This window comes from Trachurus trachurus (assembly GCF_905171665.1).
Source record: "Trachurus trachurus genome assembly, chromosome: 14".
Classification (NCBI taxonomy): domain Eukaryota; kingdom Metazoa; phylum Chordata; class Actinopteri; order Carangiformes; family Carangidae; genus Trachurus; species Trachurus trachurus.
The window spans coordinates 33,107,698-33,168,645 of record NC_139903.1 but is presented as its reverse complement, the minus strand read 5'-3'; the positions used below and the strand labels follow the sequence as shown (position 1 = coordinate 33,168,645).

Sequence of the window (60,948 nt, the reverse complement as noted above, 5' to 3'; positions counted from 1 at the left end):
AGGGATATTTCAACATTTTGGCAGATTCGCCCACGGCTGCTGGGCGGAGTGATTTCAAAAGTGCAAGCAGTTCCGGGTATTTGCTTCATGTGTAGTAATGTTACATAATTATACATTATTTCATAGTGTGGTGAATGTCACAACTGTCCACCAGAGTGTTTTGGAGTTGTTTTATTGTGTATTTAGTGTGATGAGGAAAATGTGGAAATACCGTGCAGCTTGCGTACTAAAACCAGTTTGCACCAATAATTAAAGGTTATGAACCTACTGCTAAGACTATAGGAATTATGGCAATAGGCGAATTTGCCAAAATGTTGAAATATCCCTTTAACCATAGTGTTTGTTTCCACCTCTGGAGACAGATGTTGGTGAATAAAGGCACAGACTTTGATGAACTCAGTGATTCTTCTAGACTGCTAAGCAAACAGCTGCTGATGCTAGCTGGTCAGTAGTAGTAAACCTTAAAGGGATAGTAGCATTTTTTTAAGCTCCAAATAAAAACTGCGTTTTTCCTGAACTTTGAGGGGCTGGAAAAAATTATATTATAGCGAACAATGGAACTGTGTATTTTTTTCCAGGTAAAACCTCTAGGCCGTGAAAATAGGCCGTTTCTTTGGGTCTGTTCACAACACTGTATGTTGTAAATCTCTGGGCAGGGCTATTATGGGCTGGCGTTGCTAACGGGAGGAGTGCAAAGAGTCTTTTACTGCAATTAAAGTACTTAGGGGCTATTTGTAGATCATACAACCCCACTTTAAAAAAAATGCTACTATCCCTTTAAGCACCTGCAGCTCAGCAGCTGCTTCACACAGATGTTCATTCAAACTGCACAGATGTTCAGAGAAGAAGAATCCGTTTCCATCAGTGGTTTGTTTATTGCTGGTTTTACATTTATAAATAAAAACAGATGTTGAATAAAAGTGGCAGACAAGAGACTGTGTGTAGTTTACTGGGATTTCTGGGTAATGAAGTCCTCTCTTTATAAAACACACTGTGTTTATATTGACAGCTTTGTTTGTTCAGAGCAAATAAAGTTGACTTTTATGCTTAGTTTTCTACTCTAAACACAACACACACACCACACACATACACACACCAGCTGAGTTATTACTGTGTGTGTCTCCTACAGGTGAACACCAGAACAACCTCACGCTCTGAAACCGACTCTGAGACTATCTTGGTACCGGATGCTGCTCTGACTGTTGCTGTTGAGGGAACACATCACCATCAGAGCTGTAACTAACAGTTGTTGTCATTATTAAAAATCTTCTGATCTATTTCTTGTTGTACTTTTTTGTTGTTGACAAAACTCCTTGAGCTCCGTCATCTACAGACACAGATCATAAAATCCACTCTGGAGAACGACGTCATCCTCAGACAGACCAACGTTTAAAGGCTCCAGAACAATAGCTGCTGTGTGACTTGGTCCTCCGTATCCCATAATCCACTGCGTTCAGTCCTTTAACTCTTTCGCGACCACACTAATTTCTCATCACATCCGCTCAGGACCACATGTTTTTGGCTATTTGTTTACGTTTTTTCTCACGTCGAAGCAAACTCTGTACATCACCTAGAAACAAACGGTTTTCACGTGGTTGAAGAGTGACTTTCCAACGTGCTCCTCGAAAAAACAGCGAGTTTTTCCGCCGTTTCGTTCGTGAGTACGAAGGAGAAGAAGAGAGCTGGGTTTCTCCAAGAACGGAGCTCCTGCTCTAGTTTCAGAGAAAAATTGCACTTTTGTGTCAAGTGGCAATCTGCTCATTTTACCGGTACTCTGCAGTGTGGCATGTCTCCCAAATCATTTCTACGGCTAAATAAATATATTTGTAGGTAAATCTGGGGGGTGTGGCAGCGTGGAGAGCAGCGGTGCAGCGGTGTGGGTCTCTGGCCGCAGCGCAGCAGCTCCGGGACACTGCTGTGTGACTGGCCGGCGCTGAGTGCTTCGGGGCGGGGGCGGCGGCTCACAGCCCCCACTGCAGAGCGCCCGCTCTGCTGCACAGCGCCGTGAAAACAGCCGTGATAACGGGCTTTCAGATCTGAGTCTCCAAACCAGAAACGTTTGTAACAGCACCGGACAAAGTCGCCAGATTTGTCGCTAGTCGCTTGACAAAAAAAGTCGCCAAGAGGGTTTGGAAAGACACCAGATTCAGCGAGAAAGTGGCAACACTGTAGCCGACAGCCGCACAGCGCTGCACGCCGTCCCCAGAGCAGCATTCAAGGAGAACGATTACTCAAACAAAACCAAGATCACACAGTTTATAAAAAACATTATGATTTGATTGTAGTTTAAAACAGTTTTACATATCAGAGGACTACCATATTCACACACAGGGTACCTCAGAGTGTCTATTATCCTAATCTGTAAAAAAAAAAAAAAAAAAAAAGGTTTAGACGAGTTAACTCGTCAATGGTCGCGAAAGAGTTAACAGTCCAATCTGGCTGACTCTGGCGTCGACTGTTGTTGTTGTTTTGGGGTTAAAGGCTGACCTGCCCCCTAGTGGAGAAGTTGAGCCATGGTGTAGATCAGTGAGGTTGAGCTACAGGGGAATGAGACCACAAGGCTAGGGCTAACAACTGCAGTGTTATCTACAGCATCTAAGCTCGATCGATCTCTGAGTTCACACTGACTGGCTGAGCTGGAGGTTCCAGACGTCCTTCATGTCCTGATGACATATGTAGCCCCCCCCCCCCCCCCCCCCAGTGGGTCCACGTCCCCTGATGATGCTAACACACAGCTTCCTATATGAACATGTTTCCTGTGGCCACTGTTTCAATCTGGGTGCAGGCATCAAACTTGTGACAGACTTTTTGGCATCAAAATAGATAAAACAGACAAATATAGAGATGCTGATTTCAGCATGTGCATTGAAAGAGAAAATTAAACAAGAAATAAAACATAAAAAAGTCAAATTTCTCTACTTCTACTTCCTCCTGTTTCTCTGGACTCAGCAAAAAAGACCAAACAAAATATTTGCCAAAAAAGTTGAATAAAAGCAGATCAAGCCTTTTAAAAATGCTTCTTTTTCCTTGGAGCCGCTGCCTCCTCACGTGAAGAGGGTTAAAGTCTCATCAGTGGAAGCAGGTGAGATGTTCATGTTCAGTGACGTCCCTGCTTCTTCTTAAAGATCTTGTTGAAGGCGTGTCTCCGCCGGCTGCCTGACGACTCGCTCTCCTCTCCTCCGTTCTCCGCCACCGGACTCCTCCTGGCCGGGGGGTGGACGCCCGTCCCCCGGCCGCTGCCCAGCGAGCCGGACGAGCCCGAGGTGGAGAAGAGGAGAGGGCCGTCGGCGGCGTCGGGGGAGATGCAGAGGGAGCGGGTGGAGCAGGAGGAGGCCAGGACCTCGGCGGGGCCCCTCAGCTCCCCCAGGCTGGAGCTCTTCTCCAGACCCCCTCCTCCTCCTCCCCCTCCCCCCGCCAGCCCAGAGCCCGGGCCCTGCTGGGGGTGCAGCCTGGACGACAGGAGGAAGGGCTTGGAGCTGTACAGGCCTCGGGATTCACCAGGGGCCAGAGGGAGGGAGGAGTCCGAGTCCGAGCGGTTCATGATGTCCCTGACAGAGAGAACAACGTCAGACGGCTGACAGAGGCTAACCTGATCTCAGAGCATTCCACTAAAACAACCTCTGTGCAGTTAAAGGACAATTCCGGGCAAATTCAACTCGGGGGTGTATTTTCCTATCATTTTAGGTCTAAAAGAAGGAATCTGAAGATGTTCAGTTTAATTGCTCCTGTTTTGCGGTAGTTGTGTCTGTCCCCGCATCGCCACGGCAGCAATGAATGGGAGCGGATGCAAGTTCTGCTGCTTAGGCTGTTTACATCCCTCAAAGCCACAGACAGCGTCAGATGATGACTCAAACATGCACCAAGAAGTTTATTTACTTCAAGCAAGCCGACATGTTTGTAAAACTAGATCTAATTCAAAGTCTCACAGACTTCTCGTGCATCCTATCCCTAGTGATTATTTTTAATCATTGTGTTGTAATATATTGTTGTTGTTGTTTTTTAGGGTGCCCATTGTCATCTGGCCGGGGACTACAGCAGGATATTAGCCCTGCTGGCTAAAGCTGCCCTTTTTACTGTATTTGATGCAGTTGATTAATTGGGACTGTCCACGTACAATAAAACAATAAATTAAATTAAATTAAATTAAATTAAATTAAATGTTTGAGTCGCCATCTGACGCTGTCTGTGGAAAAAATTGCCTAAGCAGCGGAACTTACATCCACTCCCATTCATTGCTGCCGTGGCGATGCGGGGACAGACACAACTACCGCAAAACAGGAGCAATTAAACTGAAAATCTTCAGATTCCTTCTTTTAGACCTAAAATGTTAGGAACATACAGCCCCGAGTTGAATTCGCCTGGAATTGTCCTTTAAAGTGCTAATTATATGGTTTACAAAGTAGTGACCTGGGCTACATGCTAACATCACTTTTAGCACATACAATGCTCACCATCTTAAAGGAATAGTTCAACATTTTGGCAAATTGGCCCATTGCCATAATCTCTATAGTCATAGCAGTAGGTTCGTTACCTTTAATTGTTGGTCCAAGCTATTTTTAGAACGGCGGAGCAGAGCTGCAAGCTGCTCAAAGCTACACTAGAGAGGCTCACGGGATTTCTTGGTTTCCCTCATCAAACTCATCAAATACACAATCCAACAACTCCACAACGCTCTGGTGGACAAGTTGTGACCTGCACATTCACCACGCTATGAGATAATAACACAACGTTACCAGACAGAGTTGTTTTAGAGAGAAATTCATGCACAACCGTGTCCATTAGCCTCCTTAGCGTAGCTCTGAGCAGCTCGCCAATCTGCTCCTTCTGCTTCTAAAAATAGCTTGCACCGACAAATAAAGGTAACAAACCTACTGCTATGGCTATAGTGAATAGTGATTATGGCAATGGGGCAATTTGCCAAAATGTTGAACTATTCCTTTAACTCAGCTTGTTAGCATGCTAACCTAATTGTCAACTGGTTTAAAGGTAGAGTCTGGAGGTTTGTTCGTTGAAGTTTGTGAAAAAAAACATTCAAACTGGGCCCCTCCTCTTGGGCTCAATTGTGCAGCCTCCTGCCCCTGACAGCAGCATCAGCAGCAGTTGTCAGGACTGAAAAGAAAAGGAAAGGAGCGGTGGACAGATACCTGGCTGTCACCGACAACGGAAACCTCCAGTGTTATGCTGTAATGAGTGGGAGGGCTGTTGTGGTGAGCTGGGCTAGCGAGTGTTAGCGGTGGCAGATAGCATCCACCACTAGCACTCGCTAGCATCCGGGACAGCTAGTGGGGCTAGCAGCCCTCCTACTCGTGCTGCACGGAGCTTCAACTGAGCTCTGTCATTGGCTGGAGAGAAAAGAAGACTCTCCACCCAGAAGCGTCCCCGTGAACAGCGAAACAAAGCAAGACACCAAAATAGCGGCAGGGGGAGGGGGCTCTGCAGACACAGCCCCCACCACACAGGACTAGAAGCCCATAGGTGATGATTAAGACGGATTTCATTTGTATAAGTCTAGCGTTTATTTTTGAGCAAAAACCTCCAGACTCTACCTTTAAAGGTTGGAACAAACTCTAAATTAGCCTCCTCATGCTCCACCAGGTTACCATGTCACAACTCATAGCTGCTGCACTGTGGTTGATCACAGCTCTACACATTATCAGTATTGTTTTAAAGGGACAACAAGGAGTTTCTCCATCAGCAGAACGAAAAATTCCGCGACAATACCCATAAATGGGCCCATAAATATACTGTTTTGTCTATCGTTATTTTGTTATTATTAGTGGTGGTGGAAATGCTGGGCGAGCCGACCAGCGTTTCTTTACTTTCGGTTTCGTGGCGAGTCATGAGAATAACGCCGCCGAATCTCCGTTTATGGTCGGAACTACAACAGAATCTGATCGTCTTCGAACCTCTGACTTTAATTCTTGATGAATGAAAACATGAGTCTGTCTTGCGCCGGTCAAAGAATTTCACGGTGCGCGGAGGCTCATAAATGTAGTGTGAAAACGCTTCGCTTTTCCAAAACTCCTCGTTGTCCCTTTAACAACACAATAACAAACAATAAAAAACAATGCAATGATTGGACAATGCAAAGGTTCAAAGTTATGGATTAAAAAATAAGCACAGTTAGAAAAGTTAGTGAGAAGAGTGAGAGAGGACGAGGTGATGGAATGAGATCCATGACTGTTAAAGGATAAATAAGTAATGAAACAAAAGATCATGTCAAAATGTTCAGAAGAGATGTGGCTTGTGAAAAATGAGTCCAATATTTACTTGAGTTACTCTGGGGCGAAAGAATCGACCATAATCTGTGTTCACGCTCACTTTTCTCATTGGAGTCAATAGACTCAAGACTGCTGCTGGTCTCCTAAAGGGGCGTATACAGGAAGCTGACTCGTCATGGAGGGGTCTTGGTTTCTAAACCGTCTTTGATGAAACTGTTGGTCTGATTCATTCACATGTAGACCTGGTATGAAGACTCAAGACTGGGATCACACTCATACAACAAGCCCACCCCATTAAACAGTGAACTTTGACCCTGAGAGATGAACTCACACAGCCTGGATCCTGACCTGTGTATCTCTGTTAGATATGGTTGGTCATGAATTAGACGCGAGTTCTTCAGCTGTGTTGAGTTAGTTCGTCAGTATCTTTTGAACAGTTGTGCGGGGGAGGGGAGGTACCCGAAGCTGCCGGAGCGACAGCGCTGCCTCCGGTTTGTCACAGCGCCCCCCGCAGGCGGGAGACTGGACGCATCCACAGAGTGGAAACAGGAAGATCGAAAGAGCAGAGCAGAGAAGTGGGCGGTGGCCTCAGTGTGGGAGGAGGCGGAGCCAGAGGGAGGAGGGGAGAAGGACAGGACAGGAGGGAGAGGAGGGGAGGCAGGGCCGATGGAGGGGTGAGACAGAGAGGAAGAGAGAGAGGGGAAGGGCACGGGCAGGAACTCCAGCTGGCCAATGGAGCGGCTGCGATTCTGCCGGGCATGGCCGCTGGGAGGGCGCGACGCCGTGAACAAGCCACGCCCCTCTGGTTGAGGCAAGTCTCGTCCTTCAACCAACCTCTGAGAACTGAAGGCCAGAGCGGGGTCTCCCATCCTCTGTCGCATGGGCATCAGACTCTGGGCTGCAGGAGAGGGAGGGAGGTTGAGAAAGTTAGACTGAGTTGGGAGCTTTATTTTGAAAATCAGAAACGTGAACAGAAAAGTTCAGCTCATAACAGAGAGCAGATTCAAAGAGCAGTGTGACAAACTGATCACAGCTTCATCATCAGCACAGAGACATAGTCCTTACATTTCAGTCATTTTATCTTTTGGAGGTTTATTTTGAAATCTGCCTCTGCCTCTTGTTGTGACATCACAAAGTCACAGAAATCCTGATCCTGCTTTAACACAAACATCTACCTTTATACTGTATGGAGCTTTAACACAAACATCTACCTTTATACTGTATGGAGCTTTAACACAAACATCTACCTTTATACTGAATGGAGCTTTAATATAACATCTACCTTTATACTACTGAAGATATGGAAGCAGTTTTCTCCTTGTAAATAACGTATAGCTAATGAAGTGAAGCCTCTAATGTCGATATGATATTTGAGGACAGAACAGCAACCTGGTTCTTAGAGCAGCTGCAGACCTGTGAGTGGAGGTTAGTGAGGAAACAGCTGTTAACACGTGTCTGCACACAGTGAGGAGGAAGAGGAGGAGGAGGAGGAGGAGGAGGAGGAGATTGTGAAGTGTGAACTCCTCTGGAAAACATCTGGACAGCTGTGTGATGTGACCGTACTGAGGAAGGAAGGTGGAGGAGAAGGAGGAGGAGTGAAAGGAGGAGTCACATGGACAGCTGCCGTCCGTCACGTTCAGACACGTCTGAGGTTTGGAAAAGTTTGAAGTTAACAAAGCTTCATTAGCTTCATTAGCTCTGTTAGCTTCACAGTGAGCTGGATTGTTCAGTTTAAACCTCAAACACAGACAAACTGTCTGATCTTTGACCTCTTGCAGATGTTCATGTGATGCCTCCTGTGATTGATTCATATCTCTGCACGGGAGGTGGCTCACACCTCTGTTTCCATGGCAATAGACAGATCTTTGTGGGACGTTTGGATCAAATTCAGTTTTGTTTTACCTTTTCTTTTCTGTACCTCAACAATTTCATTAAATGTAATTCAATCTGCACCTTCATTGAAATCATCAAATTTCAGATTTTTTTGGGGAACACTGAAGTGTTTCCTGTCTGCAGGGAAACAAAAACAAAAGAAAAAGCATGAATTCATTTAAAAGAGAAAAAATAATGATCAAAATGTATATATACATATACATATATACTATATATATATTTTTTTTTTTTTCTTTTTTTTTTTTTCTTCATTTTGAGTAAGAAAGAAAATGACATAAAATGTCTTTATCAATTAATCAACAAAAAATAACGTCTCTGTTCTTTTTCTTTTGTCCCTGCTGGTTTTGGAGGCATCGTTCAGAGGTATGGATCAGAAAGAGGCAGAGGCCAAAAGAGGGAGGGGCCAACCGGAGTGTTTCCATGGTGACTGGGTGTCTGCGATGCCACTCAGGGGCCAGAGGTCGCTCACTCGCCGGTCCATCTGCCATGCTGCGTCTGGGAGGAGCCAATCAAGAGAGAGATGCCAAATAAAGAGGGGACGGTGGTCTGTGTGTGTTGTGTTGAATGAACCTCAAGTCATCAGCTGATCAGCTGGTCAGTGACGCTGTCAGGTGATTAAAGGACGAGATCTCATCACATTCCTGCATCACTGTCGACATACACACACACACCAACACACCACATCCTGTCACTTCCTGTCTCTGCCTCTCAACTCAGGTTAATAAACAGCTGCTCACTGTTAGAATGTCACTTCTGTCATTTGTCAAAAACTGAAGCTGTAAATAAAGTTTGAGTTCAGATCTTTGACCAGCTGGAGAATATGTTCATATTGATCTAATGATGTGATGAACAACAGAAGGTAGAGAGATACTGCACCGACTACCAGACCATGTTGGCTCGGAGTGAACTCACGCCACCTGCTGGTTCCTCTAAAGGTTCAGTCCTTCTGGGATCTTACTGAATTCAGGTTTTTGGTTGAAGTTGAACCAGATGCTAAATAAGGTCCTGATTTTTTGGTATTCACACCAGGCAATGTACGTGAGATGGGGTGATTTTACATCTGCCCCCTTCAACGTAGGCAATGGAGTTAGGCAGGCGAGTATTTTATCTCCATTTCTTTTTAATATTTATATGGATGAGTTATCCAACCAGCTAAACAGTTGCAGAACAGGCTGTATGGGTGGAGACACTATTATAAACCACCTGATGTATGCAGATGATCTGGTCGTCCTGTGTCCATACAGTGCTGTCCTTCAACAGTTACTCAGAGTATGTTCTCAATATGGCTCTGACTTTGACATTCAATTTAATGGGAAAAAGAGCAACATCATGAAGCAAGGAAGACAATAAATGATCATTTCCTGTCTTCTCTCTCTCTGGTACTGTCCTTAAAACATGCCAAGAAGTTAAATATCTAGGACATTATTTGAGTGATGACCTGTCTGATGATAGGGATATTCAAAGATAATGTCGTATGATGTATGCACAGGCTGATATGCTGAAGAGAAAATTTAGTATGTGCTCGTTGCCTGTCAAGATCACTCTTTTTAAAACTTTCTGCACTCCAATGTATACTGCCCACTTGTGGCAGCATTACAAAAGGAGTGTTGCTGTGTTTACATGTCCTGCTGTACTCAGGAACCTCATGTTCAGCTGTGTAGAATATCTGAATCACCCAACAGCATCGTTTCTGCCCTGAGTACGGTCAGGTTCACCTCAAGGCTCTGCAGGCACTGGCGTTCTAGCTTGGATGTAAATACGTGATATTTTGGAATATCTGTCTGTTGTGTGTATGTGTGATTTTTTTTTTTTTTTTTTTATTGTTCTATGGACCGCTGCTGTGTCCGAAATAAAGTATTGAATTGAATTGAATTGAATTGAATTGAATTGAATTGAATTGAATTGAATTGAATTGAAGGTCTGAAACTTACTGTATTTGATGGGGACCGTTTCCAGTGGGGGGTTAGTTCTTGTTTGAGGTGTGAGTGAGTCTAAATTAGTGGTTACCAAACTTTTCACACTCCCGTACCCCTTCACACATTCGACCTCTAGCCATGTACCCCCTGCTCTTATGCACATTATATTTTAATTTTGATTTTTGTAACCAGAGCTCAACTTTCTTCAACTTTATCTTAATCTCAATCTTTATCTTTATCTTATTAAAGTATTATGAAATGTGTGACGGAGCGCAGGTCCTTCATCCCTGCAGCTGTCAGACTCCACAGTAAGAGCTGCTCTCAGCACTAAACAGAATTCAAATGTGCAAAAATATTTCTATTTTTTCTTATTTATTATTTTGACTTAATCACAACATGAATCATACTCTATTACAAATACTGCTTTCTTTTGACTGCTATTGCTACAGTATCTGCTAATTCTTATCTGTCTTATACATGTCTCTGCTGTTGTCTGCTGCTGCTCCCTGTAAATTTCCCCACGCTGGGGCAAATAAAGCATTATTTTATCTTATCTTATTTAGTTGCAGAGCCCCACTGGAATCCAAGATAAAGTTCATTCAGGCCAGATAAATATCAATATATCATATCAATAAGATCTAGTTTGATCTTCAGACTCACATTGCAACGTCCCAGGAGACAGGATGTCCTCGTCCATGTCGTCCAGGTCGTCTGAGAGGAGCAGGTGCTGGGGGGTCGGAGGTCTCAGGCCGAGGAAGGCCGGGTCCAGGTTGAGGACTGCGGCCAGAGCACCCAGACCAGGGTTGTGGACCACAGAGAAACCTGTCAAAGACTCAATCTGCTGCCAGCGGTGCAGCTTCTCCCGCAGGGCCGCCGTCACCTCGGCCAGGGCCTGTCTGATGGGGGGGGGGGGGCATCAAGTCATCTACTGCACTGTTTAGGTTATTGGATGTTTCACTCGAATTGAAACTTTGTTTTAAAGGTACAATATGTAAGAATGTGGCCAAAATTGTTGCTGCAGTCAAATTCAAAACACAGCAGCATTGTCCCCCCTCCCCCTCCCCTACCCCCCAGACTCCAGGTTGCCAGACAGCGACGCGGTAACCTCCACTCTGCTCACTCAGTCAGTCTGAAAGTCTCAAAGCAGAGTAAAAAGCTCAATATTCATCAACAACCTCACTGTTTTATTGCTCTGACTCACAGTAACTACGAGCGGAGTTCACGTCACTCAGGTGATCTGCAAGTTATTGTTACATTCACCGCTCCGACGCTGTGTCTGCAGCGCTGACACACACACACACAGACAGACACGCACATACAGACACACACACTGTAACCCCGCATCCGGAGCCCGTGCGTGTTATTCACGCCGTCTACGGCGACTCCGCGGATGTGCCCGCAAAACGCGCATCTCTATGAGCCAACATATGAGCCGCTCCGTTTCTCCTCCACTTTCTGACGTCGGATCATAAAACATGACGACCGGAGACAGGCGACATGTTCACCATCACTTCATTTACCATCGGCTCCATTTCGCCATATTTCCTCCCTCTTTTCTAACTTTCACTTGGTAATTCTTCCCTTTAGCTTTAGCTTTAGCAGCAGCTCAAACTAACTAGTGGGTCATTATCAAAATACGGTGAAAAACATGTCCCTGCACTTTCCAGACACACAAATGCTTGAAAATTTAAAAAGATCATCCACTTTAAACCAAAATTATGTAATTTAAAACCATTTTAAATGATGATGATAATTTCAGTTTATATATTTACTGTTTTGTTTTATTTTTTTCAGTTTTAATTTCCTTTGTATCTAAAAAAACACTTGTCCCACTGCCATGGTTCAACGCTATTGGACAGTGTAAAAATATTTCCTCTTTTTTGTTAAAAAAAAAAAAAAAGTGGTCAATAATGAGCAAACACTGGGCTTAATATATGAATAAAATTAAATCTAAATTGGCTGTTTAATAATAAAAATATTTTTAAAAGAATTCTGTCCTTCGATTTGGTGTCATTGGTGTTACTGGTATCACAGACCATTATTTTGAAAGGTTAAGAACATGTAAGAGAACTCCCAAGGTCAGAAAGAAGAAGAAGAAAAAGAGCCATTTAAGACAATACATTGTGAGTGTCTCTTTCATGAGTAAAAAGTAAGATATTTCCAATTAAAATGTCATTTTTCAATGTGGTTCTTTTTTTGTGTCATTGGTGTTACATTGATTTGCGCTATAATGGCACCAATGACAGAAAACTCAATACGTTTGATAGATGAAAAAAAAAGAAAAATATTATAGTTGTCCATTATAGTTGGTAACATGGTCAACATGCTAATAAATAGTTCCCACTAAATTAAATTTGTGAAAACTGAATTAAAATTTTTTGCTTTTTTGACTCGGAAAATCACCGTATTTTGATAATGACCCTAGTATGCTCACAACAGCAAGCTGTGTATTAAACGGCAGAGCGACAAGCCGCTTATTTCTACCGTGTGATATCAAGCAAATATGACCATAACAACCGATAATAGAACACAATCTTTTTTTTCACGATCTCCTTTCATCTCCCAGCCGTAGCTGCAGCTCAGTGGAAGCTTAACTGGCAACCCGGAGTCTGAAACGCCACAGACGCTGTGACAGGGAGAGAGCGCTGGGTGGCGACACAAGCCAACCATAGAAATTCAAAACATAAACATGATTTGCGGTCTGCAAAAAAAATGTTTTAATGCGAATATCTTGGCTGTAGGATTGTTGTTGGTGAGTTCAGTATGTTATATGAACATTATTCCTGAGTCTCTCTGACATATTAGGACGATTTTACAACCAGTTGCTTTAGATTTCTTACATACTGTACCTTTAATTCAGGAGCTAATTTACTGCAGGGTTCAGTGGTTATAGAGGTGCTACTGTTGGGTCAGTGGAAAGATCTTGTTTGATCTTGTCAGAACATTGAAGTCTTACACATGGTTCTAGAACTCCACCAGGAGTTTCTAGGGTTCTCCTGAGGTTCTAACGTTCACTGAGATGGATCTACATGTGGTTTTGGAAGTTTTAGTGATAGATAACAAGGTTCTAGTCAATAACCACTAGAATCTAGTGGTTATTGAGGAGCTCCTCAGAACTGTCCAGGATGACTAAGGTCCAGGATGATCCTGGGCTTGTTTAGAAAGTTTAGGGAGGTTTTATGAAATGTTTCAGTCCTTATCAAGAAGATACTAGTGGTCTTTGAGGAGGCTGTAGTGAACAGTGGGGAGTTCATAGGCTGTGTTCGAAATCATCCACTCACTCACTCCCTATCCACTACATCATGTATATGATATAGTGGACTACATCATGTACACGATGTAGGGAACGACGGGAGGAGAATTCGGACACTACACAGTAATTTTCTATCAGCAGATGCGCCAGGTGTTGCTGTGATGGAAGCAGACGCGCCGAGAATCATGTAAACAAACCATGGATGTATGAAACAAACCGGACACATAAAAATAAAATAATAAAAACCAGACACTTGCGGGAACATTTTAGGATGTGATTCTGTCTGGTTGTGTTACTCGGACAATAAACTGTTGAAATATCGGAAGTTTGGTTTGGTAAACTACTGTTGTGTGTCCCGACCGTGAGCAGTTAACGGCTCTGTGGCTATGCTCTGTGGCTATTAGCTTAGCTCGTCAGATCGTATTTACTGCATATTCTACTACAGTTTCTTAATTAGATTGATGTAATGCTGCCTGTTAATGTTGGGATGCTGCTGCCAAACTCCTGCTCCTCGGGCGAGGCAAACGGAGCGAAGGCAAATACGTCTGAGGAGGTTTTTTTTGGTAAATTGCCTAAATAAATCGTAGCTAACATGCTAATTAGCTTCCTCTTCTTCTCTCGCAAAACACGACCGCATTGCATTGTGGGATACGGGAGTAGAAAGTAGTGTACATCGCTTGTTCACTCAATTTTGAGGTGCATTGTGGGTGTTTTGTCATCCACTACATAGTGGATGAAATTAATCGCGGAGAATTCGAACAACACTACAAAATGGCGAACACACTATATAGTGCACTACATCCGTGATAGGGGGTGATTTACAACACAGCCATAGTGTTCTTTTAGAGCCATTGTCACCAACCCATCAATTGTGATTAACTGATCGAACTTGGAGATTTTAGGTGTACTGTAGCACCCGAAATGAAAGAAGAACAAAAGCTACAATTTCCCTCCACAATGGGACAAGGTATTTGTTTCTACTTTGATGAAAGACAAGTCCTTGAGGTCATGTGTATTCATGTGTTTTAGTGTCTGTTAATGTCATACACAGCTAGGTCAAAGGTTGGGGTCGAAGGTCACTCACTTTGCAGTAAGGATCTTATGGTCGACGTCATCCAGCGAGGAGCTGTGAGCCACATGAAACGTCCCGAACAGAGAACTCCTCTTCTTCTTGATCTTCTCTGCCTGAAGCACCATCACCATCACCATCATCATCATCATCATCATCATCATCATCATCATCATCATCACCATCACCATCACCATCACCATCACCATCATCATCATCACTCATCGTCATCGTCATCGTCACCGTCACCGTCACCATCACCATCACCATCACCATCACCATCACCATCACCACCACCACCATCACCATCACCATCACCATCACCATCACCATCATCACCATCACCATCACCATCACCATCACCATCATCACCATCACCATCACCATCACCATCACCATCACCATCATCATCATCATCATCATCATCATCATCATCATCATCATCATCATCATCACCATCATCATCACCATCATCATCATCATCATATTAGTTCAATAGCTTAACATCAGCTCACTGGTTTAAACCCAGCTTCATTTTAACATGTTAAGCTGAGCATCCTCAGCTCAGAAGTTTAATGTTAACTTGTTAGTTTAACACAGCACAACTAAATAGCTCACATTAGCCTGTTAGCTTAAAGGGATATTTCAACATTTTGGCAAATTCACCTATTGCCATGATAATCCCTATAGTCACAGCGGTAGGTTCATTACCTTTAAAGCTTCAGTTGGTAACAATTATTCAGTCATATTTGCTGGAACTGTCACTATATTCTGATAGTCGGACATTAAATGGGTAGTTTAGGACAAAATCCAACTCCAATGGCTCCACCTACAGCCTGGAATCGTATTTGCCAAAAAAAAAGCGCCCGACTTGGTCTGAAATTTCAAGATGATACACAGTCAGCTCCCTTGTTTCACCTCTGTCAACCCCCTCCCTCCCTCCACACACACAAGAAGAGTGTTTCATGGTGAGAGAGACGTGAGATTGTTTTGGAGTCTCCGGTTGCTATGGATATGGTACGTCTTTTGTGGGTGTGTTTATGGCTACTTATTGGCTATCTAAGTTCATAAAGGGACCTGACAGAGTATTGTCTTGAAATTTCCGACCAAGTCGCGGAGTTTACTTTCACTTTCGTCAACTTACCAACTGGAACTTTAATTGTCGGTGCAAGCTGTTTTTAGATCGGCGGGGCAGAGCCGTGAGCTGCTCAGCTAACACAACGGAGGCTCATGGTATTTCCACGTTTCCCTCATCCAACTAAATACACAATCCAACAACTCCACAACGCTCTGGTGGACAAGTTGTGACCTGCACATTCACCACGCTATGAAATAGTAACGTATAATGTAACATTACGACACATGAAGCAAATACTTAGAACTACCTGTGCTTTTTAAATCACTCCGCCCAGCAGCCGTGTCTGGAATGTAGTTCCAGTTACACATTTGCCTCGAAAACAACTTTGTCTCATGTTACATTATTATATCATATTGTGAATATGCAGGTCACAACTTGTCCACCAGAGCGTTTTGGAGTTGTTGGATTGTGTATTTGATGAGTTTGATGAGGGAAAGGCGAAAATATCACACGCGTGTAGAGCTCACGTCTCTGCCCCGCTGATCTAAAAACAGCTTGCACTGACAATTAAAGGTAATGAACCTACTGCTATGACTATAGGGATTATGGCAATAGGCCAATTTGCCAGAATGTTGAAATATCCCTTTAACATAATCATTCATGTAATCTGGCTAGAATAACATTAGCTCAAGAGATGAATGTTAGCGCTATTGATTAAAGCAGAAGTAAGCGATCCGGTGGTTTTGTGTAACTTCCTGTCAGCAGATGGAGTTAGCAGTCCCCGCCCTCGTCCCTACGTCACCACATTCACGCGCATCCCTTGGCTGCACACACAGAGAGGACCGCCCCTTTATGCCGTTCTCTCTCATTGGATAAAGGTTGTAGGATACAAGGAAAGTTTTCTCCTGGGCTTACAGCAGAGCAGAGTGACTGACAGACCCGTGTTTCAGACCAAACACTCTATAGAAGTGATTGCTGTCGGAAGATACAACTATTTAAGACTTATATTAACACAAATATCCCGCTTACTTCTGCTTTAACTCCAGCATATCCTTCCCTTGTGTGTGTGTGTGTGTGTGTGTGTGTGTGTGTGTGTGTGTGTGTGTGTGTGTGTGTGTGTGCTCCTCACCCCCTCCCTGGCCTGCAGCAGCTGTCTCTCTGCACTCTGTTTCTTGATGTTGTAGTACTGAACTTCAATCTCGTGGGTTAGCTGCAGCCACGACTGCAGAGCCTCCGGCAGCGCCCAGTGAGCCCGCGACTCCAGCTCCCGCTCCGCCTTCCTCAGTGCCATACGCACCTGCAACACACACACACACAGGATGAATCCATCCACCTGGAGACTTGTGGCGTGTGGTGGGGTGTCGCCACGGGGACCGTGGTGGCGGTGGGCGTGGCCTACCTGCTCCAGCTCCTCCTCGGCGTACCTCTGGCGGCTCCTCTCGTTCCCCGTTCCCTCTCGGAGATCTCGGAGACGCTGAGCTTCCTGTTTGGCCGAGTCGATCTCGATCCTCAGCTCCTCCTCCACCTTCACCTTCTCCACCTGGACGCTGCGCTGCTCCTCCTGAGCCTGCTGCAGCCTGCACACACACAGCACACTGGCTCTATCACACCTGTTTACCTGTGTGTACCAGCACTTATCTGTAGTAGTGTGTAAGAGCATGCATATGTGCACCAGTGTGTACATATGTGCACCAGTGTGTAACAGTGTGTACCTATGTGCACCAGTGTGTACATATGTGCACCAGTGTGTAACAGTGTGTACCTATGTGCACCAGTGTGTAACAGTGTGTACCTATGTGCACCAGTGTGTAACAGTGTGTACCTATGTGCACCAGTGTGTAACAGTGTGTATCTATGTGCACCAGTGTGTAACAGTGTGTAACACTGTGTACATATGTGCACCAGTGTGTACCTATGTGCACCAGTGTGTAACAGTGTGTACCTATGTGCACCAGTGTGTAACAGTGTGTAACAGTGTGTACCTATGTGCACCAGTGTGTAACAGTGTGTAACAGTGTGTACCTATGTGCACCAGTGTGTAACAGTGTGTAACAGTGTGTACCTATGTGCACCAGTGTGTAACAGTGTGCAACACTGTGTACATATGTGCACCAGTGTGTACCTATGTGCACCAGTGTGTAACAGTGTGTACCTATGTGCACCAGTGTGTAACAGTGTGTACCTATGTGCACCAGTGTGTACCTATGTGCACCAGTGTGTAACAGTGTGTACCTATGTGCACCAGTGTGTAACACTGTGTACATATGTGCACCAGTGTGTAACAGTGTGTACCTAATGTGTGTACCTGAGGTTCTGTGCTGTTATTTTCAGTGTCAGATTGATAATTTAATTATTTAATGAGTATTAGTGCCAGCAGAGGGAGCTGTGACACAGTCTGTGACCGTGTGTGTGTGTGTGTGTGTGTGTGTGTGTGTGTGTGTGTGCTATTTTGATAGAATGAAAGGAACGCACACAAACTCCAGTGCTGAGGGAATAAAGAGAGGAACTAGAGTTGATGCTTCACTTGATCCCCATGGATCTGCTGTGTGTGTGTGTGTGTGTGTGTGTGTGTGTGTGTGTGTGTGTGTGTGTGTGTGTGTGTGTGTGTGTGTGTGTGTGTGTGTGTGTGTGTGTGTGTGTGTGTGTGTGTGCGTGTCTCTGTATGTTTATTATATGTGTGTATGTGTGTGTGAGTTTACTTTCAATGTGTGTGTGTGTGTCTGTAACAGTATATCTGTCCTCAGCATGTCAGCACCTGTTTGACTGTGATTTACTGTCGGTGACACTGACACACAGCAGCAGTACTCACGGAGTAGCCTACTCACAGGACTCCACATGGGAGTACCATGAGTTGTAGTAATATTTGTGTGGAAACAAATCTGTTGAACAATATAGTATGTAGTAGTATAGTATTACTGTAACACTGGTATCTGTACTGCACTGTAAACAATAGTAGCAGTAACAGCTGTAGTGCTAGAAGTAACAGTAGTAATAACACTAGTATTACTGGAAGCTGTAACAGTACCAGTAGGAATAATGCTGTTAATTGTAGTATTAGTCACTTAACAGTAACCATAGCAACAGGATTACTGTGGGTACTCATAACCAAAGTAACAGCCAACAGTTGTAGCGGTACAGAGAAGTGTGTGAAGTAAAACAACATGTTTCAACATGTCACTGTGTGTGTGTGTGTGTGTGTGTGTGTGTGTGTGTGTGTGTGTGTGTGTGTGTGTGTGTGTGTGTGTGTGTGTGTGTGTGTGTGTGTGTGTGTGTGAGCACCATGAGCTGCGGCTATTCTTTGTCCATATAAGGACTTCAGACAGAAAGCTTCAGCAAAGACTGTCCACACACACACACACACACCACACACACACACACACACACACACACAGTAGATGGGCTGTTTCCTCTCATGCTGATGAAAGCTTCATGTGTAATTATGTGACTTAGGAAATGAGTGTGTTCATCAGCAGGTCTTAGATCAGAGCTGGACCAGGACCAGTGCTGCTCCAAACAGTAGCAGCAGTATTAATAATAGTAACAGTAGTACTAATAGTGTTTGGGTGGGTGGGGGGGTATTCTGACCCCCCTCTCCCCCCGGGGACAGAGCTGCTCTCACTTCTCCTGCAGGTCCAGCAGACTCTGCTCTGCTCTCTGCAGACCCTCCAGGTCCTTCATCAGACGGCCCAGGTCGTCTCTGGACTTCCTGGTCTGGACGTAGGCAAACCAGCAGCCACCGAGAGCCATCAGGACCGACAGACCCAGGACCAGGTCCTTCCACCGGCTCTTTTGGTCTGCACACACACACACACACACACACACACACACACACACACACACACACACACACACACACACACACACACACACACACACACACACACATTAATAAATGCATGTCAAAGCTGTCAAAGTTGAAGTGATATGCATACAATGAAACAGTTCCTTTTCAGGTTACTATTGGTTCTGACAGCTGATTAAAACATTTGACCTTTGACCCGCAGTCTGAATCAGTTGTCACTGTTCATGGATCATGTTTAATAAAGTTACATTTGTTTAAAGCAGCACATCGGTCCATCATTTAAAGGTTGAATATGTAGAATCTTTATTAAAAGCTTTATTAAAATAAAATAAAAACATCCACGGGGCGTTTAGAGGGGTACAGAATGAAAGTATTGCTTTTCCATAAAAACATTTTTTTTAGTCCAAATTAATATTTTTTTAATTTTTTGACGGGCTCGACAATGACTTTCTGTCAACGTTCTGTTTACATTCGTACCTGCCCGTTGCCGACACGTGGCTCAATTCTCCGCTGTTTCCTGCCTCCTCCCGGTCGTATGCGTTTGTTTTCAACCAAGCCTTTTTAATAATCAATCGGTGGATCAATGGATTATCATATACATGTTAGGATGGGTGTATTTGTGTAGTCTTATCTGTCATAAACACGTTTACTGTCGCGGACTCTCTCTTTTTTTTTTTTAACTTGACGAGAGCAGTGACAGCGGAGGCTCTGAGCAGCAGCAGAGAGCCTCCACTCTCCCTGTAACAAGCTGCAAGTCATTTATTATGCTGTTAATGACGGTAAAAATGAAACATAAGGTAAATATCCTGCATAGTTCTCCTGTCTGTCCTCTGATCAGAGCGGAGTCCCTAGCAACGGTCTGGCAATCGACTGCTGGAATTCTTTTTCTGTTGTTGTTCTGGTAATTCTACATATTCAACCTTTAACACCTGAGAAATATGGTAAGAAAATAAGATGCAAAACATTATGTGACCAATTTGTAATTGATCCTTTTTGTATTGATTGACAGCCTTAATATGGGTACACACACACACACAGACCTGGTGGTGGTCCAAACAGCACGATGTAGAGTGCTTTGAGCTGCAGTTTCTGTGAATGACTTCTGTCTAAAATCTTCAACACCATCAGTGTCAGGGTGGTGTTCTTCACTGCCAGCCTGGAGGGGGGGGGGGGGGGGGGGGGGGGGGGGGGGCAGGTTATTAAACTGAACAGGCAAGGCAAGGCAATTTTATTAGTATAGCCCGTTTTTACAAACAGTTTGTCTCAAAGGGCTTTACGTACATGGCATCACAACAACATCCTCTGTCCTTAGACCCTCACATCCACTGAGGAAAAACTCCATGGAAAACCCTTTTAACAGGGAAACAACTGAGAAAGCTCAGGGTGAGCAACAGAGGAGGGATCCCTCACCCAGGACGGACAGACGGGACAGAGATGTTGTTACAGATAAGAAAACAGTTTACAGTTTATGACACAGGAAGTGGAAGGACAGGAACAAACACTGTGGCGGCCGCAGCTCTGACACAACACGGAGTGTTCAAGGACAGTGGGACATCTGAGCTCCGCAGTCACTTGACTGACACTTCGTAAGAATCGTTAATAATCAATGAATCCAAATGAAACTGATGGACAGACGGACTTGAACACAGGTACGATATAGTAACGACACAAGCGTGGCGGTTACCTGGGTAACGCTTTGCCGTCGAGCTGGAGTTTCCTGAAGGTCTCAGTGTATTGAGGAAGCTCCACGCTGACGAGCAGCCAGTCCTCCACCTGCTCCACCGTCCAGTTATATACTGCACACACACACACACACACACACACACACACACACACACCAACACTTTACATCTTGAGTGTATTACCAGTGAAGGTAATGAAAATGGAGACCATGCTGGAGCTGGAGTCCAGGAGCTGAATGAGCTGAAACTTAAAGGTCCAGTGTGTAATAATTGGCAATGTTAAGTGGCTAAATCTGAATATACTACCAATTACTGTAATATATTTGAATAAGCGTGTACTCGTTATAAAATAAAATTTGCCGTTTCTTGTTTGTAACCAGCTGTTATTCTTTCTAAAAATAAACTTTCTCCTCTCCATGTGTTTGTAGTTTCGTCTTTTCTGACGTCGCTGCGGAGACTAATGGAGCAGGAAAATTAAGTGGCTCCAAAAATAGGCTTTTATTTTTACACATTTGTCCTTTTTAATCTCTCCAACTGCTCTGTTGTTTTGCCTTTTTTGTCGTACGTTCAGTTGTTGTGTCTCTTTACCCCCTCCTTTCATTTTTCCTTCTTCAACTTGAACTCTGATGTCTCTAACAAACTCAAATGTGTGATTTCTAGAGTCACCGAGCTGATGATGGCAGCATGGAATAAATAATTGTTGAACAATCTGCAGTTAGTTTCACTGCTGAGTGCTGATTTTGTCCCAGCAGCAGCCAGTGTGGAGGGGAAGAGGTACAACATCCTCTGTTCCCCTAACAACAATGACTCTCCATGGACCTGGTCCTGTTGAATGTCTCTGTCTGATGCTGACGTGGTTTATACAGCTGGAATCTAAACACTGTCCAACACTGCAGTGTCACATGATACAGCAGTTAAACACCACAACAGGGTGAAATGAAGCCGAGGGTTTAACTATAAAAACTTGTATAAAGACTCGTATTTAGGGATGCTGTGTGGTCGAGTATGTCCCATGTTGGCATATGCCTGGGACGCTGATCGCCAGTCCAACTCCCAACAGAGACCGTCCCTTGCACAGTCTCTCAACATTCTTTCATGTGGCTCTACAACAGTGTTTTTCAACCTTGGGGTCAGGACCCCACGTGGGGTCGCCTGGAATTCAAATAGGGTCGCCTGAAATGTCTAGTAATTGATAAAAAAAAATTACTGATAAAAATGTTTTTTAACTAATTATTATTCTTTTTAAGATATGATTAAAAACACCACACACAATCTTAAACAACTATATTTTATACTTTCACTACCTCAAATATAATTCAAATAAAACGCAGCATAAAAAATATCTGCAGTCACATGGTCGCAGGGTCGCTAGACATTTATGATGTCAAAATGGTGTCATAAGTCACAAAAGGTTGGGAACCACTGCTCTGCACTGTTCTATCAAATAAGGGGAAAATACAGAGAAAATATCCTGAAAACAAAAAGAAAAAAGACTCGTATTCAGTTTTACATGATTTTCCCTCTGAAAAAAGTGGAAAAAATACTGGTCTGGCCCAGACCCAAATCCAGAACCAGAGACGAGCCCACACAGCTGAGTGGTTAGCACAGTTTGTGTCTTTTAGCATGGTGAGCACAGTTTGTGTCTTTTAGCATGGTGAGCACAGTTTGCATCTTGCAGAACTCTTAGCACTATTCAAATGAGCAGTCTTCTGAGACCAGAACCAGAGACTAGGGGTGCTCCCATCAGGGTTTCTGAGGCCGATCACCAAACTCTGAAATCAGTATATAGCCAATACTGATACCAATACCGATACCGATACCAATCACATTGCCTATGTGAACTTGAAGCTTGCTTTTGACAGTGTACATCTTCACAGAACAACGAGCGGTGAGCATCTTTTACTGTTTTGCTGTGGGTTGGCTTGTAACCAACAGTGGCTGACACAGTGTTTGGGTTGTGCTCATGCTAACACCACATCCTGTTGCCGTGGCGCCTCACTAGGGTGGCCATTTCCACAACACCAAAAAGGAGGACACTTTGCGGCATTTAGTGAGGAAATAAAAATCGCAACATACAACTAGTGTAGGCTACTCCTCACGACAATACAATTTTGTACATGATAACGATGGTATCATGATACAGGGATTCTGAGATACTCTGTTCAACACAAGACAATTTATCTATGATATATCATGATGTATGTGTAACAGAAGAGGAAAAAATATTCCTGAGAAGGCGAAAAGTATTTGTTCACAGTATTTGTTTTTATTCTATAGCCTACATCTGTGTTGCAAAGTGCAGTGCCACAAAGCAGAACATTTACAGCCTTAACCTTTATGTCTGACACGCCAGACACTTTTGTCCAATGTGGTACATGTGCCGGAAAAAATGTTCAGGCCACAAATACACATTCCACTTAATATTAATAAGCATATAGAACTTTTTTTAAAGGGATAGTTCAACATTTTTGAAAATTGGCCCATCGCCATGATCCCCCTAGTAATAGCAGTAGGTTCGTTACCTTTAATTGTTGGTCCAAGCTGCTTTTAGATCGGGGGAGAAGAATACCGAGCGGCGCAGCTACACTACGGAGGCTAATGGAATTTCTTGGTTTTGCTCATCAAACTCAGCAAATACACAACCAAAAAACTCAAAAACGCTGTGGTGGACAAGTTGTGACCTGCACATTCACCACGCTATGAGATAATAGCGGAAAGTTGCGAGATGGAGTTGTTTTAGAGGCAAAGTCGGACTTTACACTCTAGACGGCTGCTCGGCGGAGTGATTTCAAAAGCGCCTGTTTACTGCAGATACGTCCGTATACTACGGCACTGGCTGAGGTGCGCACACTGTGTCCCTCCGACCAGTGGTTCACTGAAGAAAGTAGTTCCGAGTATTTGCTTCACTTCTCTTAACTTTCCGCTATTATCTCATAGCGTGGTAAATGTGCAGGTCACAACTTGTCCACCACAGCGTTTTTGAGTTTTTTGGTTGTGTATTTGCTGAGTTTGATGAGCAAAACCAAGAAATTCCATTAGCCTCCGTAGTGTAGCTGCGCCGCTCGGTATTCTTCTCCCCCGATCTAAAAGCAGCTTGGACCAACAATTAAAGGTAACGAACCTACTGCTATTACTAGGGGGATCATGGCGATGGGCCAATTTTCAAAAATGTTGAACTATCCCTTTAAGCTATGTAAACAACAAAAGACAGTAAGAAAAAAAACACCATGTAACGGGTGAATATTGAACTGAGAAGTCCACAGTGTATTCCACAGTGATTCAGTCCTTTGGGGACATGTCTGCAGTGTATTTGTGTTTACTGTATGTGTCCACCTGTATTTAACTGATTTAAGTCCCTGTCCTCAGTATCCTGTTCTTCAATACGGCCTCAGCCCTCAGCTAAATCCACCTTCACCTGCTGCAGCAGCTCAGGGAAAAAAAACAAAAAAAATCACCGCCGTGCTTCATGCCTTCCAATGGCCGCCTTCATTGTGTGCTAACACAACAAAGTGTGCAATATGCATGCAAATCGTCTTTGCTACTTTTGCTCACAAGCGTGTGCTCTTTTGACCATTCAGCAATGGCATTGAATGAGGTCCGTCTTTTCGGCTTGTTAACATTCAGTTACTGTAATGAGATGAGTGACACAGCTCGCACACGGGAACAGGGGGCGGCGCGTTTACATTTTCAACCAATGAGAAATCGAGTGACACCGCTTTTAGCCAATCATTTTTAACTGAAAGTCTTACACCATTGGACAATATGCAGCCTTGCGTTCAGGTGCAACTCCAAAAAGGAGGACAAATAAGCGTCCGGCTTGAGGCTGCGCCGGACAGGGCAATGAAATCCGAACTGTCCGGCCTAAAGCGGGACGCCTGGTCACCCTACGCCTCACCCTCAGAGCTCTTCCAGGAGTTCCACATGTCCTCCACGCTGATGTGCAGGTCGGCTCGATGGAAGCTGCTGTGTTTGGCTTTGGGGTTGTGATCCTTCAAGTCCTCCCTGAGAAACTGGGAAATACATTTACATGTAGGTGGGTGTGATTATAGACGGGGATCAAAATAATCTGAGTGATGTACAAAAACATTTTTGTGAACAAAATAAACAAATAATAATAAATCACAGGTGTTTTAGTGGATGAAACAAATTCCTCTTTATCATGGGACGGCAGCCGTGTCTCACCCCGTCTGTCTCGGTGGTGTCCACCGTCCCGTCCGCGTCGTCGTCCATCAGTTTGTGGATGCTGCAGATGGCCTCGAAGCTCAGCCTGGAGTTCTCATCGCCACACAGCTGGGGGTCGATGGCGCACAGATCTACAGCTGTAACACACACCGCACACCGCCACAGGTCAGAGGTCAGTTATAGATAGATAGATAGATAGATAGATAGATAGATAGATAGATAGATAGATAGATAGATAGATAGATAGATAGATAGATAGATAGATAGATAGATAGATAGATAGATAGATAGATTGTCTGCCCCAAAGGGTAGCAGAAATTTGTCTTTGACAGGACTCATCACTTTACATACACTCAATAAAAACACAGTAAGGCAATAAAAACATTTTAAAAAAAAATAAAAAAGCACAATAGCAGCAAGTCATTTTGGGTTGTTTAGGTTGGAGTTCTTCTACTGTTGAGGGCTGTGACTGCAGATGGAATGAATGAAATTTTTTGTGGATAGATTTTCTGGCCAGAGAGTCATCAGTCCTGAACCTGTGCACTCTGTGGTTAGCCTCCGCTAGCAGCTAGCCTCCATGATCATCAGTCAGGTAACAATATCTGTTCGTCATGACAACACAGCAGATTTTCAACAGATCAGGGTGAAACTTCATGACTACATTTGGTCATTTCAGCCTCCAGAGAGTTTCTGCATGAACGAATGCTCTGCTAAGTCTGTGTGTGTGTGTGTGTGTGTGTGTGTGTGTGTGTGTGTGTGTGTGTGTGTGTGTGTGTGTGTGTGTGTGTGTGTGTCAGGTTTCTCAGGAACTGCAGGCCTGTGGTTGTGTGACAGTCTGATGTTAGTCTGAAGGTTTGTCCTTGACATGTCTGAATGAGTGGGTGAACCTCCTGCTCCATTCACCTGACCTCAGAGCAGTGTCTGATGATGTCACCAGGTGGACACCGAGCTGGTTCTAATGCAGGTTCAGAGCCAGTGCCTGACTAAGCACCAGTTCTTTGCTTTTCCACCGCCTAAGCACCGGGTTCTTAAAGGGATAGTTCAACATTTTGTCAAACTGGCCCATTGCCATAATCCCTATAGTCATATCAGTGGGTTCATTACCTTTAAAGGCCCCATGCTGTGCACTTTTCTCTGGGTTTATTTACCTGCTGATATCCCCAACAAGATGTATCATTGGTTTTGAGTACCTGTGATCTGCTTAATATGGTTTCTACTGCCCCTTTCTGTTGCCTCTTTCTGGAGCTCTAGCAGTCACAGGTCATTTGGCCAATCAGAAGAGAGAATGAAAACCTCTCCTCTGATTGGCTCACTGTTTTTGAGTGGCATGTGGCTGGGCCAATCACAGGCAAGTAACTGAAACCTAAGCTGCATTCATAAAAATTGAAGAACTGGTCGCGGTGGGCGGAGTTACCTTGTGTGTGACATCACAGAAAGGAGGAAGTGCTATCTGCTCGTCTCAAAGAGAATGTTCCTACAAATGGGTGGTGTGTGTTTCTCCGTTTATGACCAGTTTGATGCATGGGACAGTATATACGTGGCCCAGAGACCTCCCCAAGCACCAAAAAATAACCACAATCACATTTTTCATGCCATGGGGCCTATAATTGTCGGTGCAAGCTATTTTTAGAACGGCGGAGCAGAGCCGTGAGCTGCTCAGAGCTACGCTACGGAGGCTCATGGGATTTCTTGGTTTCCCTCATCAAACTCATCAAATACACAATCCAACAACTCCACAACGCTCTGGTGGACAAGTTGTGACCTGCACATTCACCACGCTATGAGATAATAACACAACGTTACCAGACAGAGTTGTTTTAGAGGGAAATGCAGAGACTGATGATGAAAAACTGTCCCTGAAGGCAACGCGCATTAGTGGTTTTGCATAGATTTACCTCGAAAAAAAGATGCAACAGGGTGTGTAATAAAGAGTTTAATATTCACTCCTCAGTTGCACAGATCAATGAGCTCTGTATGCAGACATGTTGCTCCACCAGAAACATTTTCAAGTACACAGTAGCAGTGCAGGTTCTAGAGATTATTTCTTTAACATCTTATGGCAGTAAATGAATTAAAGATCCCCATTTGAAAAAAAAAAATCACGATCCTCCCTTTGATCACCGATAGACGATCCATCCCTAGGTATCACAGGTCAACATGATGATGAACAAACATGTCCACCACCACCAAACATGGCCAGCCGCCCTAATGTCGGTTGGACCGGTTTTTGCTGTCACCACACTGCCTTTAAACCTGCCTACAGTTCCTCAGTGTCTTGTTCTTCCGGTGGTTCCTGTCTCTTCCTGAGCTTGTTACACAAACTGAGACACTTTCACCTGCTGTGCTGTTAAGGTGGTATCAGTTTATTATCTTAAGTAAACATTTACAGCGCTACTTCTCCCTCTGATGACATCTGACCTCCTTATGTTTAGTTTCCTAGTGCTGATGGAGCTGCGGCTGTTCCACATGTCAGATAATCCAAAACGTAGTGTAAACACAGGGCCGTTCATACTGCGTGTGTGTGTGTGTGTGTGTGCACACTCCCTTTGAATAAACACTTGGAAAGATGAGAGATCAGACAGAGCAGCTTTACAATACTGCAGCTCCAACACTCCCTGCTGAAGTCTCATTGGTCAGTATGGCTGGCTACCACTTCCTGATGATGTGATTACCTATGAAATGACACCGTGGTTCACAGTAAAGTTGTTTGAGGTGCACAAAATTTAGAGTAGTTATTTACTATGAAACACATTTGGAATGAATGAGGAACTCAATATTAGTTAATGGCGAGTTCTTCAGTAACTCCTAATCAAATTACTGAGGAACTAACGTATCAGCTGGCCGATAAATAGCTGATAAATAGCTGATAAATGACACGTCAGCAGCACGTCGGATGACGCTTCTGAGGAAGACTGGAGTCACAGTCGAAACTGTCAAGCAGGTAACATCACTCTTGATTTCATTGTCTGAACACAAGAAAAATATAACTAAGGGTAACTAATGATTAAGTAATGATTCAGTACTCATTACCTACTCATTTTGATGTCTCACTTTACCTTAAGGTACACAAAAAGGGTAACTAATGATTAAGTAATAGTTAGTTCCTCAGTAATTTCATTAGGAGTTACTGAAGAACTCGCCATTAACTAATACTGAGTTCCTCATTCATTCCAAATTTGTTTCATAGTAAATAACTACTCTAAATTTTGTGCACCTCAAACAACTTTACTGTGAACCACGGTGTGATCAGTATACAGTAGCCTACTTTACACACAGCCCCATGATACATTCATTTAGCCTACCAAACATGTGACAAACATCATATTTATTTCAAAGGCAACATGGATGGTCATATTGATGTGTATGTGGTCTGAAATTAATGAATAAAATCTTCTCAAGAATCCTGCTGTCTGTGATTTTTTTTAAGGAACTAGGCTACTAATGTAAAGATGAAGATGAAGAAATGAAAAACCACTCATTATGTGTCACTTTAGGTCATAAAGGTTAACTACTGGACATGTTATTGAGTAATGATTCTGTACTGATGAAGTAACGAGTTCACTAATCATCAAGTTGTGATTAACTATCTATGAAATTTGATCACGAGTTAATGAAGAACTGATCATTAATAGTTCCTCATTAGTTCCTCAGTAACTACTCCTCTGAAATTTGATCAGGGGTTCCTGAAGAACTGACCATTAACTAATAGTTAATTCATCAGTAGTTCCTCAGTAACTACTGTAATTTTGTGTAGCTCAATTCCTCACTAACTACTCATTAGTTCCTCATTAGTTCTTCATTAGTTCCTCATTAACTACTCTAATTTTGTGTACCTTATTGTAAAGTGTTACCTATATATGTATTGTGTGTTATGTATGTGAGACTAAATTTAAACAGGGTGCTAAGTTTGAGGTCCACATTGAATCTCTATACGACATATGGACAAAATATTCAAAGCATTTTAATTAGTGAGGTGTTGGTGTGGTGGGAGGTGACAACACAACCTGGGCCTCTGCAGTAACAAACTCAACAGGATTCATAGTAACTATGATAAATGGAGGTTAGATCAACAATGTTATATTCTGAGGTGAAATGATCTCAGTGAGTAAATCCACAGGTCAAACAGCTGGGGACAGATCAGGAGACAATGGGTCTCCGGACAGAGACATGTAACAGAGCCCCCACTCCCAAAGTCCCCAGACTGAGAGTGAACACAGAGGAGATTCACACCTTCAACATGAAAACCTAACTACTAGTCCAGTCATTTTATGAAAAAAGGTTGAACAAATTGCAACAGAAGCAAACTCAACTGATTTTGTATCCTCAACATGTCCTGAGTGAGGGGGAAAAAAGCCCAGAAGAATCCCATTAGGGGAAAGTTTAGAAAAAGACCCAAATATAGCCCATTCATACGCCTATTCATTATTTTGTGAATAGGGTAAAATTTTTAACCTTTAGATATCTCCATGAAAATTACTGAGTTGATTATTTACATTAAGACAAACAAAAAATGTATTACAAGTTTTTTTAAATTCTTTGTTAACGTGAGCACATTTGCAAAATTTGCATAAATTCCACCGTTTTGACGGCACAAATACATAAAGGTGCTGTGGTGGTACCAGCATGAAAATTGGAATGAGTTGACTCCATCGGTCAGCCGACAAGAAATCACTTTAAATTTCAAGATGACTGCAATTTTTCAAGATAGCCAAATAGATAGCCAAATAGATAGTTAAAATAGATAGTTAAACATTTTACCCTATTCACGTGAGAAAAATAATGAATAGGCTTATGACTTGGCTATATTTGGGTCTTTTTCTAAACTTTGTTGAGGATACAAAATCAGTTGAGTTTGCTTCTGTTGCAATTTGTTCAACGTTGAAAATTACTGGACTATACCGGTATGTATGTATGTAACTATGCACAGGTCTTCCTCTGGTTGCAGCTAAAATACAAATGAATTCCCTATAACGTCCGACTGATCCGTGTGTGAGTCCGGCTCGGGTTTCCATCTCATCTCCTGTGACGGCCGCAGCACCACAGAAGAAGACAGAGAGAGAGAGAGAGAGAGACAGAGAGACAGGTGAGGACGAGGACGAGGACGAGGCCTCGGTAAAGGTCTGACTTTAGTCTGAGGATTAAGATCAGCAGCTGTGAGGACAGAAATACACGGATAATAGAATTAAAGAGGATGTGGGGGGTTGAGTCAAAGTCACAGCTCAGTCTGAACACACGCCAACACGGCCACAAAACTACACCACCCATCATGCACCCCATACAGCACAGAGCCTGTTGATGCCTATTAAAGGGGACATATTATGGGACACTTTTTGAAGGCTCTGTAACATATATTTAGGTGTTTGTTTTGCCTTCTGGCCCCCAAAAGTAATTTCCAGGCTCCCTAGGTTGAAATCCATGTGGTTTAACAAGCTGTTCCCTCAGTTCTCAATGATGTAACTAGTTTTTGAATTTGCATAACCCCACCCCTACCTGGTACCAGTAGAAGGGGCGGGGCAAGCAGTGGTTCATTTGCATTTAAAGGGACAGACACTGAAAGCAGCCGTTCTGAACAGGGCTGTTTAGAGAGGATGAAAAGAGCTGTGATGTTTGATCCTTGGGGGATTTTGACCAAAACATGTCACAGACATGTCTTTAAGACACCTGGGAACTATTCTAATTTGTGGAGAAGGGGCAGAATATGTCTCCTTTAAAGGGACAACAAGGAGTTTTGGAAAGCAAAGTTTTTCCCTTGAGCCTCTGCGCGCACAGTGAAGTTTTTGGACCTGCGCAAGATGTAGAAAGTGAAAACATTTGCCAAGAATGTTTTCATTCACCTAGAATGAAAGTCGGTTGGAAGACGATCAGAATGATACCGTCGTAGTTCCGACCATAAACGGTGATTCGGCAGCGTTATTCTCATGACCCGCCGGGCAGCGTCCGGGAAACTGAAAGTAGGAAATGCTGGGCGAGCCGACCACTAAATAATAATAACAAAATAACGATAAAGACAAAATGATATATAGAAAATGGACCCATTAACAAGTGTTGGTAACGTAGAGTCATCCACATTAAAGGGATAGTTCACCCAAAATTGAAATTTCACTCATTATCTCCTCCCCCTCATGTGGACTAAGGGCTGGGAGAAGTTTCAGAGTCCTCCGTGGCTTCTCTGAGTTACAGGAGGTCTCGGCGTAGCAGTGCATGTCCATATAACGGTTGCAAATGGATACCAACTGTCTTCGTAACAAAAAGACACACCAAAAAACATCCAAATACCTCCATGCTGCTCTTATGTAATGTCCGTCTTGTATTGAAGCCCCGAAATGTGAAATTGTTCGGAAAAAAATTTAGCAATTTGTAGTGTTCCAGGCAACCCACTCGTGTTTCTCCGACCTGTTTTACCGGTGAAAGTCACTATAACGGCCACTTGTAACTTCTGACCCGTGAACTCGTACCAGATCGAACTGGTACGACTTCACAGGTCGGAAAAACACGAGTTCATCCCTTGGCTGCACACACAGCCCTTTATGCCATTCTCTCTCCTCATTGGATAAAAATTGTAGGATACGAGAAAAGTTTCTCCTCGGCTCAGAGCAGAGCAGAGTGACTGAGAGACCCGTGTTTCCGACCAAACACTCTATATAAGTGATTGCTGTCGGAAGATAGAACTATTTAAGACTTATATTAACACAAAAATATCGCTTACTTCTGCTTTAATGAGCTGAGATAACTCATGGCTAATCCAAATATGGTCAAAGAGCTGCAGCAGGTGTGGAGCTGACGCAACAAATGAATGCAGGTATACACTTACCTGCCTGTCAGTCAAGAGTCCCCGCCCTTAGTCCTTCACACTACTTGGTGCTGATTGGGTGTATTGAGTCCCTCCCCCTTCCCTGCAGGAACCTGACTGATGCTCTCTGTGCCCCGCCCACAGCAACATCTGCTTGGTAACACATCAGGAGCAGCGGCCTATCAGCGCTGTCCTGAGTGTTTGTGGAGGGTGTGGCAGGTAAACAACACAACCTGACAAACACGTTCATGTGTTGAGCCAACAGAGAGAGGAACCAGTGATAACTGCTAAGCTAAGCATGCAGCATGTAGAGGAGTGTGTAGGTTAGGGATGGGCATTTTGAATAATTTTCTAACCGAGTATCCTAACCTTGTCGTAACCGGGTAACCGAATACTGTAATAAAAAATAAAATGACGTCATGTTTGACGGACAGAGCGCAGCCGGTGCATAAATGCTCTCTGACCGTCAGACAGTCGCATTACTGACACACAGCGTCGTCAGACTAAATATCAGGTGGATAATAAGAGACTGGAGTTTAAGATGCATCTTTATGCCGGGGAATAAATGCGCTGCATGAGCTCTGAGCGCAGCACATTTATGCCGCTGCTGCCTCGGAGGAGAAAACGTTTTTTTCTTTTTTTTTTTAAATCATTAGCAGTGCTTATTTATTAGTCCACACTACATGTTGGTGCCTTCGGTCCTCTCTGCCTCGCATCGTCTCAGGAAATAACTGGGAAGGTTTCAGAACGATTGTAAACTGAAAGCAGATTTTCTAACAGACTTGATGACACCTGTCGTCTCCCTCCCGACGGCTTACTACAAGGGAACCACCACAGATTATTGTAAAAGGTTTGAAAGTCCGAGGCTCGATCCAAAAACGCTTTTACACAGCAGAAAATCACGTTGCTGCTTGATCCGAAACTGTTGAACACTACAAAAAGCTGAACCATGGCATGATGATGTAGCTCTAACGTGCCATTTTTTTTATCCTAGGTTAACCGGATAATAAATTCATAACCGGATAGCAGATTGCCTACTCGGGTACCCGGGTACTCGGGTAACCGTGCACATCCCTAGGTGAGGATGAAGAAGGTGATCAGGACAATACAAGCATTAAGCTGGTTGATCCAGAGCAGCAGAAACATTCATCACAGCTCATCAGCACATCAACGCCACAGAGCTTCAACCTCCAGGTCCAAGGTGCTGGAAGGAGCAGACCAGAACCTGCTGGTTGAAGGGATGACACCAGTCTGACTGACTTCAGGACAGTTGGTCACTGAGACAAGTGTCATGTCTCTGTAACACCTACAGCTTGTATTTTAAAGGTACGTTGTGTAGGAATTACTCCCATCTAGCTGCATTCACGTGAAATTGGGCAGACGGCAGACGGATGACAGCATAAACAAGCCTCTATGTCAACAAGTGGTCCGTCAGCACCAGGCAAAACAATACACGAGACAATATGTTGTCATGGCGATGTGGTATTGTTTTACCGGCTTTCTCTGGACTTCTGTGACTAAAATGACATCTGTTTTGTTAGCGACGGCCGTCTGCCCGACTGCAGGTGAATGCAGCATCAGTGTAACGCTCCATTCCTCCTCACTGCGTTACCGCGGTGACTTTTCACAGACGCCACCTCCACCTGAGCCGACAGCTCCGGTGTCTCCGCTGAGTTTCCGTGGTTTCCTACCGTCACGCTGCCACTGAACATAAAAACATGGAGACACCACATGGCAGCAGCACCGAGCTTACCCGCTCCATGGAGATATGAATGATATGAACGGCTCATTCAGAGCTGAAAGGAACACTTCACTTTGTTGATGGGGGGGATTATTGAGTAATGAAAAACAGACTGAAGAACTAAATCATCGATTTTCCTGAATAGAGAACAGGAGAAGATACACAATGTCCCTTTAACGTATGCAACAGGATGCTTATCAGACTGTTGTAGCCACTTGTCTCTCTTTAGCTGGGGTGTGCTGGGGTGTGGGCATCAGGAAAAGAGATGCAGACAAGCTCAACAAGCTGATAAAGAAGCTGAGCTCTCTGGAGGAAGTGGCTGACGACAGAGTCCGGACAAAATTCCTCAGGATCATTGACAACACCACCCATCCCCTCCATAACACACTCTGTCTCAAGAGTATTCAGCCACAGATACAGACTCCCCCGCTGTGCACACACACACACACACACACACACACACACACACACACACACACACACACACACACACACACACACACACACACACACACACACACACACACACACACGATTGCAACATTATTGGGGTATGTCCTGTTAAACTTATGGGCCACAATAATAATCATCAGTGTTGTTTATTTACAAGCCCAGCGGACTGAGACACTCCGTTTTTTATGTTTGATTTTATTTCTGCTTTTCCACCAGCACTCGAGCGCGACATCCAACACAACAATCAAACCCGCTAATTTTAAAAACACACCGGCGACAGCGACCACTAGTCTGTACTGAGACTGTTGTTATTCTGTCACCTGAGTTAAATGATGCTGCGGAAAAACACGCTGTGGTCCGTCATGGAGGTGCAAAGAGTAGACACTGAGCGAGATAGTTATCTGTAGCTTACCGAGTACCCGACCCAGTGCAGGACTCTGCTGTGAAGGTGGAGACATGCGCTGGTGCATTTGCGACAATTAAAAAAAGAAAGAAAGAAAGAAATTTGAAGGAGCGGCGGCTAGGATTTAGGAATGGCGGCCCACCACTCCTAAATGAATGTAGAGGAAACACTGATTCATACCCACCGCAATACAATACGCAATACGAATACTCTTCTGTCTGATTCATTCACTATAAGCATCCTTATTGTTAGCTGTGTCCCAATTCAGGGGCTGCAGCGGTCTCCGGAGGCAACGGCTTCGGAGACTCCTCCTCCTCCTCCTCCTCATCCTCCTCCTCCTCCTCCTCCTCCTCCTCCTCCGTCGGCCGCATCAACCGTCAGTAAATGGGACGGTCTAGCCTTCGGAGCATTTCCTGATTGCATCCGAATGTAAACAACGGCCGAACGTAAACAACAGCGTAACGTTAAACATTTAAAAGTGGCGCCTGCAACGGCTCTTCCGCTTCTCCGCTCCTCACTTTTTTTTTCTTCTTTTTTTTAATAAGTAGGCTATTAAGTGAATAGAGAATAAAGAGCAGAGTGAGATGTTTTCATAGCTTTCTTATTATTTGAGTCAGATGCTTTGCCTCCGCTCCTCACCTGTGCAGCCAGAGCAGAGCAGAGCAGAGCAGAGCTCAGCAGCGGGCGGCCACGCCTCCGAGCCGGCCTCCGAGCCGGGTTACCGTGGCTACAGCACAGAGCTGCTCCGTTCGATAGCTAGCGGCTAGGTTGCTAATAACAACAACGGTGCAGCAAAGCACCTTGGGATACGGGAGTCCGCGAAGGATAGTAGCGGTGCATCCTCCGAATGCAGGGGAAAGGAGGACGCATTTGGAGGAGCCTTCGAATTTGGAGGAATTGGGACAAGACAGCCTTCACACAGCGCTGTGACGTAATCGGCCTTCAAATCCACCCTCCGAAGGATGCAGCCCCTGAATAGAGACACAGTCATAGTTGCTTGGCCCTCTCTTGAGGAAAGGCGCAAGAGGCACTGGCTTTTATATATTTTTGAGGCCCTTTTAGGCAAATTACCACTTTATGTAGCAAATATGTTGGAATGGAACTCATGTACTCATATGACCCGTTCAGCTGAACTACTGCTACTCAGAGTTCCTCGAGTCTATACGAGTATTGGCGAGACCGCTTTGATGACTGTCTTTCTTGTTTCTTGTTCAATGTATATTGTCATGTAATCACTATCAGTTGACTGTAACCACTGTCAATATTTAAATGGCTTGTAAACTCGACGACATTGAAAATGAGGGTAACCTCAATGTCTCTTGAGAATAAATAAAGATTATATTCAGAACCACTTGATTGCGATACGGAGGTCAAAGGTCAAAGTCACTGTGACCTCACAAAACTCATTGTTGACCAAGAATTCATACATGACCTATGATGGAGGAAGACATTGACCTATCTGACTGGGTTTCCCTCCATCTGACACCTCAGCGTCCGTCCCACGTCCTGTCCCTGTCCCTGTCCCTGATGTGTGTGAGTGACAGCTCCACCTCCTCCTCCAGACTCAGTTATTTCTGTCAACATCCTTCCTGTGACATCAGAGAAGACGTGTCATCTCCAGGAAGCTGCGGTGAACTGCTAACGGCTAATCTCTCACACTATCACTGCTGCAACACACACACAAACACAAACACACACACACACACACCACCCATCCACGCCAATGTGGCCCAGCCGCTGATACGTCTCTGTGCAGCATCAACAAACAACCACAAAGAGACAAAACCACCAGGAAGACTCAGTCTGGGGGGGGGGGGGGGGGGGGGGGTCGTGGTGTGTTTCACTGTGTGAACCTCAAACAGGAAGAACCAATTTCTTTGTCAAGAGCCGGAGCTCAGAGCTCTGAGCTGCTGCCGAGGTGTCACTCACACCCCACACCCCAGACCCAGGTAGACCTGTTAGTGCAGTGGTTTTCAACTGGTGGGTCGGGACCCAAAAGTGGGTCGCGGACCCGTTCTGGATGGGTCGCGGACAGCTGGTCGAAAAAGTAAATAATATTTAATGCACATCTGATGTTGGACATGTCTTTTATTTTGAAAAATAACTTATATTGAAAGGCACGCGTCACGTGAACACATGCAGTTGTAATGCTCCTCCTCACTTTCTTATTATTTGCTCTGAATGCAAAGATATCAGTTTCTTATTAATGTGGCCTGAATGCAGTGAATCTTGTTTTGTTTTGTGGGTCTTTATTTTGTGCAATTTGATATTTATTCACTTTTGTGAACATGCTCTGAATGCAGAGATGCATTAGAAGTCAAATATATCGTTTTGTTGGTCTCCATTTTGTGCAGTTTGATATTTTTTTAATCACTTCCGTACATGCAGTTGTCATGGTAACTCCTCAGTTTCATTCATGTGCTCTGAAATGCACTTTGCTCAATAAAGAGCTAAATGAGTTTTTAAAGGCTTAAAAAAAAAGATTCTTGGTTTGAATTCTATAAAAGTGGGTCGCGACTTAATGACCATGGGACAATGTGGAGCCCAGAGTGAGACTAGTTGAGAACCCCTGTGTTAGTGGACACCACACAACCTGTGGGGCCTCTCCACTGACCCTATGTGTCCAGTCAGGGCCGCCCCTCCCTGAACACAGAACAGCTGTTGGGCTGTACGTTGGGCCTCAGGCTTCATTTTGAGCAACATGCGCAAATTGCGCTGCGCAATATGAGGCACGTGAAGGGCACCAAGTCAGTACGAGGCAGGAGAGCAACAGGAGCTGTAATCTGACACCACAGATTTAAATTCTGATCATGACAAACACAAACACAATCACAAATACAAGAGAAGGTGTCTCTACCTGCAGCTGTGTTGCCATGGGAGACCAGATGATGGTGCTGATGGTCCAGGTGGGTGTGGTCACTTCTGTCCAATCCACCGTGGGTGTCAACAAATGCGCTCAACATACACACACACATCAACCACACACGCACACACTCCATGTCTGAGGAAAGACAGAAGGAGAATTTCAGGCACTTCCTGACTGCTTTGCTGTGACATCACAAAGTCACAGGAAGTCCTGACGGGTGGTTCAAGCTCTAATACATCTACCTTTATACTGTATGGAGCTTTAACACAAACATCTACCTTTATACTGTATGGAGCTTTAACACAAACATCTACCTTTATACTGTATGGAGCTTTAACACAAACATCTACCTTTATACTGTATGGAGCTTTAATACAAACATCTACCTTTATACTGTATGGAGCTTTAACACAAACATCTACCTTTATACTGTATGGAGCTTTAATACAAACATTTACCTTTATACTGTATGGAGCTTTAACACAAACATCTACCTTTATACTGTATGGAGCTTTAATACAAACATCTACCTTTATACTGAATGGAGCTTTAATATCTAACTTTAGACTGAGATTCTAGAATCTGCAACAAAAAAAAAAAGATGATGTCATTCCTGAGTCAGTAGAGAAATAAATGAGTGAGTGATGTGTCCCTGCTTTTGGTCAGTCCATGAACATCACACACTCGTTGACTCTTTACTAGAGTTGACATGGACGACCAAACACTGAGCTCATGGTAACATGAGGAAACATTCAGATGCTGCTCAAGTCCTTCAGCAAGAGTGTAACGCATAATCTGTAAGGGTTGACTGACCACCAGTTGTACCAAAGTTCCTCTATAGAGAAGATGCTTCATTACAGGCAGTGTCAATGGTATGAAATGTTAAATATAACAACACATGGTGAACCAATGGGGAACTTAGTCTAAAACTCAGTTTGAAGGGATAAAAACAATGTTATCAAGCAGAGATCTCAGTCTTGTTTCACATTTAAACTTCTAAGCTATAGAAAACTTTTTTGTCTTGCGTACCCCCTGAGCCTTTTTGCCATACCATGAGTACCCCCTCCCTTATACGTGACGTAACACAACTGATTATGAAATAAAAATCATTTTAATTTCTCTCTTCAATTTGTACAAAGACATTTTACACATATTCTCCTGCATTTGAGTTGTTTCTGGCTGTTTTGTTTGGTAATTACCTAACTTCCTCTAAAATGTCAAAAAAAAAAAAAAAAAAAAGGTCAGATATGAACTGTTGTGTAAACATTTCATGACTAAAAATGTGTGAGAACATGTTCAACTCTGAGACAATGTTGGTTCAGAATCAGCTACTTGCAGGTGGACTGATTTTCTTGGACTTCAATGGGGCGACAGAGAATAGAAACTAGACGGTCATTGGATGAATGCTGTGATGTTGTCAGTGTCTCTGGGAGTGAATGGAGCAGAGGGCCAGGCCTGGACGCTGGGCTTCTGCATGCTGATTGGAGGATCTGTCTAAAGGCCAAATCTCTTTTTGATTGACAGCTATTTTGAAACATACGTGGCACCGGAGGATTGTCCAGTTCAGTCCTATTGTGGATTTTGCAGGTGAAGTTAAGAAACAAACTGCAGCTCATTTCTTTGTATTTGCTTGGTGATACAGCTCATTACCATTGTACATATCACACTGTAAACAAGCAACGGAGCTGATCCTTCACTTTGTAGCATGACTGTGTCTGTCTTCAGCTGCAACCAGGCTGAGATCCACCGTCTAATGTCAGTGTTGCATTTCAGCTTAGTTCCTCAGTCACAGTAACAGGTTCAACGTTTACATTAAAACCAGGGGTCATGCTTTGATTGGACATAACTTGGACCTATCACCTCCTCAGTGTGCTCTGGCAGCCAAGGTTTCGAGCGCAAGGAACAATCACAACGCAAAACTCATCCTAATACTCTTGTATATGGCAAGAAAAACTATGATTAAGTTCTGGATTCAAGACATTCTTACATTGGACGATTGGTACAAGGAGGTAATGAGTATAGTCCCTTTGGAAAAATGATCTTACTGTATAGCCTCCATGATAACATGGAGGGTTTTACAAGGGTATGGCAACCAGTTTTAGATGCTGTGGATCCCTCTGGACTGAGCTTCAATATCCCTCACTGGTGGTGTATTTATGTGTTTATGTATGTTTGTAAGCTGTGTTACTCGCTTTGTTATGTTTATTCATAAAAGGAAAAATGCGTAGTTCTGTGGAAATTATATGTAAAGGATAGGCTAATATGTGGTCTGCCTGAACCTTAATAAAAAGAGAGAGAGAGAGAAAAAAACAGGGGTCATAACACTTCTGTAAATTAAAAATAATGATGTCATGGTTGTGTGGCGACAGAAGCTGTGCTTTGTGATGCACGGTAACAGTGGACTTCATATGGTCTTCACAGTGTATGATGGATCATGGGACGCAGCTTCTGGTTGTAACCAGGTTAGGGTTTTAAAGGTCCCATATTATGAAAAACAGGTTTTTTCTGGTCTCTACATACATAAACTGATCCTCCCTGAGCCTACCAACTCCTAGAATGAGGAAAGCAAACGGGTCCTGCATCCACTCTGCAGCCCAGCGACTGGTAAAACGGTGCTCATACAGGCTGTTCAGACTCAGCTCCTGTGGTGATGTCACGACGGGAGTGAGGCCGGCCCCTCAGCACGATAAAACGCCTACCACATCTATTTCTATGGCTGCAGTACACAGCAAGAAACTCCTGAGCTAAATTGATGAAATACCGACCAATTAAGTCATAAAGTGGTAATGATCTTTGCTGTGTACAGTAACCATGTTACTTAAAGGTGCAGGCACAGAAACAGCTTGTTCTCAGTATGCTTGAGCAACTTTTAGACAGCCGACATTCAGGACCACGGATCAGTTAGAGGCAATACATTTCTACAGTTTAGTTGGACGTCTGACAGCTGAGTGAAATTGAGTAAAAAGAGTATAATATGGGATCTTTAATCCAACCACTACACAATGCATTCTGGAAGACTCAGTCTCTGAGTCCAGTATAAATGGTATGATAACTCTCTATATGTTCACACAACACTACAACACAATGATCTCACTGTAGAGTGAACACTGGAGACACAGTCTGATCATCAATTCTTGACAATGGATTTTCCAACTTCCCAGTCGGCTCTGTCCCCATAACACCCCCCCAGTTACATTTCCCACTTTGAAACTCAGGAAACTTCAGGCCTTGTCCACGCAGAAATAGAGCTTCATCCAAAACGATCTTGTTCTTGTTCGTTTTGAAAAAGTTCTCTGTAAACACGGCATCGTTCCAAGAAATATCTGCATACACACGGGTCCACTGAAAACAACTCAAAAGGCTGCAGTAGATCCACCAGGCCTGTGTGTGCCGCTGTAACGCTGCCACACATAAACACCAACAACAGAGAAGAAGAAGGAAAGCTTCCTCGCTGGATTCAAACTCTTGGGCTGTGTCCGAAATCGCCCCCTACTCACTATATAGTGCACTATATAGTGACCACGCCATTTTGTAGTGGTGTCCGAATGTTTAGTGATTATTAATGTTCAATATAAAGTGCACTGAATCTATCCCACAATTCACCGCGAAATGTAGTGAACATCTGATGGTCACTAACCGGAGCAAGATATCCCATCATGCATTGCGGTCACGGATCGACGTTACCACACCAGCCCAGAGTGACCGGTGTAGCTACCAAATAAATGCAAGTAGTGACCGGTGTAGCTACCAAAATAAATGCAGTAGTGCAGCAGCCTCAATAAATGCCAGAGTTGTCTGGTCGCGGCTTCCACAGACTCCAAAAACAAACGTCAGAGCAAATTTCCTAACAAGCGTTATAAACTGACAACAGACTCTGGATAGCGAGGCTAATTTCTGTTAGCCCGTCTATGGTGTTTTACATTATACGTTAGCATTAAGCTAGCGGACTTTATGCTTAGTTGTGAACGTTGTTTCAAACAACGTGGGTTTGATTGAACATCTTTGATGCTTAAATATTACCGCTTAATGTATTGCTTTACTCCTCTTTTTATGTTGGTACCTATACACCCGTAGGTCTATGCTACACCGGCCGTTACCATGGTTGTATCCATGGTACCAACACCGGCCGTTACGATCGCGGTCGGAACGTTTTAATTACGCGACGTAATACGTCATTAACTGTGCGGCGGAGTAGTGTCCGAAAGTGTTTTTTTATTTGACCAGTGAGTCAATATAGTCCACTATATTGAATTCACTATATAGTGAGTAGGGAATGAGTGAGTGATTTCGGAAACAACCCAACATTATAAAATGATTAAAGTCCTGTCAGTGTCGATGATGATTTAGCGGACGTGATTCAGCCTCAGTGTCCCAGGGAGCGACTGTAGTCTGCTGTTGTTACGTCCATAGACTGGAACGTCTAGACGTGTGACTCAGTACAGGTTAGAGTAGTCATCGTTTCACAAAAGATCTGTTTTGGGCGCCGTTTCCAGATTTGACCACTCTGGGACCCGTTTCCCCCTAAAATGCCATTTCCGTCTGGACGAAACGATAAAAAAACCTATGCAGATTCACTGAAACCTGTATTCGTGTGTGAGCTCACAATCCAAGATGGCTGCTCTGTGCAGAATAACAAGCTGAATACTACACTGTAGCTATATCAGCTTTTTAGTCTTGTTTTTGCTCCATTAAAGCAGAAGTAAGCGATCCGGTGGTTTTGGCTAACTTCCTGTCAGCAGATGGAGTTAGCAGTCCCCGCCCTCGTCCCTACGTCACCACATTCACGCGCATCCCTTGGCTGCACACACAGAGAGGACCGCCCCTTTATGCCGTTCTCTCTCCTCATTGGATAAAGGTTGTAGGATACAAGGAAAGTTTTCTCCTGGGCTTACAGCAGAGCAGAGTGACTGACAGACCCGTGTTTCAGACCAAACACTCTATAGAAGTGATTGCTGTCGGAAGATACAACTATTTAAAGGTGTACAGAAAAGAAAATTGAATTTGAGCCCACTTTGGGTCATAAAATTAATGTGATAACTCATCTTTCAGACGTTGTAGGCCAAACTTTGTGCAAAATTCTATTTTTGAGTAAATCCGGGATGAAAGTGTGTATTTTTTTTTTCGCATTGGATAATGCAGGCGCACGGATTATACGTCAGCCTGTACACGATTCACCAGCCACTGATATTGGATCCGTCAACCGTCATTCAAATGTCTGAGACACGCACACACACACAGAGCTCGGGCTCGCCCCAAGCTTTGAATATCCCGCCCACTCTATAACGACCAATCAAATTCGTTTTCCTCACTCGGGTAAACTCGTGTTGCAGCTCGTGACAACTCGGCGCGACAAACAGGACAAACGGCCATTTCTGTACACCTTTAAGACTTATATTAAAGCAGATATCAGTGGAATGTTTTTGTTAATATAAGTCCTAAATAGTCCTATTTTCCGTCAGCAATCACTTACATGAAGTATTTCAGCCTAAACACGAGTCTCTCCGTCACTCTGCTCTGCTGTAACCCGAGGAGAAAATTTTCCTTGTGGGATACAAGTGTTATCCAATGAGGAGAGAGAACGGCATGAAGGGCTGTGTGTGCAGCCAAGGGATGCGCGTGAATGTGGTGACGTAGCACGAGGACCAATTGATGCCTGACAAGGGCGGGGGCTGCTAACTCATGGTGCGTTCAAAGAAACTCGTACTTTGTGATTTTCCTTCCTGTGAAGTCATACCAGTTCGATCTGGTACGAGTTCACGGGTCGGAAGTTACGAGTGGCCGTTATAGGGAACTTTCACAGACAACAGGATGGTAAAAACACGAGCTACGGGTTACCTGGAACGCTACCAAGTCGTAGTTGTGACTTGAAGCTGTAACTTACGGTTTCAAAAGCCTGCCTTGAACGCAGCATTAGCCGAAACGGCCGTGAAGCTGATATCTGCTTTAACACAAACATTCCGCTTACTTCTGCTTTAAATGATCTGTAGTGACAGTATTGTGCAGCTTCTACCTGTAGACATGTTGTTACGTTGTTATAGACTTGGTGTTAGCTAACTATGCTAACTACAGCTAACTAACCAACTAACCTAGTCCTACCTGGTACATGGTGGACTAAATGGAACACTGCACAAGTCCAGTATGGAGACCTGGACAGACCACAAGAACAAATGTTAGTTATTTCAACCGAACTCCACTGTTCATCATGTTAATGAGCTGTTTCAGGTTTTTGATGTGTGGTAACAGGATATTTGGTGAGTTGTTCCTCCTGATCTTACTAACATCTCATTCTCCAGCTTCTGTAGGCTACACACACACCAGGTGAAGTGGTCTTGTGTTATTTCCTGTCTCTTATTTCTTATTTCTTCAGCCTAATTCCCTCCTCTCTGTCTCTGGAGACCGACTTTGTTTCTCAGATGCGTTCACGTGTTTCCTGGCGGGGTCGTTACTAATAAAACCATGACGTCTATGAACTGGACCGGACCTGGAGCAGACGGAGCTGGTCCTTTGACGAGGACTGATGAGTTTCACGGACCATGTTGATCTCCAAGGAGCAACACGTTCAACTCCTGAGAGTCTTTACTGGAAATGGACGCTGAATAAAAAGCAAATGAACATGGAGGTCCGGATCCATCGATATTTTCCTCTGATCAGCTCAGTGATCAGCTGATCTGATCTGATCAGCGGCAGACAAACTGTGTGCAGGTCTGTGAGGCTGGTCGAAGGTCAGATGTCACAGAGCTGTTTAAAGGTTCATTCCATCATCGATGCGGGAAAAACAAACTTGGCTCCTCAGAGCCTCGGGGGAAAAAACACGTGCCTCGGTGGCAGTGTAACGTCACAGACGGTTTAAAGTGGTCTCCTACCTCTGCTGCAGCCGCTCCTCTAATCCATCGATCCGATTCGATCAGCGCTGATCGATCCGACGCTGAAGCGAGTTTCAGTTCTCCACCCTGTGTCCAGCTTCTCACTGCGCCTCACACAACAGCAGCGAGAGATCTGCCCGCGTTGCGTTCAAGGACCTCCCAAAAAAAATCGAGTTCAGGGAGTTCAAGCATTCTTTGATCATTCCTCTTTTATTCGACAATCAACAGGTGGAGGAAGCATTTGTTCCAGCAGGTTTTTAATTTGCGAATTTTATTCATGTAGTTTTCTTTCTTTGTCCCTTTTTAGATTCAATCAATCGATGTTCTTACACAGATGGACACTTTTGATCGATAAATAGGCTAGTTATGAATAAGATGTCGTTTGATGCAGTTTTCTAACAAAGGAATCACAAAAAGGATGTTACTGGTGTGTCATTGTTTCCTTTCTCATCAAAACACATTTGCCTGGTAAACATTTTGAGATAAATAGCCTAAAAAGAAAGAAAGAAAGAAAGAAAGAAAGATAGGCTGTGTCTTTCTGAATCTGATCTGAGTCCCCATGTTTACCTGATGAGCTCCACTGTAAGCTGAGGATTTGACAGAGACCTGGATCAGGAGCTCGGAGGAACCAGTTTCCATGTTTCTATCAGAGATAAATAAAACCAGCCCAGTTCTGTTCGGAATTTCCTGTTCAATACCCGAGTGTCGTATTTTCGACAACACTTGAAGGCAACGTCTGTCTGATGAGGCGATGTGATGGCGCCGTCCTGTGGCCAGAGGCACGAGGCGCAGGTACAAGTTCAGTCCACTTCAAAACTTGTGGCTGGTGGAGGCTGTGGGCGGGGACCGGGGACCGGGTCTGAGACCAGCTGTGACCACACAGCAGCGGTCTGAAGCACAGTGACAGGAGGAGGAGGAGGAGGAGGAGGAGGAGGAGGAGGAAGAGGAAGAGGAGTGGTCAGCAGATACAGATCATGGCAGAAACATCTCCTCACGCTCTGATCAGAGCAGCTGATCTGCTCCTCCTCTGCAGCTCTTACTCAGACTGGTGAAAAGCTCAAACTCTTCCTCATGTGCTCCGAGTCCGCCCACAGCCCTGCTGATCACCTCTCAAACAGCAGTTAAACACCGGCTAAACATCAGTTAAACATCTGCTAAACATCTGTTAAACATCAGCTAAACATCAGTTAAACATCTGCTAAACATCTGCTAAACATCTGTTAAACATCTGTAAAACACCTGCTAAACATCTGTTAAACATCTGCTAAACATCTGCTAAACATCTGCTAAACATCAGCTAAACATCTGTTAAACATCTGTAAAACACCTGTTAAACATCTGTTAAACATCTGTTAAACACCTGCTAAACATCTGCTAAACATCTGCTAAACATCAGCTAAACATCTGTTAAACATCTGTAAAACACCTGTTAAACATCTGTTAAACATCTGTTAAACACCTGCTAAACATCTGCTAAACATCAGCTAAACATCTGTTAAACATCTGTTAAACATCTGTTAAACACCTGCTAAACATCTGCTAAACATCAGCTAAACATCTGTTAAACACCTGGTAAACATCTGTTAAACATCTGTTAAACACCTGCTAAACATCTGCTAAACATCTGTTAAACATCTGTTAAACACAGGGGTGCAGATCCGATGTCAGGTTTGGGGGGGGGGGGGGGGCAAAAGTGATTTTTTTTTTGCCCGTATGCAGCTCATACCATGCCGCCATAAATCACAACTTGGTAGAGGCTCGCCATATCATTCAAAACGTCCTGCACAGGGAATCATTTATCGTGCTTACTCTGGTAAATTTGTCCTACACAGCCAACAGCGTGTATCACTAGTAAATTATCATTTGAAGGGACTCTGACATAGCCTCCCTCCGACCTTCCCAGATCCCCATTTCTTCTCCCCATCTTCCTTTTCTCCCGGTGTATAGGACTACTTTATGCATGATTAATTGATATGGATGAATATCAATAAATGAAGCGCTAAGATTGAGGGGGTCGTTTCTTTACAGCCTACTGATGTCATCAGCATCTGTGTAAGAATTACATTTGTCAACATTATGTTCCACCATTTCAATCATTTCTTTTTAGATGTGAATCTATGTAAATCTGATGTTTTTCAGAAATTTGGGATCTGCACCCATGGTTAAACATCAGCTAAACACCTGTTAAACATCAGTTAAACATCAACTAGACACCAAACACCTGCTAAACACCTGTTAAACATCAACTATGTTTGCTAAATAAAAGCTAACACCTGTAAACATCTGTTAAACATCAGCTGATTTTCTGCTAAACACTCTACAAAACATTTAGCTACTTAAAAACCTGATGAACAGGTGGGGGGAGAAAATATGAAACATGTTTGTTAGATATCTGTGATTAATGCTCTTTATGTTCAAATAGAAATATGTTTAAAACAACAACAACAACAAACCCCCTGCTGAACACAACACCAACATCTGCTAACATCTGCCTCGGCCTTCACGCTGACGTCTGATTGGCTCAAAAACCTCTTCAGAAATTTTTACTGTTTCTCAACTCTGGACAGAACAAACTGAAAACACACACACACACACACACACACACACACACACACACACACACACACACACACACACACACACACACACACACAGAATAAACTTCCTCGAACTTGCTCCACCACTTCCCCTCTCTCTCTCCTCTCGGACTTCCTCCTGCTCACTAGCCCCGCCCGCCTGGTAGAGAGCCGCTGTCCCTGCAGCTACACGCTCATACACACACGCACTAATACACACACACACACACACATACACAAACACATCATAACCCACGTCCACAGCAGCAGGACCGAGTGGAGCGGAGCGCCCGGACAGGAGGACTGATGAGCGGTGAGTCTGACCCGGACCCGGACCCGGACCCGGCTCAGCTGGGTGGGGGGGAGTGGGAGTGTGTGTGCGTATGTGTGTGTATTTCCTCCCTGTCCAAACTTGTAATAACCTAAGTATTGATCCCATGAGCCTCAGTTCTCTAAAGATAATCGATTATTGGTTCTCTAGCGGATTAATAATCTGTTTGTTTGATTGTTGACGCTGTGGCAGCAAAGTGGAGATGAGGTGCGACCACTCCCGCTATGTGTGTGTGTGTGTGTGTGTGTGTGTGTGTGTGTGTGTGTGTGTCACCTTTGTATCACAGTAGTTTTCTACCTCAGACCAGCAGATTGTAACAGAGAGTAGCTACATGATCTGAAGTTAACAGACACTGTACTGTAGCAAAAACTACTATCCTACTTGAAGTTCATTTTATTACGTATGCTTGAGTATAAGTATAAGTATAGCAAGTGGACCATGTACTTGTAGCTTACTAGAAATAACTTCTTGGGACCACCTACATTGGAACATTTTAAGTTTATAAAAGTATATTTTATAGGTCATTTTAAGTTTACAAAAGTACACTGCCTCAGTTTTAGTATAGAATGAGTAGTACTACTTGTAGTACAGTTTAATAAAGTACTTTTTGCTAAGTGGAGAGAGAGGGTTAGGGTTAGAGAGGGAGAGAGACTCAGATGCTGGCCAAGTGTCTATCTTTTGTTTCAGCTCAGGAACATCACAGCTAAACCTTCAAATAATTGAGAATGACAACATCAGACACTGAGGTCATTAATAGAGTGATGCTACAGTAGCACTGTGTCTGAACTACAACAGAACTGTAGAGAAACATGTCCATCCTTCAGTGTGAAGTTTGACCAAAAGATCATGAGAGCAGAACAAACAGGAACAGAATCAGTTGTTGGAACGTTGAAGATAAAACAATATGTGTTCTAGTGAGGAAGTCTTTAACTGTCTGTAACACAGAGTCTAAACACCAACACAGTAACATCTTACTACACGGGTGAAAGGTTGAAGGTAAAAACATTAGAAAGTCAACTTTATGATTTAAAAAAGATATTGTTATAGTAAATTGTATAAGAATAATATAATAAAATGATATATATATATAGAGAGAGAAATAAAGTATCTGATCATGTCCTGGGTTGATGACATCACACAGATGTTGGCTGCACTCAGATCAGTGAAGATGGGCAGCGAGGTTCAGGTTTTCAGGTTTCCCAGAATGACACAGGAAGTCAGAGGGTGAGATCAGTCAGAGATCACCAAGCTGCTGCTGCTTTGCATCACCCAGAGTGTGAATGAAAACATGACTCACTTAGGTCCTGCTCTGGTCTGCTACTATGATGAAGTGTGGCCCAGGTCTGGTATTTAAGTCTTGGTCTGGTCCAGTATTTTCTAGTGCTCCAGTCCTGGTTTAGTCCAGCACTCTCTGGTCCAGTTTTCTGAGCTGTTTTAGTCCTTTAGGTTTGGCAAGATATTGTTTGGTGTTTAACACGTTTGGTTCAGTATTTTCTGGTCCTTTAGACTTTGTGTGGTCCAGTATTCTCTGGTAGTTCAGGTTTTTGGCTTGGTCCAGTATTCTGAGGTATTTAGCTCTGACATTAACTGCAGTTGACTCAAGTCTTGATTTTAGTGACACCATCAGTTTATTCTTTATGTCGTTGGTTTGTACGCTGACTTGAACTTTCAGGTCCGATTGTCTTATTGAACCTCACGTATGCTGCTGCTGGATGAACGGGCCGGTGGACAAACCCTTCCTGTTTCAGTTTCACCACAGACCAGTTCCTCTTTGGCGTCTGACTGTTCAGCAGGGTGAGTGGAGGTTGGGAAACTGCCACAGTCATGTCGGAGTGTTGACTGCAGGTCAGACACGCTGACCCGGCTGAGAACTCTGAGATGAAGATGCACTTCGGCCTGCTGGCCTCACTGCAGCCACACGGTCCCAGTTCTCCTCTACAATGATACTTTAAAGGGATAGTAGCATTTTTTAAAAGTGGGGTTGTATGATCTACAAATAGCCCCTAAGTACTTTAATTGCAGTAGAAGACTCTCTACACTCCTCCCGTTAGCAACGCCAGCCCATAGCCCTGCCCAGAGATTTACAACATACCTTGTAAAACCTCTTTTAGGCCGTGAAAATAGGCCGTTTCTTTGGGTCTGTTCACAACACTGTATGTTGTAAATCTCTGGGCAGGGCTATGGGCTGGCGTTGCTAACAGGAGGAGTGCAGAGAGTCTTCTACTGCAATTAAAGTACTTAGGGGCTATTTGTAGATCATACAACCCCACTTTAAAAAAAAATGCTACTATCCCTTTAACTCAGGTGTGCTCACATTCAAGGTGTGTATCCGTCTCCATTAAATGTTGCTTGGTTTCCAGCCCATCGGCTCGTTTGACTGCCAGTGTTTCAGAGCTGAACTAAACCTGTTCATGCTGAAGGTTTTGTGTTCTGGTCCTGGTTTAGTCCAGTATTCATTGGCATATACTTGTCCCGGACTGGTCCAGCATTTATTTGAATTATAGTTCTTGTTTGGTTCGGTTCATATTGGTGATTTAGTCCCAGTTTGCTCCAGTATTCATTGCCGATCTAGTCCCAGTTTGGTGTTCTCGGTCTCATTCGGTCCAGTATTCATTGGCATTCTGGTCTTGGTTCGGTCCAGTTTCAATAGTGTCTCTCTCTACCTGGATGAAATGGTCTAAACACATAGAAACATGTTCAATAGCAGGGCCTGCCGGTCAGAGCAGGTGTCACATGAGGAATAAGACCAATGAGCTCAGTTGTAAAAATACTTTTTAACCCATGTCGTTCCAGTTTTAGAGATTTTCCCGTCTGAGCTTCAGCTGCAGGACTCAGTTCCTCTGTGGGCTCCAGACTCTTCCTAAACCAGAGACAAAATAAAAACCCAGAAGAAGAATGCAGCTGACGAGACGAAACCAGAACTGTCTGTTAGTTCCTGAAACGGCAGCGTGAAAAACCACTAAAGCCAAAGCAGCCCCCCCTTCCATCCTCAGTGACAGCGCTGGTTCAAATGATGAACTCAAACCACGTTTCCCATCAGGACTGCACTTGATGAGCCATCAGTTTTTGAAAGTCTTGAAGGAGAGAAAGAAACTCCGCCTCCCATGGTGCAGACCACAAACAGCCAGTAACACAGCCATAGCAACAGCAGCTGAGGCTCATGGGTTATGTAGTGTTTACAGTCATCCACCAAACTGAAAAAAACACAAAAATCTGATTTTTCAAGTTGAAACAAAAACTGTTGGTCATAGGATAAACCTGGTAACACGGTCCAGGACAGCACAGTGAGGAGAACGTTAGGAGAACCAGAGGAACCTAGACTGGGTGGTCTAGATCTACATAAAGGTCAGCTGTCAAGACCGGGGTCAGAGGTCAGGACCAGGGTCAGGGCTGTAAAAACATGCAGTTTAACCTTCCTCTGGTGTTGGGGTCACCCGTGACCCGTTTTCAAGTTTTAAATGCATAGAAGTACCACATAAATTTGTTTATAGAATCAAGACTTTTTGACTTTGTGAAATTTTTTTTATTTTATTTTATTTTGTTTAAATAGAGGTTCCTGACAAAGTTCTAAAATGCTCTGGTGAAAATTGTTACATTTGTGGTGTTCGGGTCAATTTTGACCCGGTTATAACCATAAGAACAATAATGAGAGTTAAAACTGATATCATAAGTGCAAAACCAACCTTTTCATGGATAAGGAAGCCTAACAACATAAACAAGAGATGAGAAACAAATGGGATGATAAATAATTGTTTTTAGTGTGTTTTACAGCTGATTTAAGACTCGGGTCAAAACTGACCCTAACACCATAGATGGCAGCAGAAAGCTGACCAGAGGAAGGTTAAATTGAAGCCAAGGGTCATACTGACAAAAAAGGCCCAGGGGCCCACACCCAAAAATATTAAAACCAATATTTTCATGGATAAGGAGCCTCACAATGTAACCAAGAGAAGAAAAACTAATTGGATGAAAAAAATGTATTTAGTGTATTTTACAGCCGATTTAAAATATGGGTCAAAACTGACCCGAAACACCATAACACCACCGTAAAAAGCTAACACAAGACGAAGGTTAACCATGTGATGAACTCCTCTACCAGCAGACCTCAGAGCTGTGGAGGGAAGAGGATGAATATCATGGCCGCTGAGTGAAAGCAGTCAGCAGTGGGCCGTTGGGCCGTTGAGCTGCTGAACTGATCTGAATAAAGTGACAATAATAGTTAAAAGATGTGAAAGCTGGTGAACAGGGCAGGCAGAGTGATACTTCCTCTGGTGGACGCCTTCTCATTATTCAGACTGTTAATGATGAACTGGCTACAGAACAAACCAACACGTGTTTGTTTCAGATTCACACTTGAATCACACGCACAAATACACAAATACACAAACACACACAGGCGTGTTCACTGATCTTGATTCCTCTTCCTCTTTTTCCTGTGTTTTCCTCTTTCTACCTCTCACAGTCTGAGTCTGTCACAGACCTGATCCCTCGGACCTGGTCCTCCAACATGCAGGACCTGTATCTGGTGATCCGGTATGGACGAGACTGGTTTGTCTAGTTTGTTTTGGGTCGTTTTGGGTCGTTGTAGTGTGTTCTGGTTTGTACTGCTTTGTTCTTGTTTGCACTAGTTTCGTCTGGTTTGTTCTGGTTTGTGTTGGTTTGTTCATGTTTGGACTGGTTTGTTCTGATTTGGTCTGGTTTGTAGGCTACTGGTTTGTTTTGGTTTACTTTGGTTTGTACTGGTTTGTTCTAGTTTGGTCTGGTTTGGTTTGGTTTGTACTGGTTTTTACTGGTCTGGTCTGGGTTGTTCTGGTTGGTACTGGTTTGTACTGGTTTGTTCTGGTTTGTACTGGTTTGTACTGGCTTGTTCTGGTTTGTACTGGTTTGTACTGGCTTGTTCTGGTTGGTACTGGTTTGTACTGGTTTGTTCTGGTTTGTACTGGTTTGTACTGGCTTGTTCTGGTTCTGGTTGGTACTGGTTTGTACTGGTTTGTACTGGTTTGTACTGGCTTGTTCTGGTTGGTACTGGTTTGTACTGGTTTGTTCTGGTTTGTACTGGTTTGTACTGGCTTGTTCTGGTTTGGTTTGAGCAAAAAATAAAGGTGTAGTTTTTCTTTTGTGTTGAAGGAGATAAAGGAACTACGCCTCCCATGGTGCACTTGGACCACAAACAGCCAGTAACAGAGCCATAGCAACAGCAGCTGAGGCTCATGGGTTATGTAGTGTTTCCAGTCATCCACCAAGATGTGAAGTTTTTCATTTCATTGTGGAGGTCAAAGGTCAGAGGCGACTGATCACACTTAGCAGCGTCTCCTGTGTCATTTCTCAGGTTTTAAGACTGAATTCAGCTTTCTCAAGTCGCTGCTTCGTTTCAACATGTAACCACGACGACATGTTACTGCTGAAAACTTCCTTCTTTCTGACTCTGACTTACAAAACGTCGTTACAACACCTCGGACATTTCTCTCATTCTTCTTCTTCTCTTTCTCTGAAGGTCTACTCCTATTAATACAATCAGTCACACAAATACACAACTTCCTGTTTGTGACAGAAATGACAGCGAGCGGCCGCCTCCCTAAAATACTAAGCACTTCTTTATTTTGTCCAGTATCACTGCTGCAGATGTCACAGTACAAGTACTAGACTATAAATACACTATAGTACACAGCAAAGTACTGAATTCATAATAAGATATGGTCAATATTCAAATCTATTTTTCACCGACGTGGCGTATAAGGATCAGAAACCACTAAACAGTGTTGAATGATCAATTAATAATCATTTAAGATCTAATTGTTGAAGGTAGTGTAGTCTTTTACAGTGGTTTAGTTGTGTATGTAAACACACCATTTATAAAAGACTTTTTTTTTTTAGACTTTATTTATTTGCACATAAAAAATAAAACAAAACATTTACTTATCTCTCTTACTAGTAAGAAATATATGAAAAAGAAGTGTGCAGGTGAGGTCTGAAACCCGAAAGGCTTCTAACATGACCTCATCTTGATCTAACAAATAATTGAGGCACAGTCAAGAAATAATAATCACATACCTTGTGCAAGGTATAGAAATAACAACATTTTTTTTTAAAGAAAGGAAAAAAATGAAAAATACGGGGAAGATGTTGGTAGTACAAATAAAAGTAGTAGTAATGATAACAACACTAAATAAATAAACGAAAAGGCAAGGCAAGGCAATTTTATTTGTAGAGCCCGTTTTTACAAACAGTTTGTCTCAAAGGGCTTTACATGGCATCATAACAACATCCTCTGTCCTTAGACCCTCACATCCACTGAGGAAAAACTCCATGCAAAACCCTTTTAACAGGGAAAACCAGGAGAAACCTCAGGGTGAGCAACAGAGGAGGGATCCCTCACCCAGGACGGACAGACGTGACATATATGTTGTTACAGACAAGACAGATTACAGTTTATGTCACAGAATGTGCGAAATGTGAAAAAAGAGGTGAGAAAAGAAAGCGAGACAAAAGAAGAGAACTGGTACAGATGAATTAAGTTCAAGTAAACACTAAAAAGGGAAAAGAAAAGAAAAACTAAAAAAACATGGGGCGCTATAGGAAAGCAGAATTAAAAAGTCAAACCATGTTTTGATGTTCTGTTCATTTTAAAAGTGGAGTGTGTCAGATACATAATGGGTAAAGGTTCAGCAGCTTTAAATGTGAAGGAGAAAAGAATCAAAAGCCGAAGAAGACGAGAAAAAAGATGATGAAGAGTGAGATCAGGGTAAAGACTTGAGCAGTGAGATCAGCTGAGAGAGAGAGAGAGAGAGAGAGAGAGGGTGGGGTCAACATCCCCAGGGTCTGGGCTGAGCTCGCTCGCTCTCTCTCTCTCTCTCTCTTCTCATATTTTAGTTGTTTCTCTTGTTCGTCAAAGAATCGCACACACACACACACACAGAATGGACCTGGACGCTGGCTCTCTCAGACACGTGTGGTTGTGTCAACCTCAGTGACCTGAGCTGTGGCGACTGACACTAGTGCAGAAGGTGGAGCAGAACAGTGGACGACACAACACAACACAACACAACACAACACAACACAACCACAGCAGCAGGCCGGTGCCACCCATAGCACCGCTGCTGTTTCTACTGCTGCGTCACTCTGCTTCATATGCAAATAAAGACTAAATAAAGTGTGAATGACTTTAATTCATTCACACAGAGGGACAGGGACATTCAAATCTGTGTGTGTGTGTGTGTGTGTGTGTGTGTGTGTGTGTGTGTATGATAACATCTCTGTTTTGTTTGGAGACCATTTCCTTCTGCAAATCATTTCCATAAACACAAATACTGACGGAGTGCCCCCCCCCCCCCCTCTCCCACAGTCATACGATGGGACGTCTTGTGTGTCTGAACTAACTGTGTTGATTGAAGGAAACTGGAGCTTCTCTGTCACTGATCCACAACTCTACACACCGCAAAGGTAACACAGCTCAGACTGACACACACTGTTTATCTAATCACTGAGTCATCCATACATTCAACTGTGTGTGTGTGTGTGTGTGTGTCTGCAGGTTGAAGGCTGAAGAGGTCAGAGGTCATCATGCAGACTATAAAGTGTGTGGTGGTGGGTGACGGTGCCGTGGGGAAGACGTGTCTCCTCATCTCCTACACCACCGGAGCGTTCCCCAAAGAGTACATCCCCACGGTGTTCGACAACTACAGCAGCCAGGTGTGTACAGCCGCTTTCACACTCAAATTAAACGCAGGTCGACCCGCTAACAATCGGCATTTGGCTCCTTTCCCATTGACCAAAACATACGTATGACGGACGTCTGTGGCACAACACGCCAGTTAAACAGACTGTCGCTTCTTTTCTTTTGTTTCAATCTTTTTTGGTCAGTGTTCTTTGATCTTTTGATCAAATCCCAGTCTCGAATGCGAGCAGAGCTTTGTTTTGGTACGTGATATGAGCATAGACTGTAAAAAGAATGGACGTAGCACCGTGACATCACCCATTGGTTTGGGGGAGTCTGTTTTATGCTCCTACTACGGGCATTTGAACTGCGCCATCTTGGATTTTAGGTGCAGCGGTTAGCCAGCCGAGAACCCGCCCACTGAACTCGAAGCAACCAATTAACAGCCGGTAACTGTGTGTGAACCTGTCACTCAACGTAACGTGTTGGGGAGACTTAAACCGACATGTAGTTGAACATCATAGCTTAACTATAATTTGCTGTAACTTGCTAATAGTTAAACTACATTCATATTTTGTGCTGTGTCAAGTATTTCAACAACTTTTTGGGTCATTTTTTTGTAGTTTAACAACCGGATTTTTCAGACTATTGAGTGCACCTGAATATAAGCCACACCAGCTAAATTTTAGAAGAAAATACATCTTGTACATATATAGACCAGACTTAAATATAAGCTGCAGGTTTTCATGTTGTAACCTGAGATCTTTATACAGAAAGACAGTAGGGAACTATGCAAGTCCACTCACTTTTCCGCTGTTTCAGTTACGCTCTTCTCCTCCAGGTGCATTTGTTTACAACGAAGCCGGTGAAAAATCAATAAATGGAGCAGTGGATAACTTTACATATACAATGTTACGGCGTGTGTGTTTGTGTAGTCTTAAAGGGATAGTTCACCCAAAATTGAAATTGCACTCATTATTTACTCCCCCTCATGTGGACTAAGGGCTGGGAGAAGTTTCAGAGTCCTCCGTGGCTTCTCTGAGTTACAGGGGGTCTCGGCGTAGCAGTGCATGTCCATATAACGGTTGCAAATGGATACCAACTGTCTTCGTAACAAAAAGACACACCAAAAAACATCCAAATACCTCCATGCTGCTCGTATGTAATGTCCGTCTTGTATTGAAGCCCTGAAATGCGAAATTGTCCCGAAAAAAATTAAATAAGTCTATATTTCAAGCTCGTTTTGTAGCGGAAGCTTCTCGAAGCTCCTCTTCCCGGTTCGTCAAATTTGGACGAACTGGGAAGAGGACAGACCCTGGTTCGTCCAAATTTGACGAACCGGGAAGAGGAGCTTCCGCTACAAAGCTTGAAATATAGACTAGGCTAGCAGCTTATAGTCTGACAAGTACAGTACTCAATTTACAAACTACAATTTTGGCCAATAACAAGAAATATTTTTTATAATAATAATATAATATATATATTTTTTAAAACAACCTTTATAATATAAATTGTATTTTACCATTATGGTCTTCCAGAAGTCTCTGAAAAAAGGCATGAATCATGTCATGACATGCCAAGCCAATGCTGCCTCTGATTGGCTGGCCCTGGCGTTCCTGTCATGGTTTTAAACATTGTTGTTCCAGACACACCAATCTAAAATATCTCGACCTCTTTGTATTTTTTATGACATTTTCTGTTGACTGGTTTACAGTTCTGATTTACCAGTGGGTATTGGGGTAGGGTTTTCATTTTCTCTTTACATTAGCCAACATGTCTAGATGAGCCAACATGTCTATGGTCAACCAGGATGTTGACCAGAAATATCAGCTTTTTGTCTTTAAAAAAATAAAACTGAGTTGAGAGGCATATTTCTGCTGCCATGTGAATTTTTTCTAGGCTGTTATATTTTGTTTCATATACACCACATTTATTTAAAGCTGAGTTAAATTAAAATAATGAGTAGAAGTAGTTGCTAAAGCTACTTTTTTTAGCTGTAGTTTTCTTCAGGGGTAGAAATGTAGCTTGTAGCTTCCCCAACACTGACTACAGTGCCCAACATGCTCTGTAGAGCAGTGTGGTCCATTGGGTAAGGTGAGTCTATACCAGCCTTACGAATAACACTGACTGTGTGTGTGTGTGTGTGTGTGTGTGTGTGTGTGTGTGTGTGTGTGTGTGTGTGTGTGTGTGTGTGTGTGTGTGTGTGTGTGTGTGTGTCCAGGTGACGGTGGACGGCAGGATCATCAGTCTGAACCTGTGGGACACGGCGGGGCAGGAGGAGTACGACCGGCTGCGGACGCTGTCGTACCCTCAGACCAACGTCTTCATCATCTGCTTCTCCATCTCCAGCCCGGCCTCCTACGAGAACGTCAAACACAAGTGGCACCCAGAGGTCAGAGGTCAAGGCTACACACACACCTCACACTGGTCCTGCTGCTTCTCACAGAGCAGACTGATGACACACTGCCAAACATGTCTTTAATTATGAGAATAAAATCATCATTTTATAAGACAAATACTTTTTCAAGAACAAAGTTGGAGTAAAATCAGAATTCACAAGAAAAAAATATTTAAAGGGACATTGTGTAACTTCTCCTGTTCTCTATTCATGAAAATCGATTATTTGGTTCAAAGTCGATTTTTCATTAATCAGTAATCCCCCCCATCAACAAAGTGAAGTGTTCCTTTCAGCTCTGAATGAGCCGTTCATATCATTCATATCTCCATGGAGCGGGTAAGCTCGGTGCTGCTGCCATGTGGTGTCTCCGGAGACACCGGAGCTGTCGGCTCAGGTGGAGGTGGCGTCTGTGAAAAGTCACCGTGGTAACGCAGTGAGGAGGAATGGAGCGTTACACTGATGCTGCATTCACCTGCAGTCGGGCAGACGGCCGTCGCTAACAAACCAGATGTCATTTTAGTCACAGAAGTCCAGAGAAAGACGGTAAAACAATACCACATCGCCATGACAACATATTGTCACGTGTATTGTTCTGCCTCGTGCTGACGGAACACTTGTTTACATAGAGGCTTGTTTATGCCGTTACGTGCAGCGGCTGTCGTCCGTCTGCCGTCTGCCCAATTTCACGTGAATGCAACATGAAAAATACGATTGATTTGCTTGTGATCTACAACCGCAACGCTAGATGGGAGGAATTCCTACACGATGGATAATAAAAAAATAAAAAATAAAAAATAAAAACATTTCTAAGAATATCAGAAACAACAGTTAAACCAAGTGAAGGGACAGTGTCTTTGTCTGTTGTAATTTAAAAACATGCAATTTCACTTTAGAAAGTGATTCAACCTTAAAGGGATAGTTCACCCAAAATTGAAATTGCACTTATTATCTACTCACCCTCATGTGGACTAAGGGCTGGGAGAAGTTTCAGAGTCCTCCGTGGCTTCTCTGAGTTACAGGGGGTCTCGGCGTAGCAGTGCATGTCCATATAACGGTTGCAAATGGATACCAACTGTCTTCGTAACAAAAAGACACACCAAAAAACATCCAAATACCTCCATGCTGCTCGTATGTAATGGCTGTCTTGTATTGAAGCCCCAAAATGCAAAATTGTTCCGAAAAATTAAATAAGTCTCTATTTCAAGCTTGTTTTGTAGCGGAAGCTTCTCTTCCTGGTTCGTCCAAATTGGACGGACCAGGAAGAGGACGGACCCTGCAATTTGAATTTTGGGTGAACTATCCTTTTAAAACATCAATCATCACATATTTCTTTTCATCCTTTTTTTTTTTTTTTTTTACATACATACATACATATATATATATATATATATATATATATATATATATATATATATATATATATATATATATATATATATATATATATATATATACATATATATATAATATTCTAATAAAAACATATCGTAATCTATTTTTATATGATAATACGATATATATTTTCTTCTTTCACATTTATCTTCATCTTATCCTTCACTTCAGACTATATTTTTTGCTGACTCAGCCTTGTGGGAATCAATAAAGTTTCTGATGTTTGATTCTGATTGATTTGAGAGTTGAACCTCACATCTGTCCTCCCCCACCCAAGGTGTCCCACCACTGTCCCGGCGTCCCCATCCTCCTGGTCGGCACGAAGAGCGACCTCCGGAACGACGCTGAGATCCAGAAGAAGCTGAAGGACCAGAACCAGACGCCGGTGACCCAGCAGCAGGGCGCCGCGCTGGCTCGCCAGATCCACGCCGTCAAGTACCTGGAGTGTTCGGCCCTGAACCAGGACGGCATCAAGGACGTGTTCACCGAGGCCGTCAGGTCCTTCCTCAACCCGCAGCCCACCGTCAGCAAGAGGCCCTGCGTCCTGCTGTAGGACTGAGGAGACCCCGCGTCCCGCTGTAGGACTGAGGAGACCCCAGCCTGTGGAAGAACTTCCTGAGAGACTGTTTGGAAAATTAATATTAAATATGTTTTTATGTTTGGTTAGAGTTTTATCTTTTATCTTAATTATAAAAGGGAAAGGGAGGGGGAGGGGGTGGGGCAAATATTTGTAGGAGGGGTTTTATTGTTGCTCCTCATCATGTAAAAAAGTCCAGTCCAGCTGTTGTCATGGAGACATCTTTGTGACACTCCAGAGTGAAGGACTGCACGACAGGTGTGTGGACCAGGTGAGGATGATGTCACATTTTTCTCCCTGTGTTTGTACCTGAGAATAAAAACCTGAGACATCACCGTGTTTCTACTTTGTCTGAGCTGTTTCCCTCTCACCTGGACCTGGACCTGGACCTGGACCTGGGCTGGTTGGTGTCTGCACCGGCGTCATGAGGGGGCGGGGTCACGCTGACATAAATAGAATTAAGGAAGTTGAAAAGATGGTTGTTGTTGATACTGAGGCAGAGGAGTGACAGAGGGAGCGTCACACCAACATGTCTGACTTCCTCTTTTACTGCAGCTGCTCACCTGAGCTCCATCAACTACGGACGCTGTCACAACACGGCTACCTGTTGCTACTTTCTGTTAGGGTTTGAAGTCGAATGAGTTTTTTTTTAGAACTTTTTATTTACATGTTTTAGTCATTTTACAGAACATTTACTGACATATGGTTTCATATAATAAATGAGTGACAGGCCGTATAGCAATATAAGTTAAAATTAAAATAAATAATGAAATACAAAAATAACAAAATAAAATAGGAGTAATAATAATAATAATCAATTAAAAATAAATAGATAAATTAAAATTAAATTAAAAAAACTGAGAAAAATGGAAAAATCAAAATAGGAATTAAATACTAGCAAATAGATATTATAGCTGCTGCGCAGCGATGGGTCGGGTCCGGGCTATTTTTGGCAAGTTTAGGCAAATTCTGAGCAACAAATAGGAGAATAGGAAGACAGGACAGTTGACCTTATAATGTTCATTTTGCACTAGTTGAGGCTTGAACCCAACACCATTGTCTATTGCACTGAGCTAATTAGCAAGTGGCAGTTAAACAGTGGCTTCACAAATTGAGTAAGCCATTCACTGTCGCCAGGCAAATTTGAAACCCCTGTAAAAAAAACCAAAAAAAAATAACTACAGTTTTTGAGGTAAAATATGTTCTTGTCAAACATCATCTACCATGACTCTAAAATTTTGTACAAAGACTATCTGGTATATTGATGTATTATTCTGATGACCTTTGATGGGGCTTGAACCCACATCATCTGACACCAAGAACCAGCGCCTAACTCACTGAGCTAATTGTCTGGAAGTGTAAAGAGGTGTGTGTCTTCTCAAATAGACTCAGGGAGTCAGAGACCAGGCAGCTGTTGTCGAGGCAGATTTCAAAAATTGTCAGAATGTCAGAAATTCTGTTATCTAACAAAAATCTGACATGGGGTTGGAGATTTCTGTAAGGTTTAGTGAGCTTTCGCGCATGGTCCGATCCAAGCTATTTGTTTGTTTGTTTTAATTTAGAGGCTTGCTGTGATGTCACCATGAGGACATCTGGCATTTTGATGTGTCATTATCATCATCACCCTTGCTGGGTCTCGAACCCACATCCCCTCACACCACAAACCAGCTCCTAACTCACTGAGCGAATTGTCTGGAGGTGAGACCTGGTGTGTGACTTCTCAAATAGACTCAGGGAGTCACTGTCCAGGCAGCAGTTGGTAAAGTAGATTTCAAAAATGGTCAAAATGTCAGAAATTCTGTTATCCA

At 43.4% G+C, this 60,948-nt stretch overlaps 2 protein-coding genes across 3 annotated transcripts; one reads left to right on the top strand and one right to left on the bottom strand.

The window, feature by feature from the left end:
* Positions 1–2,328: 2,328 nt before the first annotated feature.
* On the bottom strand, positions 2,329–44,339 carry LOC310997584 (stromal interaction molecule 1-like). The gene is made up of 14 exons (XM_083987337.1): positions 44,213–44,339; positions 37,341–37,484; positions 25,097–25,233; positions 24,810–24,924; positions 20,917–21,028; positions 20,273–20,388; positions 19,050–19,224; positions 16,830–17,007; positions 16,560–16,727; positions 14,368–14,468; positions 10,691–10,926; positions 8,523–8,609; positions 7,056–7,119; positions 2,329–3,548 (listed from the first exon to the last, which is right to left on the bottom strand). Exons 2-14 carry the CDS (start codon positions 37,480–37,482, stop codon positions 3,098–3,100), a joined length of 2,082 nt encoding a protein of 693 aa, XP_083843463.1. The 5' UTR covers positions 37,483–37,484; positions 44,213–44,339; the 3' UTR covers positions 2,329–3,097.
* A 2,621-nt stretch (positions 44,340–46,960) lies between these two features.
* Positions 46,961–59,239, top strand: rhogb (ras homolog family member Gb). 2 transcript variants are annotated; one of them, XM_083986279.1, is made up of 5 exons: positions 46,961–47,101; positions 54,462–54,559; positions 54,651–54,808; positions 56,995–57,165; positions 58,841–59,239. In XM_083986279.1, the coding sequence occupies exons 3-5, from the start codon at positions 54,680–54,682 to the stop codon at positions 59,114–59,116; spliced, it is 576 nt and encodes a 191-aa protein (XP_083842405.1). In that variant the 5' UTR covers positions 46,961–47,101; positions 54,462–54,559; positions 54,651–54,679; the 3' UTR covers positions 59,117–59,239. The 2 variants fall into 2 exon arrangements, with proteins under 2 accessions (XP_083842405.1, XP_083842406.1); XM_083986280.1 differs by lacking the exon at positions 54,462–54,559 and having other exon boundaries at positions 46,978–47,101.
* The last annotated feature ends 1,709 nt before the right edge of the window (positions 59,240–60,948 follow it).

Excerpts from the sequence above, each read along its gene's own strand:
- LOC310997584 (XM_083987337.1), bottom strand. The coding sequence starts at position 37,482 with ATGGAGTGTGTGCGTGTGTGGTTGATGTGTGTGTGTATGTTGAGCGCA. Across the intron at positions 10,927-14,367 it reads CATAAGATCCTTACTGCAAA|ACAGGCCCTGGCCGAGGTGA; the intron begins GTGAGTGACCTT and ends CCCCCCCATCAG. Across the intron at positions 8,610-10,690 it reads GTCTCCTGGGACGTTGCAAT|ACGCAGCATGGCAGATGGAC; the intron begins GTGAGTCTGAAG and ends GGCTCCTCCCAG.
- rhogb (XM_083986279.1), top strand. The coding sequence starts at position 54,680 with ATGCAGACTATAAAGTGTGTGGTGGTGGGTGACGGTGCCGTGGGGAAG. Across the intron at positions 54,809-56,994 it reads TCGACAACTACAGCAGCCAG|GTGACGGTGGACGGCAGGAT; the intron begins GTGTGTACAGCC and ends GTGTGTGTCCAG. Across the intron at positions 57,166-58,840 it reads AACACAAGTGGCACCCAGAG|GTGTCCCACCACTGTCCCGG; the intron begins GTCAGAGGTCAA and ends CCCCCACCCAAG.